The sequence below is a fragment of the Miniopterus schreibersii genome (genome assembly GCF_964146895.1).
Source record: "Miniopterus schreibersii genome assembly, chromosome: 8".
In the NCBI taxonomy this organism is placed as follows: domain Eukaryota; kingdom Metazoa; phylum Chordata; class Mammalia; order Chiroptera; family Miniopteridae; genus Miniopterus; species Miniopterus schreibersii.
Window position 1 is genome coordinate 12,762,794 of NC_138109.1, and position 53,095 is coordinate 12,815,888.

The following is a 53,095-nucleotide window of genomic DNA, read 5'->3' on the forward strand; positions in this document are numbered from 1 at the left end:
ACAGCGCATCCTCTGTTGTTATTTATTCCTTCATTCAACCAACCAACATCAATGCATAGCTACTATGTGCTAAGTCCCAAGCCACCTTTGGAAATGAACATGAATTTGTTCATTCATTGAGCATTTATTGGTCACCTGCTGTGTGCCAGGCTCTGGGAGCACAACAGTAAACAAGACAGACATAGTTCTGTCTCGGGTGTGGGGAAAAAATATATTCATAAGGAACTAAAAGTAAACTTGCAGATAGCAATAAGTTATATGAAGAAAATAAAGTGAATGGGCCATGCCCTCAAAATGCCACAGTCTGGGAAGACTGACATATAAATGGGTAATTGTTAAACCAGGGGTGTGCACATTGATGGCAGATGCAGAGGATGTATGGGTGAGGGGGGCAAAGGGGTGATTTCTTAGTGAAGAGAAAGCTGGAGCTGAATTCCAAATGATGAGGAATTGGCCCTGTGGAAAGGGAGGAAAGGGCACGCCCGATCCTACACGTGGAAATGAGCCAAGACATGGAGGTGAGGGACAAGGGGGAAAACAGAACGGGTTTCATCACAAGAAAAGATGAGACTGGAAGGGCCAGTGGGTAGGCCAGTCCTGGAAACCTTGGAGGCTATGCTGGTAAGTGGTGGTTGATTGGATGTGGCAGGGGACAAGTCAAGGACCACAATGGGTTTCTGGTTGGGCACCAGATAGATGGTGGCGCCCACAAGAGGGGAGCTAAGAAGTCCCCAGGTGATAAGTACAGTAGGAGGCAGGTTGAGTTTCCGAGGCCATTGGGACACCCAGGTGGAGTTGCTCAGAAGACAGCTAGACCAAGGAAAAGGTCAGCCAGATGGAACAGAAAGCAATAGTGAGTTCATTGGTCAAAGAAAAATGAAATCCTGAATTTTGGATGAAAAGACCCCTGAATCCCACCAGCGGGGTTAATTGGAGTGAGGTGGATTTTTCTCAGAGGCAAATAAATCACCCAGGCAATAAAATCATCTGATATTTCCCCCCTAAATCCAGCCCTCCTTAGCCCTCTGGCTGCAAGGAATCCAGCTGTGTTGCCCTAAATCACAAGACACTAGAAATATAGTTGATTGTATAAACGGCAATGCTTTTTGGTTTTAATTTTTAATTCTGGACTTGATTCCCAGGCCTGTTAGGGAAGAAAAAGCTCCTAAAGCAAAATTCCTGCCCAAGATTGCTCAGCTTTCTCATTATCAAAGACTAAGAAAGTCTGTAAAATGAAAACAGTTATTCCAACCCAAAAAGGTTGTTACAAGGACTAAAGTAGACTGTTTATATAAACACATTTGCAAATGATGAGGTTCAACATAAACTTAAAGCATCTAGCAGACTGGTGAAAAGCAATACTTCATTTGCTAGACAAGTGGAAACAAACAAACAAAAAACTTTGGGTCTTATCACGAGGACACTTTGGGAAGATATGTCAGGAGCAGGCTGTGAAAACCTCTAAGTCCTTCTGCAGCTGTGCCTTCCTGGAATCCCAAAGTTCAGGGCGGAGGTACAGCCGCCCAGGAATTTATTCCTCCAGAACTTTGAGCTTCCCAAATCCCCATGAAGCCCAGGAATGATGTGACTGGAGGGTGTGTGGGCCCATTGGCACCAAGAGCCCATCATAAATCAAGGTCTCAATTCTGCTGGCCTCAGACTGTTTTTTTCCAAGGTGACCTAGGCAAAGATAAAGGGTAGTCACTTATCCAGGAGTGGCATCTGACTTTGGGATGAAAGAACACTGAAAATGCCAAGAGGACCAATTCTCCAGAAGCATGTCCCTTGGAGAAAGAAGACAGTCTTCGTTCATCTCAGAAGACAATTCAGCCAGGAGAAGGTAGAGGGAAAGTGACAGTGTTCCCATGATTTCCGCCAATTTGGGTGTCCAAGAGGCCCCTTGGCGAAGACTCAGAGGAGCCCCATTCCAATGCTGGGTCAGCCCCAGTGAAAAGTCAAGATGACCTCAGCCCTGTGACCAGTCCACACCCCCAAGGCAGCCATGTGAATCACAGAATCTTAAATCAGCTGATACAGACAAGGTAACTACAGGGGGAGGGACTTGTCCAAGAGGGACCAGCTTTGAGGGGAAGATTCAAGGTTAGACCCAGGGCACCAGGCTATTTCTCATGGCCTCCTACACACCTCCTTCATGAGGCCCCATGGCAATGTAGCCAGATTCCAGCCCAAGACCTCAGAAACTTAAACCCCATCCAACCAATTTGTCTGGCTATTTTAATTTCTCCAGTAGCATCTAAATGAGCAGTGAGTGTGGAAACCAAAGAATGTAACATAGGACATGTAACATATGTCAGTGGACAGAGAAGGAAAAACATCATTCTTGGGAAACACAGGTACCTGCAAAGTTAACTACCTACATAAATGCCTGAGGACACCGAAGAGACCAAGGGACTTGGGGGACTGAGGCCACACCCTGCCCAAGGGAATCAAGCGGAAGAGTGAGGCAAGCTCCACCAAAACCCATAGACGGGCCTGAAAAAAGCCGCCGAGATGGAGACTCTCACCAGACTGTTGTGGGATTGAGTAAGATGATGGATCGTAATGTTTTACATACAGTAAGCGTTCAAGAAATGGTTTCTGACGCTAAAGGGCTAACTAAGCCACCAAGGGCTGGGTTCCCTTCCTACCCCTGCCTCACAGAGCGGAGCTTAGCATAGTGTGATTGGTAACTTGCCTATCAGTAAACCCAGTGAGGGCGGTCACTGTAGCATCCCAGCACCCGGCACATAGCAATGCCCCATACCTATTGTTTAATGAATGAATGACACCTTTGTCTGTCATCTTTGAAATCCCCTGGGTTCGTTCCCCAGCCCTCCTAGCTCATCTGGGAATGAGGGGTATCTCGGGACTCTCAGTGCTGAAACCTGGACAGTCTCGGGCAAACCGTGCTGGGTCTGACAGTGTCTGACTAAAGCCACTAAGCGACAGAGATGAGCAACAAGGCTGACGAATTTTCAGAAAGAGAGGGCTTAAAATCGGGGCAGGGCTCGGATCGGACGGCCCCGCCCCTTAGGATCTTAGCCCCACCCCTTCTGCCGCCCTCTCCCCTGGCCCCGCCCCCTTCTGGGAAGGTCACCTTAGAAACGCGGGAGGCCAAGTGGGCATGCGCCGGGCCCTCCGCCACTGCGCACGCTCGCGTGGGCTTTCTCCGCCTTTCCTCCTCCCACCCGGGAAACCGGAAGCCTCTTCCGTCTCCGTTGCTCCTAGAGGCTAGCGGATCGCGGGTGGACTTTGGCTCGGCGCCGCGGTGCTCAGCGGGACGCCGGCGGAGGGCGACCTCGGGGCTGAGGGGTGGTGCTCGCCGTCAGAAGCTAAGATGGCGGCGGTGGCCAGAGTGTCCTTGAGGCGCCGGTTCCCGGCCACAGCCCTCGGCGGAGCCTGCCTGCAGGTGAGCTCCGGGGTCGCGGGGAGAGGGCGGGCGCGAAGGGCACGGAGGCGGCCTGCGGGCGAGGGGGCCGCGGAGGCGGGTGAGGGAGCACGGGGCTGGGCCTCAGGGAGCCGGCGGGACCGCTCCTGCACCTTGTCGCAGCCCGTGAGGCGTCGCGGGCGAAGACGACGTTTAGGAAAATAAGGAAAACAGAAAAATTCAGAGAGAGAGACTTGAATTGCCCAAGGTCACGTGGCAAGTGAGGGGCTGGTGGGAGCAGACCTCGATTCCAAACGTTTGGTCTCCAAGCCCTTTTTCTGTCACCGAACTGTCGCGTCTGCGGGCGTGTGAGGCGGGATCGGAAGCAGACGCGAGGGCACGTCTTCAGGATGCGAGGTTCAGGGCTCGGGAACGAGGGACTGGACCGGGGTCGGTCGGGAAAGGGCAAGTGACTCCTCGGGGACCGAGCAGGGCAAGGGAGAAACAAGAGGGAAGGCCAGCCCCGTGAAGGATCCGAACCCCTTGCTGCTGGGGCCTGCGGGAAAGAGTCGGGTCCTTCCAGCAGCGTCATCCTCTCAGTGTCCCCGTCTGTAAAGGGCGTGTGACACTACCAGCCTCACGAGGTTTGGGCATGGGTCACACAGGCACAGAGCTTGGCACTGCTCTCACGTATTTTGTTCAGTGTGCAGCCATAGGTTGCATCCTTCTTTCTGGTCTGCATTCTAAATGGGGGTATTTAGAAGGGGAGGGGGGACTGCCATTGCATGCATAAGGGACTAAGAGTTTGCTAGTCCTTTTCAAGTCTGCCCCCTCCTCTGGGCTCCTCAACCACCTCAGCAAGGTGGGCGAGCAGGAATTCTCACCCCCCTTAGAGTGATGTGAAAACGGAGGGCTTCACAGAGAAAATTTTTTTTACTTGCTCGAAATATCATGGCCCAGAACTGTGGTAGAGCCCAGATCTAAACCCAGTTGTTGTTGTTTTTTAACGTAATATGTGAGAAACTCCTAGCACAAATCTGGGCACATGGTAGGTGTAGGGAAAGTATTAGTTCCTCTGCCTTTCTTGCACTTATGTGAGAAGAGCTCTCATTTTTAAGTACCTGCTCTGGCCGCATAATACAGTGTATATGGCCTTGTCTTCATAATGCCGGCTCTTTTCAATAAGCTGTATGTGAACTTGGATGAGTTCATTTTATAGTCTTTCCAACAAGGGGAAATAGGGGAAGAGGACTGCCTACCAGAGCCTCAAGCTGGTGTCTTCAGAGCATTAAAGTGATTATAGTGATTATTGGTAATGACCTTGTTTACCAGTTCCTTTTATGGTTGTTGTGCAAGCAGTTAAGTTGTGAGAGCCCCACCAATGAGAGTGAGTTCTAAAGCTCAGGTCCCTCTTCCAAGAACGAATTGTAGAGAAGGCTAGTTTCACAGGTCAGTGTTGTAATTCCGGGTGAGGCCATTGTAGGGCCTCCTGAGGGCAGAAAAATAGAAGAGTCCCTACCCCCACCCCCATGTAGGAATGTGCATTCATATCCACAAAAGCCACTGCAAAAGAATTCAGTAATGAGCTTGGTGTGTTACCTGTGGGTAGTATTCAGGTTCCTAGGACTCCAGGACATATTAGGATTTCTCATCTGAATTCCTTTTATGAATTAGTCTTCACCACTGAACCCCACAGTTCTCCCAGTTGTCCCTCTCCTCCTTGCACCTACCTCAGCACAATGACCACCCACTCTGGAAACAGTTTGGCAGTTTCTTAAAAAACTAAACATGCAACTACCATATAGCCCTACAATTACATTCCTGGGCATTTGTTCCAGAGAAATAGAGACTTATGTTCACACAGAAACCTATTCAAAAGTGTTCATTACAGTTTTATTCATGACAGACAAAAACTAGAGACAGTCAAGATGTCCTTCAGTGGATGGGTGACTAAACAAACTGTGGTTCGTCATACTGTGGAACACTACTCAGTAATAAAATGAAACAACTATTGAGGCACACAACAGATTGGCTGAATTTCCAGAGGATTAAGCTGAATGAAAAACTAATCCCAAAAAGTTGCATACTAGATGATTGCTAGGGTTCAAGAGTAAGGGTAGGAGGCATGAGGGGCGTGGGTGTAGCTGTAAAAGCAACACTAGGGATCTTTGTGGTGATGGAAATGTTCTGTGTCTTGACTGTATCAGTGTCAATATTCTGGTTGTGATATTGTACTATAGCTTTGTACAATGTTACCATCGGGGGAAACTGAGTAAAGGGTATGTGGGATCTCAGCATTATTTCTTATAAATTCATGTGATTCTACAATTATTTCAAAATGAAAATTTTACTTTCATTAAAGCAACAGACTGGATATACCCAACAACGTGAATGAACCTCAGAAGCATTATGTTAAGTGAAAGAAGCTAGACGCAGATGTACTCTCTGATCACATTTATATGAAAATTTTGTATAAATCTATAGCGATAAACAGCAGATGACTTGCAAGGGGAAAGGAGAGGCACTGATTGTAAAGGAACCTAGAGGACTTTCTGGGTGGAAATGTTCTGTCACAACTGTGGTAGTAGTTATTCCACTTTACCAAAACTCATCAAATTAGTCATGTGCTCACATAACATTTCAGTCAGTGACAGAGAGCATATATGACAGTGGTCCCATGAGATTATAATGGAGCTGAATTTCTTGTAAGAAATGAAGGATGTGTGGTTCATGGAGGATTTTTTTCTCTGACAGGAGCAGTATGTTTGGGGCTTGGCAAAAATTCCCTCCCACTCACAGCACCACAATCCTGAGTGCACAGATTACTCCCCAGTCCATCAGCCACTGACCTGTTTCAGCACAGAGGAGCAGCGCCCCCCGCCCCGCCCCCCCCCCCCCCCCAGCGCTACATAGTCAGAGGGCTCTACAGCCTCCCAGGCCTGGCTGATGGGCTTCAGAGAACACTGCTGTAAATTCTTGGCTGAGGACCTAAGGTCCTGTACAAGGAGACAGGTCCCCAGGAGCTACCCTAACAAGTATTCAGTGCCACTGCCACTTTAGTAAAAGTTTTCTGTGGTCATGTGGTACCAGCCTGTCCCTGGACTTTGGAAACATTGTCAGGTTTTAATGGTGTAAAGCATAGATAAGTTTTATTTCTTCTATCAGCCCAATACCAGAGAGAGCCTTTTATGCCAGATAGGGCCAATGGAACTAGAAACAAATTTCCCAAGTCAAAATAGTGAGCCCCCAGTTCTACACTCTCCATGTTAAACACCCTCTTTTTTTCTGAACATACCTTAATCTGACCACGGCTCCCACAGGCAATAACCAAACCCTCAGCCATGGCAGTCCCTATGTTCCTTATCCTTCTGTCTTGATTTCTCATTCCTGCTGATCCTCAGGCCACCTTTCACTCCCTCCCGACAGTCACTGTTATGGTGATCTATGTCTCACCCAGCCAGTTTCTCCTCAATATTTCCAGTCAGTCCAGCCCACATCCCTGTTCATGGAGCAGCGTTGACAGCTCTGTGTTCTATCTCTGACCCTGTCAAAAGGAAGCTGGGAGAAGGCTTGTGGGACAGTGTTTTTAAAGTCTATAGTAGTGTTCTAGGCCTTCAAACTCACTCACTTCCCAGAGCAACTTCCAGTCCTGTAGGCTCCATTCATAGTCAGTGCCCTATACAGGTATACCATTTTTTATCTTTTATACCATTTTTTACTGTACCTTTTCCTGTTTACAGATGTTTAGGTACACAAATACCATTGTTATATTGCCTGCAGTATTCAGCACAGTAACATGCTGTACAGGTTTGTAGCCTAGGAGCAATAAGCTGTAACATACACCCCAGGTGTGTAGTGGACTGTACCATTTAGGTTTGCATAAGTGCCTCTGATGTTCACACAAAGATGCATTTTTTCCTAACAATGCATTCCTCAGAATGTACTCCATCATAAAGTGGCACAGGACTGTATGTAATGAATTATGCTTCATTAAATCTCACCAAAACAAAAAGGGGGCGCTAAGCAAGCAAAAGGCTGCTGGAGCTAGCTTCAGGAATCTTTTCTTTTCACTTCCTCTTAAATACCACAAGGTGGCACTAGCCAAATGCTCCTGTCAGGCTACAAAATGGAGTCCCTCATGGAAATGTTCATTTGTAAGAACGACTTTCCTTTTATTAATGATCTTAGCCAGCTTGGTAATAAGGTAAAATAGAGGTTTCATCTTCACTTTCATTTCCTTCATTCATTTTCTTTCATACTGAGAGCTGATGTTTATATTTTCAGCTTCACTTAAAAAAGTGGGGCACTTTTCACCAGCAAGTAACAAACACATTACTTTCTTGTAATTACTCAGTTAACATCAGAGTTTTTACTTTTCTTAACAGTTTATAAGAGAATTAGCCTGGAATATAGTCTGAATTTTTCTATATAAAAATTGAGGGTTCGACTTATAATTGCTATTTGGACTGATAGGATCCCCCTCCTCCATCACCATAGGAGAAGCTTAGAGGACTTGATGTGGTCTCTGCCTAAATGGAAAAGTGCCACAAGAACTATGGGATGGGGGCGGCTTAGCAGTTGACTTAGGGGTGTTCTTGTTTTATTTTTAATGGCTTGATATAGGTTGCACTATTCAGCCTTTTAAGGTCCATTTAAAATAAACCACATTTTTACATTAGTATAACGGTCAATTTTTGCTCTTCAATTTTTCCTAACCATGGATTGAGCTGCTATATGGAAAGGCCTGGACCACGCACGCTGGGAGATATAAAACATAACCTGTCCCATGCTGTGACAGTTCATTTTATGTGTCAACTTGACTGAGCCAATGATGTGTACATATATATATATATATATATACACACACACGCACATATACATATACATGTGTGCATATATATAGTTATAAAAAATAGGGGTGCCCAGTTAGTTGGTCGAAATTATTCTGGGTGTTCCTGTGAGAGTGTTTCTAGATGAGTTTAACATTTACATCGAAAAACAGTAATTCAGATTGCCTGCCCTAATGTGGGTGACCCTTATCCAATCAGTTGAAGGGCTAACTAGAACAAATTCCCTCTTATTTCTTCAAATAAGAGGGAATTCCTCCTGTCTGACTGCTGTCAAACTGTGACATCGGGGTTTTTCCTGTTTTTGGACTCAAACTGAAACTTCAACTCTTCCTGGGCCCTAAGCCTGCTGGCCTTTGGACTAGAACTGTATCATCCACTCTCCTGGTTCACAGGCCTATAGGCTTGGACTGGATTTACATCATTGGCTCTCCTAGGTCTCCAACTTGCCAACTACAGATCTTAGGACTTGTTGCCTCCATAATTATGTGAACCAATTCCTTGTTATAAACCTATTTTTTATATCTGTATGTGTGCATACATGTATATGTATATGTGTGTGTGTATATATATGTACACACCGTTGGTTCTGTTTCTCTGGAGAACACTAATACACATGCCCTTGAGGAGTTTAGGACATAAAGAGAAGACAGCACCAGAAGAGACGGAAATACAGTGTTTGGGAACATGGGTTCTGGAGTCAAACAGACCTGGATTCCAGTTCTGGCTCTACTCCTCAGCTCTGTAATCTTGGGCCCATAACTTGATCTCTGAGCCTTGTTTTTCTCATCTTTAAAATGCAGATTCAGTGGAACACTTCATATAAAACATTTAATACAGTACCTGGCAATAATAAATAGTGGTTTTAAAAATGAGTATGAATTGGCATGTCTGGCATATGAGATAGATGCTTAGTATTCGTTGAATATTGAATGGCTGCCTTTCCCAAGAAGACTGTGTCAATAATGCGTGGGTTTGTATCCAGTATTGCAGTTTATAGTGCAGCTAAGTAGAAGGATTTATCTTGCATTTTAAATAATTTTTTTTCCTTCTTGTGAACTTTTTAAATTTTAGGTCTGCCGAGGGGCCCAAACAGCTGCAGCTACAGCTCCCCGAATCAAGAAATTTGCAATCTACCGATGGGATCCAGACAAAACTGGAGATAAACCTCATATGCAGACTTATGAAGTTGATTTGAATAAGTGAGTATCTCTGTGAAAGCTGGGTATTTGATAAATGAAGGTGAGCCCTTCATCTGATTCAGGGACATGCTTTTCACACTAAGGTTTAAACTAAGATCATCCAGTGGCTTTGGAATTTATCATCTCTTTTTAAAACAAGAATGAGAAGGGAAAAAAAGAATCAAAAAGACAAAACATAGAAAAACAAAAACAAAAAAAAGAACTAAATAAATAAATAAAACAAAAATGAGGTAGGCGCCTGATTCAAAAAGACAATACCAAGAAGAAAACCTTTTGTAAAATTCTTTTTCTTCCCCCAAATCAAAGTATGACTAGTTTCTAGGGATCATGGTAGAGTTGGCTTTATGCATAGTATTTGAAGCCATTTAACACATTATCAATTTTAGGATACTGAATATTCTCATGTTAATTTTATGTACCTGGACCTATATATTATATAATAATGATAAACACCATAAACCTGGCTGGAATGGTGATATTGAGTGACATGGTGGGACACCCAGCTGGTACTGCAGAATTGCTTAATATGGGAAAAACACCCATTTGTTTGGTGACCAGAAGTGAAGAGTGAGTAATAATAGAGAAAAGTGGAAGAGTTTTTCCTTTATAAGATGATAAGCTCAGATCTTTAAAAAAAAAAATTTCCAGAACCTCAGTAGACAGAGTCAAAGAACATGCACAGTCTGAGTCCACTAGAGTTAGTCCACTAGAATGAACCCTCCATGGGGCAGGAATTTTCATCTGTTTTGTTCTCTGGTGTATCTCTAGCACCTAGAACGGAACCTGGCACAGAGAAGACTTGCAATGAATAATTGGTGAGTGAAGAAAAATTAATGTATTTATGACAAATACTCCAACCATTGTAGTTAGTATTCAGAGCTCTCCAAACACCGATCATAATAATACCTTCATGCAGAGAATAGCAGAGGTTTTTAAAGGTTCCATTTCCAAGTGTTGGCAAAGGTACAGTGGAAAGAGTGTGTGCATGTTGCTGATGAAAATGTGTTAACTAACCTTATTGCACTGATCATTTCACAGTACATGCATATATCAAACTATCACGCTGGACACCTTAAATTGACATAGCATTATTTGTCAATTTTATCTCTATAAAACTGTGGAAAAAGAAATACAGACAATGCTAAAGGATATTTAGGGAGGGGGCATATTTTTTAAATCCCATGCATAGAAAAATACTGAGAGGAATCGGGTGGCAACCAGGAAATAAGATTTGTTGAGCACTTCTTGTGTACTCAACACAAAAATTACATGTTTTTATTTCATCTTCATTATAATCTTGTGATACAGTATTAACTCCGTTTTGCAGATTTAAAAAACTGAGGCTCAGAGATAGGAAGCCATTTTCATAGAATCACAGTCTCTACATGAGGATTCATTGTTAAACTAAATGCATGTGGCAGTCAATGCTCTCATTGTTTTGTTTCCTCGTGTGTTCATTCACCGGCAACAGTCCTGTGAGATATAGGTGTTGCTCGCTGTGCTTTATAGTTGGGAAGCTGATTAAGTGATTTGCCGGTAACCTAGTAAGTGTCCAAGGCAGGATTCAGACCAGGCTGTTGGATGCCAGGCCTGCCCTCTGGGTTCCAAGGCCATGGCTGCTGCCCTCACACCTTATCACTTCCCCCTATGCAGGCAGCACTCGCGGCTTTGGATTAGGGGACTGTGGGTGATTTCTCTTCTTTTATTCTCTGTACCATGTTTCTGTTATGGTTGTGCATTATTATTAACAAACCACTTAAAGCTACTTATTGTTTGGATTCTAAAGTTTTAATGTGAAGTAAACTGGGGAAGCTTTGCAGGGAGCTTTAGAAGAAAAAACAAAAACTGCCAGTATGTGGAAGTTGTTTTCTAATCTAAATACTTTTCTACTTCTTTAGCTTTCCATTTCCTAGAAATGTATATTCAGTGTGATCACCAAAATAGAACTCTGCGGTACTCAAAATGTGTAAGAATGCACAAAAATAAACCTCGGGGGTGGGGGAGATTCAGAATGTGCCCTGAGAGGGCCAAATGGTTAATAAAAGCAGCTAATATAGGCAGATGTCTCGTCATATTATGATAAAAGTGTAGAGACTGAACTTCACATAAATACAACTGGGTTCTTTTGTTCTTGTTTTGATTTTGGTCAGATGTGGTCCTATGGTGCTGGATGCTTTAATCAAGATTAAGAATGAAATGGATTCTACCTTGACCTTCCGAAGATCTTGCAGAGAAGGTAAGCACTTTCTTCCCTGTGAGGTTCCAGACACTTATGTTGGTTCCCAAAAAAGGCCTGGGCTCGCCAGAACTGACAGAAATACCTAGAGAACAGCTGCAGGGCTCTGCCAGCTGACCTTGCTGTATATTGCACTTCCTTTTCTTGGGTAAATGTGTCAAAAATTTTAACTGTGGTACAAGTTCTGGTTTCTGAGTTTGCTTCCCTTCAGGAGCTTTCTGTCATGTGTAGCTGCATCTGGTGGTCCTGAGAGCTGCTGGCCACCTCTGCTCTGCTGAGCTCACGTATTAGTGGGATAGTGGAGAGTGTGTAGCTGGTGCTTATGCACACTTAACATTTGTCCAACAGGGAGGCATGAGTGCCCCTCCAGCTCCCAGCATTACATGTGCAGAATAGGTGCTTGGTAGAAATGTTCTGGGTGGGAACAGCCTGTCCCGCCTCATGCAGGCTAATAGCTTTGTATTTATTTACATATTAGAAAAATGTAATTACTGTTGACGGTGTAGCAGTGATATAAGTGGTTGCTTAATATGAATTTAAGTAAAAATGATTTGATTTAAAGGAAACACCTAAGTAATCATTCAAGTGGTACTCAGATGTGGCAAAAATCACACGGACGTGCCGTGAAGGCTGGCTGGTCCTGATGGCCTTGGAGCACAGTGTGTGCCAGGCTCCATTCTATGCATTTCACGTGAGATAGACAGGTGCTGTTATTATTTACACTCAGTGTACATATGAAGAAGCTGAGGCCCAGGGAGGTTAGGGACTCCCAAAAAGACTCATAGCTAGTGAGTTGGGAAGCCAGGAGTCTGCCAGAGTTGTCAGATTCCAGAACTGCAGTTTCAGGCAGTACAGAAGTCTGGGCTTGGAGAACCCAGGATAGAACCAAAACAGTGTAGCTTGGGCCAAGACCAAGGGCTGGGATTGAACTTTCTTCCTAAAATAACCTTCCAAAAAGGAAAAGTCACTATAAATATTGGCCCATCACTTTTTGTTTGTTCGGTTGTGCATTTCAAGCATTTAAAGTCCTATTTCTAAGACATCTGTTTTGATTCAGCTAATCTTGCAGGATTGGATTTAATGTAGCAAATGCTGACAGATATTATGATAGTTTGGCTGAGTCCTGCTGTTCAGGGAACATTCTGCTGTAATTAAACACCAACCTTCCCCATAAATCCTTAAAACACAGGAAATAGAGATGCTTTTCAGTAACCTTTCCCTGTAAGACTTTCAGAGCCAAGAATATAAGGTGTAGCCCATTTGGACTAAAATATATGGGGCAGAATAATATCAATTGCCACTTCTTTTTACTCCCTTATTGTTTGTTAAGAGAATTTCCAGGATAGCCTTTTTGAGAGAAGATTCATTGGATTTATTTTTTAAATTATATACCATTTTTATAAAAACATACTGCTCCAGTTGAATGGCAGGCATACAAAAATATATTGATAATATTCAATCTCTTGAGGAGTATTTGCTTAAGATTTTAGGAGTCAAAAAGATCTGTGTGTTCTCTTATGCTCTTACTAAGGTTTACAGAGAGGGAGAGAGTAGTCATATGAAAGTGATAACCCAGTGCAAGTTTCATGAGTAATCTCGTTTCTCTGGCCTGATGATCAAAATACAGCTCCAGAGAAGTGGTGCCAGGGGTTTAAATTTCATGGTCTTTTTAAAACTCTGAAATACCTAGGAAATTTCCATATATGGGAAGTGAGGCTAGACTGAGAAAATTCTCATTTCAGGGCCCCTTGGTTAGCACTTTATTTTTGCTTGGTTTGCTTTGCTTTGGTTTCACATTAGTTCTTCTTGGAAAGTCAGTGCTCAGGCAGCTTTTGTGAGTTTCATATCCCCGGGGCAACCACTGATGCTTGTCTTGTGGAGACAATTGAATTAGAGCTTCCTCTGGAAAATCTGTATCCAGGCCTCAGCCTTAAGATGACCAAGACAACATTGATTTGTTTTGGGGTACTGCATCTGTTAGAGTTTGAGTTCAACTAACAGTGGCTTTGGAGATCAGAGGAGATCAGGCATATGGCCAGAGATGGTGCCTTTAAAAAAACACAATGCTTTTTCTTTCAAAATACGTGAAGCTTGGAGCTAGGACTGGTGTCGGGAACTTGTGGTGCCAGCTGGATCCCAGACTCGTTCTCTCCTTCTCCAGTGCCAACCAACCTCAAGGTTGCCTCATGGTCACAAAATGTTTTTGGAAACACAGCCATTAGATCTACATACTAGATAAGGGGAGGAAAAGGGGAAAAGGCAACAGGCACCTCTGCCGGAGGTCTGTTGCCTGTCAGTACTGCTCCCAGTGGTGGAATAACTGGTGACAGTGCAGAGGAGAGAATTGGAAGCTGGGTGACTGAATCTGGGTAAGGAAGCATTAAACGTATTTTGTCTCACAGGTATCTGTGGCTCTTGTGCAATGAACATCAATGGAGGCAACACTCTAGCTTGCACCCGAAGGATTGACACCAACCTCAACAAAGTCTCAAAAATCTACCCTCTTCCACATATGTATGTGATAAAGGATCTTGTTCCTGTGAGTTTCTGCATTCCCCCCCCCTTTTTTTTGCAGGGAGAGGGGGAGAGGTGTGTTCGGGTTATGCTGTTAGTTCCTTCGGGCAGCTTTTTTCCTGTCTGAGTTTAATTAAGCAGTTCGAATGCTGGAAGATAAACCTGCTTGGAAGATCTTCCAGCAGCTCATTTGGTGAAGATTTTTTGGGAATAAAGGGCATAAAATTGGAACAGTCCCAGAAATGAAGAATTTGGCCATAACTACAAAGAATTCATGTAGAAAATACCAACTGAGAAGCAACAGTTGATACACATTTTACTTTCATTCCTACCTCCCTGTACTTGACCACCTTCACTGACGGTGTTTTCAAGGGCACGTGGGATTAGAAGGTTTCCCAGGGCATGAAGCAGAGATTTGCTAACCACACTTAACACTGTGACCACTTCTCCCTTCTGAATCTTTGCCCGTGGCCCTGCGAGAGGAAGAGAGTCTGACTTACAAGTAGGCGGGGAAATGGGGTCAAGAGAAAGCTAAGCGGTGATGGCGGAGCCTTACCTTTTTCTTCCCCTTCGCCTCAGGACCTAAGCAACTTCTATGCTCAGTACAAGTCCATTGAGCCTTATCTGAAGAAGAAGGATGAGTCCCAGGAAGGCAAACAGCAGTATCTGCAGTCCATAGAAGATCGAGAGAAACTGGTATTGTCTTGATTTGAGGAATTTCGTTGCAAAGATGTTTTCCGGGAAGTGTATCTTGAAGGAGTGGGGGTGGGGCAGCAGCATGAGGTGATGCAGAGCATTTACTATATTCCGGAAGGAACTTCAAAGCACCTGTCCAAGGGTTGGATACCTATCCTCTCAGGGCCAGGTGGGTAATGTGAACCTACAAAGGGCCAAGAGCAGGCCAAGGAGCTGGAGTGCCTGTGCCCTGCCACCCACGAGGAGCAGATTGTTACCATGTGGCAGATGTTTGTATTTTTCTAAAGAAACTAGTAAAAGTTGACAGCTAAGTCAGAGTAGCACTTTAACTTGTGGGCAAACAAAACACATGACGCTGTTTGCAATCTGCCACCACCCTGTATAGGTGGGAATGGAATAGTTAATGAGTAAGCTGGAACTAGAACCTCGGTGTTCTTTCCTAACACCACAGGTCTGGTGAATATCTTCTCCCTCTCTTGGAGTTGCTGTTCTTGTGTACAGGCTAGGAAGTCTTTAAAATGAAGGAGTTATTATCAAGTTTTTAGTCTCCTTTTCTTGTACTACTTTTACCTTCTCTAAGAAGCGTCTGATTTGCACACTCACCCCTTGCCCACTTAGTGTCCTTGTGGAGAGGAAGAGGTGGGAAGGGGACCGAATGAAGATGGTTCCCAACAGTGTGCCTGCATGGGGCCAAGGACCTGTGCTGTCTGACGGTCACTACTTTGTATGCCCCTCCCATGCAGCACTTAGCCTAAGGAAGTTATTCCTAAGGAAGTTATTTACATTTCGGTCTGTTAGGAGACTGAGCACATCGTAGGGACTGTCCTACTTCTGGACCCCAAGGCCTTGGCACATGTTATTTTATCAATAAATATTGCTTGTGTGAATGAATAAGTGAATTCTACCTTTTAGGTCTAGGGGACTATTTAGCCCTTCTCTTCCCCATAAAAATATTTAAAAAGGAGAGTCCTACTAAGACTGCCCAGCTCTGACATGAAGACGATGAGGGTCAGCACGGTGATGTTAGTCAAAGCAGTCCCCCATTTTTAACTCCCGAGGAGTCTGACACATCCCAGGGCCCAGGTTGGAACTGGCCACTGTGGCTCAACTAGTCATCTCTCATACTCGGGTGGCGTGTAGCTGGTAAACATCTCCTTGATGTGGTGTTACTAGGGAATGAAGGGTTCCCCTGAGCACCTTTTCTGGATAATCAAAATTTACTCATTTAAATGCCAAACATTTGTTTACTTAGCATTTTTCGCTCCCTTAAATTAATACACTGAACATAACTTTTTTCATGATTTTTAAAAGCCATCATGCTCATTGTAGATAATGAAAGTGGAGACATACAGAGAAATAATTTTTAAATAGTCTATGACTCCACCACCCAAAAATAACTTCTGCTGACAGCTACCTTTGTTCTTTTTATATTATGTTTCATTTCGCTGTAGCTGGGGTCAAAACATAAATATTCTTCTGTGTCTGCTTTATGTTATTTCTCCCTTATGTTATTGTGAGCATCTTCCCGTGTTCTTAAAAGATTTCATAAGCATCAGTTTACACTTGACTTTCTATTACTTCAGGTGTGCGCATCATGTGTTCTTTAGCTGTTCCTACTGCTGTTGAACAATGAGAGTATTTCTAATTTTTTTATTACAAATAAGGCTAGATAAACATCTTTATCCTTCAAGTTCTATCTAAGAAATTCTAATTTCTTGTTAGGTTTTTCTACAAGTAGATTAAAGAATATGACTATAATTAAGGCTCTTAATCCTGTTAATTTATGCTCTCTAGACCAGTGGGGCCAGTTTACACTCTTACCAGCTGCCTGAACAGAAAGTAGATTTTGTTGAAGACTCATAAGTTTACAGTTAGGACCTACGACTCTGTGTCATCAGTCATCTGCTGTCACTTCACATGGCAGCGTGTCCTTCTGTTTTGCTGCTTTTAATCAGTTTCTGTTCCCCAAATCTGCAAGTCGAATGTGGTGGAACTGGTTGAGCAGATGGAGTCAGTGTGGCAGGTGTTAAGGAGCAGGGCTTCCAGAGTCAGGCCACCTGAGGTCCTGTCCCAGCTCTGCTGCTTACAACTGTGTGAGCCTGGGCAAACGACCTAACCTCTCTGAGCCTCAGTTCCTTACCTATAAAATGGGACTGTAATAGGATTATTGTGATCATCAAAGGAGGTAAAATCAATCAAGCACAGGATGTGCGGTGCAGGTTGGCTATTATTTAGAATGATGTTGGTTCCCATTGAAACTTGACACCTGTGCTGAGCCTGGCAGAGGCTGGTGTAGACCACCAGAGGCCTCCACACCCAGGGCCTCTTAGTTTCTCCTAGACTGCATTCTAGGTGATACGTTTTGGTTTTAGGTTTTTTGTTTTTTGTTTTTCATGGGTTTGGTTTTTTTCATGTTTTTTCTTTAGATAAGAGAAGGGTTATTAGTGTACTTGAACTTAACTCTGGGCTGAAATCCAGCAAATGTTTACATTTCAGTTACAAGCTCTTTTTTATGACTCTGGTAAATCTCTGCAAACCACTCCTAGGGTTTTTCCAAGAAAACTCACATGCAAGTGGGTGCTTTGTTCATGCTCTGACCCCAGACGCCACATTTAGTCAACTAAGGACGTGACAGGCTCTTCAGTCACTGCTCCTGACTGTGCTGCCTTCCCTCCCTGCACAGGACGGGCTGTACGAGTGCATCCTCTGTGCCTGCTGCAGCACCAGCTGCCCCAGCTACTGGTGGAATGGAGACAAATATTTGGGGCCTGCAGTTCTTATGCAGGTAAGGTTCTCCAATATTGCTTTAAGAAAAACTGAAACTCAAGCATTCAGAAATCCAAGCCCATAATATGTTGTTGGAAACCAGACATTCTGAGGAGCGAGAGCTTCCTTCATTTGCATCCATTCCAAATAGGTCATAGATTGCATTGTCTTCACTTGGCTTTCAGTAAATACAGGGCTTTGACTGCAAAATGCCTTTGTTTCAGTGTGGCCAGGGTCTGACCCTGGGTGGTAGCATGCTGGTTGGCAAACCATGCCTTGCAGATATTTAAAATGTGCTTCCTGTGCCACTGGCTCTTACCTGCCCACTTGCTCGCTTTCCCCAGACCACATCTGTCATGGCTCCCTCTCACAGGGATTTTTCACATGCGAGCAGTGGAGAGCAAAGTGTTGTTGAGAAGCCACTGCCCAGCTCTTGGGTTGGAAATTGTTTCCATGCTAATGGAAGCCTGAGTACTGGGTTTAGGGGTTACTCAGAAGAGAAAGTAGTATTGCTTTTCATTGCCTTTCACTGTATGAATAGTTCACTGCAAAGAAAGTCAGTGTCTTTGTTTCTAGACAGTTTAGACTTTAGATTTGTGGTCAGTGCTTTCCACAGACTCTTAAACAACTCACAAAAACTTCTCGTTTCTCATTTTCCCATAAAAAGAGAAGCTATGTGGTTGTGTGACCATGTGGCAGTATTGATTCTCAGCCATGGAAGAGATTGATAATGAGGTACATTCATAGTTGGCCCTTGAGCCAGTGACCCAAGTTGTCAGAAATGTAGAAGTCCTCCCAGTAACACTGCCAGAGCAGGCCCGGTGATGGGGAGGTTAGTCAGCTGGCTGGTCTCAGGCTTCCTGGATGGATACACTAATTAAAAGAAGCAAAAATTATCTCTAGACAGGGCAGTTACTCAAAGACAGTGAGTAGGTGCTGTGAAGACAGATGAAAAGTCATATGACACAGTCCCTGCCTTCACTGATTCATAATCTGGGTAGAAAGCTAATGAGCAACTTAATAATTAGAAGACGATGCCTGATTGCATATACTTAAGCACCAGGGTACCGGGTGCACTGTGGTTCAAAGGTTTGTGGGGGGTCATTATCAAGAGGAGTTCCAAAAGAGTTGGGAGCCTTGAAAGATGGCAAGAATCAAAGAATGTAGAGGTAGGGTGTCAAAGCTGAGAGAATTCCCTTTCTTTTGCGATCTTGAAACTTTGAGGTGAACCAGAGGGCTGCCAGGCCCGTTAAGTTGATGGCTCAGCTAATCAGTCCCTGGTTCCCAGGCCTATCGCTGGATGATCGACTCCAGAGATGATTTCACAGAGGAGCGCCTGGCCAAGCTGCAGGACCCCTTCTCTCTCTATCGCTGCCACACCATCATGAACTGCACAAGGACCTGTCCTAAGGTATGCAGGGCTGGTGACCCTGAGCTCTGCCTCAAAACTGTGATGACAGGAGTGGCGTCTGCTCATGAAGAGGCAGTTGGCAGAGGGCAAACTTGGTCATTCAAGCAGGAGAGGGACCAGGGCTGCTTCCACGCACCTTTGAGAGCTTGAATGTGCTGGTTTCTGATGATGAGTTAAAGATTGTGGTAATGTGTAAAACCTTTAGAGATGTCTGGCTAATTTTGACACCAGCTACAGTCATAGAAAAGACCTTCTTTCTTAGGTATCTTTGAGCATTCAGAGAAAATGGCTCTGCCCTGGGCTCGTTTGCCTTCTACAGTGAGCCACACCTGTCTTCCTACAGTGAATGGGAATAAAATAAGACAGGGCCCTTGCCAGAGAGCAAGAACTGTCTGAAAGCAGAGCCCAAGAGAGCTCTTAGCCCAAGCCCCTGGGTTGTAAAAGGCCTGATTTGCGTTCACTTTGCTTGGACACTTACCAGCCAGGGGAGGAGTTCCTCTCAGGGTCATGGACTTCCGTTCCATTTCACTGTCATTTGGTATTGATTCTCTTCTCTTTTTTCAAGGGGCTGAATCCAGGGAAAGCTATTGCTGAAATCAAGAAACTGATGGCCACCTACAAAGAAAAGAAAGCATCAGCCTGACTGTTCTCAGCTGATCATAATTATATCTAATCGGAGTTCCTTCGAGGTCTTGATTTTCCATGAGCACAGCATGTATAATATAAAATGTTAAGAAAGAAATAAATGTTATTCTACTTTATTAACAAAAAAAGCAAGCCTGTTCCTTTTCCTCGCTGCAGAGGAATGTGAAGGTACCAGGAGGAGGAGCCCTTGTCCTGGAAGAGGGGGCCATGGCTCCAGAATGGAGCCACTGGGGATGGGCTGTGGCGGGGTGCAGTGGCTCCAAGCATGAAGCTGATGTCATGCAGGACCTGGGGCTTGTTCCCAGCTTTGCCGTTCACCAGCTGGACAACCTTGGGCAAGTTCCTTCTTTTTGCTACTCCGTGTACCCATCTGTAAAATGGGAGTCATAACTGCCTACCTCACCCTCCTGGGACTTACTCTGAGTGCTCAGTAAATGTCAGCTTATTATTATACAGCATCCCAGATTCTACTTTCAGTATTAGAATTATTTAAACCCAAATCTTGAGTCTCTTTTGAGGCAGAGTTTGAGATTTCCTTCAGGAGCAGTGACCAAGGTCAGTTATGAACTGAAGTTAGTCCCATAAATGGCCTCAAGAGACCTCTCACTGCAGCACGAATTCCCACCATTGCTGCCTGGGCTCTGACACTACAAAAGTAGTAGCGCTCACTGGAAAAACAGTGCAGAAGTATGTCAAGGAAAAAGTAGAAACCCCCCCCAAGCTCCCCGAGTCCCACATCTGCTGCTGACAGTTTATAATTTCCTTCCAGACCTCTGTGTCATTACACTTGCGGCATACATAAAACTCTTCAAAAACAGTGCGATACAATCTGTTAGCAGCTTTCTATTTTTCCATTTTTTATTGTAAAACATAAAATTTACCATCTTAACCATTTTAAGTGCACAGTTCAGTGGCATTAAATACATTGAAACTGTTGTGCAACCATCACCACCACACATTCCCGGAACTCTTCATCTTGCAAAACTGAAACTGTCCCCAATAAACACTAACCCCCCATTCCCCTCCCCCAGCCCCTGGCAACCACCATTCTACTTTCTGTTTCTGTGACTGACTACCTCACATAACTAGAATCATATAGTATTTGACTCTTTGTGACAAGTTATTTTCAGTTAGCATAAAATTCTCAAGGTTCATTCATGTAGCATGTGTCAGAATTCCCTTTGTGGATGAAAAGGCGCTCTATGGAAAGTAACCACACAGGGTGATCTGATCACTAGTTCCTAACTGGGCAGATCGTGGTGGGTAGTCACGCCCCGGGCATGTAACTTTCTTTGCCTTAAACAAGCCCTGACCATAGTTTCTGTGCATCTAGGCTAACACACCTTTGAAATGCCCCCTTTCAGACCCCTCTTTCTAGAGCATGACCACCCTCTGGAGGGCACATAACCTGAACTACCCTGTCATTTGATACCCATCTTGTTCTCTCCCACCTTCAACTTATCTTCCTTATCTTCCTCCTGTTAGTCTCTGAAGCATTTATCTGTTGAGAGCTTGCTTCCAGGCATATCTTCGCTTTGACTCAAAATTTTTAAAAAATTCTCTACAGGTTTGGACACGCTTACATGGACACCTTCCTTTTTAAGGCTAAATAATATCCCATTGTATGTATCTATCACATTTTGTTGTTTTTATCACATTGATGGGGGGGTGTGTGTATAAAATGCATTTTCTGCCTTAGCCTTTTTAACCACCTGTTAAGTGCTCTGTGGCGTAGATGCACCATAACTTATTTAACCATTTCCCCTGCAATTTAACATCGGACAGCCCCTATTTTCATTCTTAGGAACATCCCAAATCCACTTTTAAATTGTAGCAGTGAGGTCATCCAAGCAGGAGGCTAAGAATAATGTCTGACTTACTGAGAATGACCCTTAGTGAGCATTTCTGGATTTTAGCTTTGCGCATCAGGCGCCTTCAGGGTGGTATGGCCTAACGGGCTGGTGTTGGCTGCATTGCTGGCTTTTTAAAGGGACGGTTCAAAAGCGCTACTCTCCAGCCTCCCCAGAGGTGAAATGCTCGTGTAAAGATGAACAAGATTTGTTCCATGCCACCTAGGAGCCAAGGTCACTGAGAAAAGGAACAAGCATTGAATTAGAATTTTAGAGGACAGGGTCTCTGCCCTTATGTATAGCATCTCAGAATTCCTGGCCACCTCAGTAAGGCCACACAGTACACAGTCCTCCCGTGTTTAAGCTCAAGTTTCAGAGGAGAACTGAAAAAACCTCAGGCAGACCGCGTGCCACGTGCATGGAGGGCAGTAGGGCTAAAGGTGCACCTTACTGATTTCTGTCCACCTTGGAAGGTCCCATTCCTTGGATTCAGGGAAAATGTGGCTTTGCTTCTAACCTGCAGATCTGTAGGGAAGGATGGGTTTTTCTCATGAATAACTCAATGGCCTGTAAAGAGTTCTGCAACCCCAGCTCCTGGCAAGAGGCAGGGTGTAGTGGGGAGTTGCCACTCAAATCAGCTACATCAGACATCAAGTTTGCAACTGTAATTCACTCTCACCCTACTTAAGCTCCAGCTAAACTGAACTATGTTATCAACTGAGAGTTTCATTTACTGCTTATTTAATCTTTCACTGGATGGCAGGCAGATGTTCTATTTCAGCAGTCAGACTCCTAATAAAACTTCGGACCTGACCAGGGAAGGAGAGTATCTTATCCTTGATGCTACTTCTGTATCCTGACAATCTACCTTTTCTCAAAAATAATAATGTGGGATGCTTTGAGCTTCCCTCAGACTAAAGTCAGACATCTCTTCTTAACTGGCCTTTGGGCAAGTTATTGAACCTCGGTGCCTCTTTTCCCATAAAATAGGGATTAACAGCATTCACTGCTCAGAATTGTGGCTGTAGTCTAAGAATAAATGTGGCCCTGGCCGGGTAGCTCAGTTGGTTAGAGAGTCCTCCTCATACACCAAGGTTGTAGGTTCAATCCCCAAGTCAGGGCTCATACAAGAATCAACCAATGTATGCATAAATAAGTGGAACAGCAAATCAATGTTTCTCTCCCTCTCTTCCTTTCTCTCTCGCAAATTAATTTTTTTTTTTAATCGTTAAAGAATAAATGCAAATTCCCATAAACCAAACCAAAAGTAAATATGTGAGGTGTTGGACATGTTAACTTGATGGGGGGAGTTCTTTCAAGTGTGTAGGTATATCAAATAATCATGCCATACACTTTAAATAGCTTACAATTTTGTCAGTTGTACCTCAGTAAAGCTGAACATTTGTTTAAATAAATATATACTTAACATATATTAATTTTCAAAAAAATGTGAGCAGCGTCTAACTTGCAGTAGAGCAAATGCCCCATAAACTCAATTGAACCAATTTGTCTCTAATACCTACTTGTGTGAAAGACCTTCTGCTGGAGGCTGCAGGGACTAGAAAGGTGATTCATTCTCATCCCTCTGGACTTGACAGTTTGTTATGTTTCTGCCATGACTGGCCAGAGTTTGAGAATGTCCTGTTCAGAGGATGGTTCTGCTGTGCAAGGATAACGATGCTCGCTTTTCAGCTCTCACGTTGCATGGACTTCCCAGTGCAGGGAGGAAGTGCCACCAACTGACCCCCAGATTCTCTTCTGGCCCCTTCTCCTTGCCCAGGAAACTCTTAGACAAACTGCTGAAACTCCACTTTGTGTGTCTAGACAGCCAGAATCTTGTGATGGGGTTTGTCACTAGGTAAGAAAATCCCTTTTGTTGCAAAAACCCAGTGAAATCTCAAAAAATAGAGAAGTGAGGCCATGCTCTAGAATAAACCAGTCCGAACTAGTGACTTCTCAAGTCTTTTGCCAGGCATATTATGCTTCCTGTGGACCCCCAAGAGAGGAGCAGCCCCAGAAGGAAAGCTGCTCCATCGGTCCTGGCCCACAGGTGACAGGAGCCCAGCCCGCAGACCGCCCAATGACAGCACAGTGAGAGCCACTTCCCCAAAGGTAAACTTGGATAGACAGCAGGGCCTCCCACATCCTCTGTGGTTTGGAAGGAAGCTTCCTCTGGCTTCTTGCCCCATCAAGGTATTGGGCCAAGGGGCAGATCCTTCCCAGATGGCTCAGAGGATGGAACCTCTTCAGTGCCAAGCTGGGTTAACAATACAAAGAATGGGGGGGCCTGTCTTTCAATAGGTCCCATGCCCCCTCTTTATGACGCTTCTGGCCCGCTGCCAGGATCTAGGGAAAGGATCTAGGGGAGGAAATGGGGACTCTGAGAAGGTAAGTAGTCTGCCCCAACTGGACATGCCATCTGCAGATGTAACTGGTCTTCTCACCTGAACTGAGGACAGTTTAGACCATTCCCCTGGTGGTCAACCTGCTCCACGAGCAGCCTGACCCAGCTCAGTAAATGGCTCCACTGTTCCCAGGCTACTCAGGCCCAACCCCTGGGGGCACCTTTGACTCCACACATTCCTGTACCTCCAGACCCCATCCATCAGCAAGTCCTGCCAACATTTACTCCTTTACCAAATGTATTTACTGAGTCCTTGATATGTATCAGGTACGGTCAAGGACTTCCCTTTCTGCAGTCTGTCCCCCACCATAACTCTCTGTCACAGCTCTGTCTCCTTCCAGCTCTTTCCACAATAGGTTATTGGGAAGTTTTCTTCTGCTTGCCTTTGGCTGCTCCCACGTGTTTTGTTCACCCTCATGTTCCCAGCTCCTAGAACAGTGCCCAGCACTCCAGAAGTTCATACTGGATGAATGATGATGGATCTGTCCCAGTCCTATTCTTGGCCCTAACCTGATCCTTCCCTGGTTTGCCCCAGAGCCTGGGGACTCTGATCCACCCTCCACCTTTGGAGGTCCTTAGTCCAGAGGCCACTGACCCCAGGGTTAGGACACCGTTTGTATATGTGCCTGTCACCGTGGGACAAGAAGATGAATGCTGTGAGGCTTCTAGGGTCTGGCTTATGCCTTTACTATTTCTCTGGCATTTTAGAGGCCTCCTGTGCATCATTGCAGTCTCCCTGTATCCACATGTATCTCTGTGAGGCATATCTGACCATGTTGCTCTGGGCAGGTGTATCTTTCTTTGACATATACTGAACAGTGCCACCCACTGTCCCAAGTGTTCTACATGCTTTCTCTCATGTGATCCTCGTGACTCTATATAAAATAGGCATTGCTAATGTCATCCACACCCCATAGGTTAAGAAATGAGCCCCCCCACCTTAAAAAAAAAAAAGAGGCCCAGAGAGGTTAAATGACTTGCCCAAGGTCACACAGCCTAGAAGAGATTGACGCCACCTTGAACCACATGCATAGTCCATAACCACTACGATGCAGTGGGGCTGATTCCAAGTGTGCAGTGCATGGTGGGTGGGTGGGGGTTGCTGTATCTGTTTCTTCGTGTCACACACGTGTATGTCAGTGTCACCTGTGTGAATCTGTGCGTCGTGTCTGTGTCTTGGGAGTCTGTGTGTGTGTCTGAGGGTTATGTCAATATCTCCTAAGTGCCACACCTCTTGTTTGTGAATTTGTATGGGCTGGGAGGGGTGTTATGTACTCGTGTTTGTTTGCCTGAGGTTTTCTCTGAGTGTGTCCGTGTGTTCACCTACCTGAGGGTTGACCTCTCTGATTCCCTGAGAGCCCCTGCTCCGGAGTGTGTGTCCGAGGGCTGTCGCGTCTCTGCCTCTGCGCGTGAGTCGGAGACGGCTCGGACTACAAGTCCCGGCAGCCCCTGCGGCGCGGCGGGCGGATGTGCGGCCGCGGTGGGTGGGGCGGGGCTTGGCGGCCCTCAGAACCCGACTGCAGCACGGTCCCGAGCGCCGACAGCTGCGAGCGCCCAGGCGTCGCGCCGCGCTCCCGGGTCACCTCGCGCCCCCCGCGGGCATCGCGACGCCCAGGCCCAGGCCGCGGGCCGCAGCGCCGGGGCCGGCGATGAGCGCTAGGAACCAGCATGAGCGCAGGTGAGTGCGCTGCAGGGGCCAACCGGGCGCGGTGCCCGGGCCGCCCGGCGTCAGTTGTCAGGAGGCGACTACTCCCCCGCGGCGTCCCCAGCCAGCGGAGCGAGCCCGGGGGCGTCCCCGCGCCGGTCCCCTCCCCGTCACGGGCACTCAGCCCGGAGAGGCCAGGAGCCCGGGGATGGCGCCGCGCAGGTCGTCCCCTCCCCGCCGCCCTGCAGCCCTGGGGCGGGAAGCTCCAGGTGCCTGTGCTGAGGTAATGGGGGCCCGCGGTGGCCCGCGCAGGGAAACGCCCCGCTCCCACTGGACTCGCCCCCGCGAGGGTGACGGCCGTCCAGGTGGGGCAGCAGGCGTGGAAGCCGCAGCGTCCGGGGCATCTGAGCAGTTTTTCCTCTTGGCTGAAGTAGTGAATGGGTTTGGCGAAGTCAGGGCACCCGAATCCCCGGGTCCGAGTGCCCTGCGGCACCAAACAGCCTCCCTCCCCCCCCTCAGGCCCCCAGCCGAAGCCTATGGACATCCTGTCCAAGGACCACACCTTCCATGTTACCCATCAGGAGCATCCCAGGCCCATTTTTTTTGGAATCTAATTTAAATCCCACCTGCTGAGAATGAGGCCAATAGACCTTTTATATCTAGGAGAGTCTCACCTCCATGTGAGTCTCTCAGATCCCAGACCTTCAAAGCTTTGTTCCTCAGCAAAGGGCCCACCAGGGCTGGAGCATCCTCTCTGCAGCTGCAGAACCCTCCATTCAGGTCTCCTTCCCCATCTGCCCCCTCAGTCCCCACCCCCGAAGTCTAGAGTGCAGCCAGGGTGAGGAAGGGGAAAGGCTAGGGAAAGATGGGCCCTGGACTCCAGATCCAGGGATTTGGGTGCTACTGGCAGATTGTCCCTCACCCCATAGCCTGGCAGAGGAGAGGAGTCCCTGGCCACAGCGCAGCCACAGCGAGGTAGGAGGCAGCACTGCCTCCCTGGGCAGCTGCCAGGTCACCAGCAGGAAGCAGGGGCTTCCGCAGGAAACCAGAGTTTCCCAGATGGCTTTGACTCCAGCCCCTCTGTTCTGCAGTGCCCCTAGCATTGCCTCGGGGCTGCGCAGTCAGGCTGGCTTTAATCTTAGCCACACTGAGCTGTGTGGCTTTGGAAGTGTTAATCAGCCTGTTTGTGCCACATTTTAAATGGGGATCGTAATCCACGCTTTTCATGATGGGTGTGACTGTGAGGAATGTGTTCATTCAGCCCATTCATTTCTGCTTCTCCCCTTTCAAGTGGGACCCTGGACAAGGGACTTCAAAGCTTTGTTCCTCAGTTTCCTCAGCTGTAAAATGAGGATAATAGTCCCTCCCTCAGAGGGTTATGCATGAAGATCAGTTATTTTTATTCAGAAGAGCAATACAACCATCGTGAAAGTACTGTTGTTGCACACAGCCTGCATGTGCCTGCTCTAGGCTGGCCTGAGCTGGTGGTACAGAGATCAGACACTTCCCTGCCCTTCCTATGACATCCCTGGGGAGACTGAGATGTGATAGAGATAAATAAGCACATCAGAGTGTTTGTGTCCTCTAGGAGAGAGTGCCCTGGGCTTGACCTTGCCAGGAGTTTTTCACAGATGTGACTTCCTCCTACAAGCTCCTCTCTCTCTCTTTCTTCCGAAGGTTGACATAAAAAGACAATGACTGCTGTGTGCTAGATCCTGGGGGAAGTGAGCAGGGCCCTTCAAGAGGGGGCTCGCACCTCTGTACCTCACAGCTAACTGACCCAGAGACAGGAGATGGACATAGTGACGCCTAGCACCATCACCTCCATGCTGTTATGTCAGCTGAGATGTGCAGGCATTTATTCATTCATCCAATAAGTGGTTCCTGAGTCCCAGCCATATGTCAGGCACTGTGAGCAGGATGGTTGATGACACCGGTGCAAGCCTGATGTCATGATGGGTGTTGGTGGGTAGGGTGAAATGGGCAGAGAGGACTTTGGAGTAAGATAGGCCCTTTCCAGCTGTGAGACAAGTCCATGGGCAAACTGTGCTCCGAGGCTTAGTTTTCTCAGTTGTAAAAGGAGAGTAGGTGCAGGATTGATGCAGGATTAATTAGATCAGATCAGCACCAGCAAAGTGACGGCTGGGGTTGGCCGAGCATTCAGCAGGCTTCTTTCCCATTCCCAGCAAGCTGTGTGCCTGAGGGTTTTAAGGCACCAGGAGAAGCTGTTGGGTGCACATGGGAACAGTGGCACAGCTGTGAGTTTTCAGGCCGTGTGACAGGAAAAGTGGAGGGGAGCCTGAGAAATGGGTCAGAGCAGAGCCACGCCTCCTTGGCAGGGGAGCCAGAGGCCACTGGCGTGTGCAAGCCTAGGCTTCCGAACCTCAGACACCCTGGGTGGTGGGTGGCTCATGCTTCCTCCTGTGCCAGCTGCTTCGGGGTTATGATCCTACACTTAGGAAGTGGAAACCCAGAGAGGCTAAGGCACGTGCCTTGTAAAAAAAAAAATGTCTTGCTTGTAAGAGGGCCAGGAACACAATTTTATTTATTTTTTTTAAAAAAATTTTAATTGATTTCAGAGAGAGGAAGGGAGGAGAGAGAGACAGAAACATCAGTGAGAGAGAAACATCAATCGGCTGCCTCCTGCACACCCCCTACTGGGGATCGAGCCTGCAACCCAGGCATGTGCCCTGACTGGGAATCAAACTATGACCGTCTGGTTCATGGGTTGATGAGCCACGCCGACTGGGCAGGAATACAATTGTTATGGAGATGACGACAGTGTTGGAGGGGTCCTATTTTGTGTGTGTATGTGTGTTTTGTTTGTTTGTTTTTAATCCTTGCACCAAGAATGTTTTTCCCATTGCTTTTTCAGAGAGAGTGGAAGGGAGAGAAGTGGGGGGCCAGGAGGTTATGGAACATCGATGTGAGAGAGAAACGATTGGTTGCCTCCTGCACCCACCCTGACCAGGGCTGGGGATCCAGCCTGCAACCCTTGTACGTACCCTTGGCCGGAATTAAACCCAGGACCCTTCAGCCTGCGGGCCGACACTCTAACCACTGAGCCAAACTGGCTAGGGCAAGAGGCCCTGGTTTTAAGAGCATGAACCTAGAGTCACACTGCCTAGGTCCAAATCCCACCACTCTCTGGCTGTGTGGCCTTTGGGCCACTTACTGCACCTCTCTGGGCCTTAGTTCCCTAATTTGTAAAATAGGGATAAAATTAGTACCTGTTTCATGGGAATAAAAGAATTAACAGATATAAAACCCTTTGAGCAGGGCCTGGGCTGTGTCAGCCCCTTATATCCGGAGGTACTCTTTCCCTTTATACTACAGGAACATCCAGAGAGCAGCTGTAAGGCACGAGAAACTACCCATCCTACCCCATTCAGAGAGCTGGTCTCCAGGGCTGGTGGGGGGCCCTGGCACAAAACGCAGAAAGGGCTCCAGGCGCAACTGGGACTGTGGCCTTTTGATGTGGAGTGAGAAAAGGGCTATGGCTTGTTGGTGGCCAGTTACCTGAGAACGTAGCATTGCCGGACAGAATGTGTCAGTTGTCCTGAAGGTCCACTCCTTCTGCCCCCCAGGCCAGGAGCCTGCCCCAGTTTCCCCAGGGTTACACAAGAGCCGAGGGGCCTCAGCTGTTTGTTCCTCAGGAAAGGAAGGAAATGAAGCCTCTACAAACCTCACTCACAAGCTGGATGTGGCCAGGCCTACAGATTGAAGGGACCCGGGCTGGGGTCCCTGTGAGCTCCAGGAAAGAAGAGCTCCTGGCCTTCTGCCCCCCTGGCCTTGAGTAGACTCCTGGCCAGAGCCCCCAGTGGTTGAGGGCTACAGGCCTCGTGTGTGTGTGTGTGTGTGTGTGTGTGTGTGTGTGTGTGTTCATGTGTGTGTCTGGCTTCCTGGAGCTGGTGGCTCCATTTGATTTCAGAGTCTCCTAAGTGTATAGAGGAGCGATTGGCTGTAGGTGGGGGGCTTGTGCTAATTTGGTTTTTGAGTCATCAGGGTGAGAGGCCTCAGGAGGTGAAGGGCATGTGCCCTGTTCTCTGAAAGTGCCCACATGGGTCTCAAAAGCACAGGACCTGGGCTCTGAGTTCCTGGCTCCACCGTTTACTGGGGCTATGTTGCTGGAGAGTTAAATGAGTTAATTTGTTTAGAGGCTTAGAGCAGCTCTCGTCACCTGGAAAGTGCTTAATGGACGTCGGCTGCTCTTATGGTTATTACCACAGTAATTATTATCCTCCTCACCAGGCAAGGAGATGGGGGGCTGGGATAGGAGACAGACTGCCTGGTCTGGGGGGACACATGGCCTCAATCCTCAGGGTATCCCAGGTGGTAAAGCAGGGGTATTAAAACCCACCCTGGACTCTGCCTACCTGGGCTTGCATCCCTGCACCACCGTGTACTTACTTGTGTGACCTTGGGCAAGTGACTCAACCTCTCTGAGCCTCATTTTCTTCTGTAAAAGAGGCATAATCATTGTGCTTACAGGGCAGGGTTATTGTGTTAACTCTGGAAAAAGAGCCAGGAACAGAGCTTGCACACAGTGAGCCCTCAGGAAAGGTTGACTATTATAGGTTGCCGTGGGCTCAGGGAAGCTGCAGAAACCCAAGTGTTTGGGGACAGAGCAGCTGAGGGGCTGGGATGTTGTGACAGTGGCAGGTGCCTGGGACACCCTGGGCTGGGTGAGTGGAAACTTTTAAGTCAGGCCTCTGCAGGGCTCTGTTTGGGGAGGGGGAGGAAGGGAACCCAGAAAATCAGCAGGCTGCCCCCTGCCCAGTCCCCCCCCCTTAGTGGACTTTTCCAGAGGCTCTCATGAGACATGCAGCACCTCAGCCATTGCTCCAGCTCATCTGGGGAGGGGCCCGGGAACCCTTATGTGTAGCAGGTGCTCAAATGGTCCAGGGATCACAATTAGAGGAACCCCAACAAAAGCTGCCCAAGGGTTGGAGCAGTCAGCCCCATTCTCTTCAGGACCCCAGTACACCCACTGCTAGGACCACAGCTCCACAAGAGGGGAGGCAGGAGAAAAAAGAATTTCTGCAACAGCCTGGTGCTGTTCCCCGACCCTCAGTTTACCTGTCTGTAAAGTGGGGGTGATAGTAGGGCCCTCCTCACAGAAGGAACCCTGGTAACTGTTCAGCTGGACCCTGGCACGCAGCAGCTTCTCTCCACAGTCCTGGGGCTCACCCTGCTCTCCTGCCTACCCCCAGTGGCTGGGTTCCTCTCGCCCCCTCCCCTTCCACCTTTGGAGTGAGGCTGCCCTGAAAGGCAGGCCTGACATTTTATCAGTCCAGATGGGACTTCTCAGCATCTCCTCACTGCCAGGCCTGTGCTGGGCTCAAACAAGGATAAGCCACCGATCCTGCCCTCAGGGTGGGGACCAGAGGGAAAGGTGGGACACAGCTCACAGGAGGTTAACAGCAGGATGTGTGAGTGCTGTGGAAGCTCAGGGCGCTCTCCAGGCTCCCCCCAATGCTGGGCCCACAGCCAGTGAGAAGTCACCAAACACACTGGAAATGACAGGGCAGCCAGATAACAGGCCCAGGAAGACTTGAGCTATTGGCTCTGTCACACCCGCTGATAAAATGGCGATGCTTATTATGTTTAAAGAAGTAGAAAAAGCCTTCTGCCCTCAAATGACTTTTTTTTTCTGTCCACAGACAGCAGCCCTCTGGTGGGCAGCACGGCCACCAATTATGGGACCCTGACGATAGAGCCGTCTCTAGATCCCCTCAGCTCCTCAGTTTCATCCGTGGTATGTGGGCAAGAGAGGGGCAGGTGGGACTGACCCCGGGCTTCCTCCCCCAGCCCCCACCCCGCCCCCACCGGACCTTCTCTCCTGTGACCACAGAGGCTCAGCGGCTACTGTGGGAGTCCATGGAGGGTTATAGGCTATCACGTCGTGGTCTGGATGATGGCAGGGATCCCTTTGCTGCTCTTCCGGTGGAAGCCGGCATGGGGGGTGCGGCTGCGATTCCAGCCATGCCACCTGGCCCGCGCCGAAACACTCGTTATCGAAATAAGAGACAAAGAGGTGAGAGGCCGAGCAGGGACAGCCTAGAGCTGGAGAAAGGTGGCATTGGGTCAGGGTGGAGCATGCTCAGGTTCTCAGCCCAACCTGGCCACTAATTTTCTGTGTACCTTGGGCAGCTTGTTCTCTCTGGACTGCAGCTTTCCCATCTGAGCAGTGGGCAGAAGGGGCAGGTTGGGTGCTTCCTGAGGAGGTCATCTATATTCTTGATCCCTGCTTCCTCCAGCAGGAGCCACTTGGCTGGGGGGAAGGGTGATCAGGGAGGGGAGGGCGTCTCTTCCTCCAGTACTGAGTCCACACCTCCATGTTCCAGGATAGTTCGTGGCAGCTCTACACTGTCCGGGTGCAGACTGAGGCCATTGGTGAGGGCAGGTAAGGCAGCCCCTGTTCCCTGGCCCCCCACCCGCAAAGGCTCTGACCCTGGTGCCTCTTATCCCAGGGAAGGAGGGTGGCTCTGGGGGGATGGCAAGGTGCTGGGGCAGCTCCCAGAGTAAGCCCCACACCCCTCCCCAGCCTGGAGCTGCCCCCACGGGCCCAGGCAGAGGACGGCCGGAGCCAGGCTGCTGTGGGGGCAGAACCAGAGGGTACATGGAAGGACACAGCCCAGCTCCACGGGAGTGAAGAGGCAGTGAGTGGACTGGTGGGTTCTGGACAAGTCCTTGCCCCTCTCTGGGCCTTACTTTCACATTCTGTGCAGGGGGCGGAGGGGTGGACTCCATGTTCTCCAGGCACCTTTGGTTCTGTTGTCCCAAACATCCGGGATGCTGACTGACCACCTTTACACTCCTCTCCTGCCGCTCTCCTGTGACACTGGTCCCTGCCCCACCCCACACACAAGCCTCCTGGAGCCCAGCCTCTCCTCTCTCCCACCCAGCAGCAGGTGCTGCGGTACTACCTCTTCCGGGGCCAGCGCTACGTCTGGATAGAGACCCAGCAGGCCTTCTGCCAAGCCAGGTAGGCGCCGTGACTCACACCGGTGGTGCTGCTTTGTGCTGAGGAGGTGGCAGGAAGTGGCCCGGCCTGGGCTCCCTTCCAGCTCTGTGCCTTGGCCTCAGCAATCATGGGCATGTCACTGAGCCTCCCTGGGCCTCAAGGGTCTCTGTAAACAGGGCATGAAGCGAATCCCTGCCTCTTGGGCTTATTTCGAGGGTGAAGTCTGGCCAAGGTGGGGACACTGCTATGAGACAGACCCAGAGACAGGGATTCAAGTGCAGAGTTTGCCTGGAAGGTGTTCCCAGGAAGCACCTGGAAGTGAGGTGGGACGAGCAGGGTGCCAGGGGAGTGGTTATCATGGGCACCTGGAGCTCAGTCCACTCGGGGATCTCTTTGGGCCCATGTAGAGCAACACCTGGGGGTGCCCTCACCCACAGAGTAAGGGGGCTGGGGTACCTGTCCATCACCTCCCTACCATTGTGGGTTGTGGGCTGCTCCCGGGGATGTGAGCTCTTCTGCGCTCTGCCTGGAGAAACCATCAGGTAGAGACAGGTGTCTGCACTAAGGTTCTGCATCGTGCAGGGTGAGTGCCAAGGGCATGTTGGGTTGGCATCAACAGCCTCTGCTACATAAGAAGAGCAGCAAAAATCGCTGACAGGTTTGTCACTCAGTAAGTGCCAGGCGCTGTCCAAGCACTTGGCATGGTTTACCTCATTTAATCCACCCGTAGCCCTATGAGGCAGGTGCTATCACTGTTCCCATGTTGCAGATGAGAAAACTGAGGCACAGAGAGGTTGAGTGACTTACCTAAGGCGTCATTGCTCTTGTTGCTATTGAATATGATCATCTCTCATTGCTTTCTTTCCTTACTGAGATGGTTTGGGCCCAACCAGAGGAACCGGAGAAAGTTAAGCCCAGAGTTAGTGAGGGTCTTGCTTCTTCCGGGAGCTCAGTGTGGCAGGAGCGGGCCAAAAGGGGTGGGGGGTGCAGAGCTCAGGCCCCATCACCTGCACCCGTGCCCCCTCCCCACCCTGTCCACCCTTCCCAGCCTGCTGGACCACGGCCGCACGTGTGACGACATCCACCACTCCCGCTCGGGCCTCAGCCTCCAAGACCAAACTGTGAGGTGTGTGCTGCCCTGGAGCAGAGAGCTGGGGACACCTATCCTGCCCCCCACCCTGGGTGTTGCCTTCTTCCAGTCACCTGCCTTCTCTGGGCCTTGGTTTCCCCAGCTGTAAAATGGGGAGCTCTGTCACCTTCAGAGGGTCCAGCTGCCACAGCCCTCTTCATCTGATGGCTTTGCCCCTCCTTTTACAGGAAGGCCATCTACGGCCCCAACGTGATCAGTGTACCGGTCAAGTCTTATCCGCAGCTGCTGGTGGACGAGGTAGGGCTGTCCCTGGGTTGTATCCCAGCTCTGGCCTGGACTGGCTCTGTCACCTTGGCCAGGGGCTTTCCTCTCTGGGCCACTTTACAGTGGCAGACCAGACTTGCTGTCCCCTTTGCCACAGTAGAATCATTTCAGATCCAGTCCCAGTCAGCTCAGGGCGAGGGATTGGAGGTTCTGGTCCAGACTGGGGACGAGAGGCCGAGGAGAACCCATTCGAGTTGGGCTCCTGCTCTGTGCCCTGCTGGGCTCCTGAGTCCGGGTCCTGTCTGCGCTGTCTTCTCTGCTCTCCTACAGCCCCATGAGTAGGGACTAGGATTGGGTGGGGCACTGTTCACATGTAAGGAACCGGAGCTTAAGAGGGGGTATGTGGCAGGCCAAGGTCACACAAGAACAAAGGGAAGCCAGTGACCCTGACACAGCGGAGTACACTTACCATCCCACCCTCAGAGCCAGGGACAGACGCCCATGACAGGCAGAGGGGTCTTGGAGTCTGGTCTGATGTGCACCCTGGTCAGCCACTTGGGAACTCTGTGGTTTTAGGGAAAATGATTTAACCCTCCTGTGCCTCAGTTTCCTCATCTGTAAAATGGAGCTGATGGTAGCATCCACCTGGTGGAATTATCATCACCATTGTGTCACACTTAGATGAAGTGCTTCGCAGGGGCCTGGCATGTAGCACCCGTGTCCTCTTTGGAATGAAGAAGCTGGGGCTCGAGGGGCGCCTGGATGGGACTGACCAGGAGAAGGGTTTGGCTGTAGTCTGGTGGCCACAGCAGGGCACTCTGCTCCCTGTGGCTGGGCTGCCCTGGGGACCAAGGGCCTGACTCTGCCCCCCGCCACTCCCCAGGCACTGAACCCCTACTACGGGTTCCAGGCCTTCAGCATCGGGCTGTGGCTGGCCGACCACTACTACTGGTACGCCCTGTGCATCTTTCTCATCTCCTCCATCTCCATCTGCCTGGCGCTGTACAAGACCCGAAAGGTGAGTGGGGTGAGGGGGGTGCGTGGGGCTGGTGGGTCCCCAAGGGGCCTCCACCCATCCACTTCCTGCTTGTCCCCCTGTTCACAGCAAAGCCAGACCCTGAGGGACATGGTCAAACTGTCTGTGCGGGTGTGCGTGTACCGGCCTGGGGGAGGTGAGAGCTAGGGAAGGGAGGGAGGCTAGGGGAGGTGGCTGCCCCCCACCCCGGGCCGGGCTGAGGCTTCCACTTGCCCACAGAGGAGGAATGGGTGGACTCCAGCGAGCTGGTGCCCGGAGACTGCCTGGTGCTGCCCGAGGAGGGCGGGCTGATGCCCTGCGATGCTGCCCTGGTGGCCGGCGAGTGCATGGTCAACGAGAGCTCTCTGACAGGTCCGCCAAGCCCCTGGCCCGCAGCCTCCTGCATTTCCTTCCCTGCGCCAGCCCCTCAGCCTTGCATCAGGACTCCTGGTTTGCGCTTCTTTCCTCTTGCTCTCAGCTGACAGTCCTGGCTTTGGCACTCACTGATTCTGCACCCCTCGGGCCCTCAGTAAGGCATCGCTACTCTGCCAGGCAGTGGGCTTGGGATTTTACAGTGCTTAAGTCCCCTCGTGTCAATATCTGTATTGGTTTGAATTATAAAAATGACACAGCCTGTTATAAGAGTTCCAGCAGAAGGAGGAAGTCTCCCCCTAGCCTCTGTCCCCTACTATGCGCATGTGCACACGCACACTCCTGACCCCCCAAGAGACGGTTCCTGGTAACTGGCTGGCACACACCCTTCCAGGACTGTCTCGCTGCGTCTTTATGCCTTTGCCCTCCCTGAGCCTCAGTGTCCCTCTCTGTAAATTGTGGGCAATGGTTTTCACACATGGTTATAAGAGTTACATGAGACCTAGGGCTAATGAAACAATTCTGTGTCTTGGTCTTGTTGGCGGGACGGAGGGTCACTGAGGCCATCATGGGCCTCACACCACATCCCTGCCAGGGGAGAGTGTTCCAGTGCTGAAGACGGCCCTACCCAAGGGGCCGGTGCCCTACAGCCCAGAGACCCACCGGCGGCACACACTCTTCTGTGGGACCCTCGTCTTGCAGGCCCGGGCCTTCGGAGGACCCCATGTCCTGGCCGTGGTGACCCGAACAGGTAGGAGTCAGGGAAGCAGGGAGGGATGCTGGGCCCAGCACCTAGAAGAAAGGTGACATGGGACAGGGCAGGACACTGCCCTGCTTAAGGGTAACTGGAGAGGGCAGGGATGTAGCAAGCAAGTAAGAGCCCACCTTCTGGGAACGGAGCAGTGCTATGCAGGAGTACCCCCTCACCCATGGTTTCAGTTACCTGCAGTCAGCCACCATCTGAAAATATTAAAAGGAAAATTCCAGAAATAACTCATTAGTTTTAAATTGCATGCTGTTCTGAGTGGCATGATAAAATCTCGTGCCATCCCACTCTGTCCCACTGGAGACAGGATCATCTCTTTGCCCAGCATGTTCATGCCCTGCATTCTACCTGCCCAGCAGTCACTTAGTAGCAGACTCCGTTATCAGATGGACTGTCGAGGTAGCAGTGCTTTATTTTACTTAATATTGACCCCAAAGTGCGAGAGTACTGATGGCAATTCAGATATGCCAAAGTGAAGCCACAAAGTGCTTCCTTTAGTGAAAAGGTATTTACCTATATGAAAAAGACAGTGTCTGTAAAGTTCATTAAGATCCACAGTTTCAGGCACCCACTGGGGGTCTTTGAACATGTCTCCCTCAAATGAGGGGGGACTACTGTACAATTTCAGCAGCTCCCTGCCACGTGGGAATGGGACCTGTGTCACTGGATCAGACTTATTAATTGAGTGTTTACTAAACTCTTTGAGGGCTAGATAAGGCCTGTGGGATGTCATGTGGGACCCCACACTGGGCGATTTCTAACCCTGGAGCCTTATGTCTTACAACCCCAGAGGTTCAGGTGGGGTGGGTAGGGGTTGGGGAAACCCATCTTGACCTTCAGCATCGCGTCCCCTGCCTCAGTTTCCCCATCTCCTCACAGGGTTCTGCACAGCTAAAGGGGGCCTGGTGAGCTCCATCTTGCATCCCCGGCCCGTCAACTTCAAGTTCTACAAGCACAGCATGAAGTTTGTGGCTGCTCTGTCTGTCCTGGGTGAGTACACCCTGCACCCCACTCTGCCGTGGTTCCCAAGGTGCTACCCTCAGTCCCTCTGAGCCCCTCACTGTCTCCCCAGCTCTCCTCGGCACCATCTACAGCATCTTCATTCTCCACCAACACCAGGTAAGCCCCAGGGCCAGGCGGGGGCTCCCGGTGGGAGTTCAGGGCCCGTCCAGCCTGGCCTCTGGCACTCACAGTGCACCTGCCAGGTGCCCACGAACGAGATTGTGATCCGGGCCCTGGACCTGGTGACAGTGGTGGTGCCGCCCGCCCTGCCAGCCGCCATGACTGTGTGCACGCTCTACGCCCAGAGCCGCCTGCGGAGCCAGGGTATCTTCTGCATCCACCCGCTGCGCATCAACCTGGGGGGCAAGCTCCGGCTGGTGTGCTTCGACAAGGTGGGGGCCGCAGGCAGGGCTGGCATGGGGCAGGGGCCAGGCCTCCACCCCTGCATTCTTCACTCAGCAGTGTTGACTGAGGGCCTGCTGGACACCAGACCCTGTTCTGAGGTGGAAACACTCAGAGGAACTGCCCCTCCCCCAGCTACCACCCACATCAGGCTCATGGTCTGGCAGATAAAATGTTTGAAACTATTAATTCATTTGTTTGAGAGCCACTGAAGGCCTGCCATGTGCCCAGTACTACTGGGGACCCATCAGTGACCCACAGAGATGGACATGGATGTGTGTGTGCCCGCCCCAACCACAGCAAGTGAACCAGGGAGCAGAGAGCCACAGGTGGTGATGGGTTTTAGGAAGGAAGCAAATGGGATACATGATGGGTGGTACATGGGGGTCACTCGTCACTCCCTTACGGGTCAGTCAAGGAGGGCTCCTGAGCAGTTCCCTGGGTGATCTCAGTGAGGGGTCAGAGATTGTGTGGCAGGATTAGGGCGCAGGGTCAGACAGGGAAAGAACTAGTGTGGCTCCTTGGAGGAATAGACCATGTGCTTAGAGCCGGAGGAGTAGTGGGGAGGAGCTAGATGCTATTCTGAGAGCAGAGGGGGCCATGGAGAGTTTTGAATGGAAAGGGTGGTGTATGATCAGATTCACAGTGTCCCCAGGCTAGCAAAGGACCCAGACAGGTAACAGATGGCAGTGTGGGAAATGCAGGCCTTCTTTCATTCATTTGTTCACTCATTCATTCATTCATTCATTCAGCAATTACTTTGAGCACAGTGTGTGACCAGACCTTCTCCCTAGTACTGCAGTGAACAAATGATAGGTTAGCAAAGAGGCCGTGGGTGGGAGCCCAAAGCCAGGACCACCTGACCCAACCATTGGGTTAAGGAAGACTTCCTGGAGGAAATGATGCCAAAGAAACAGCAAGGGTTGGGGAGGGCCGATTGGCAGAGAGACCTGAATGTGCAAAGGCCTAGAGACAGAGGAGGACCTCTTCTGGCTCCTGAGGCTCCGATGGAACCCACCTGGCCTGGGGTGTGGGCACCCGACCCAGCAGGGCCCAACTCATCCCAGGCCTCATCACCGGCCTGCCCCCTTCCCCCCTGCAGACAGGCACCCTCACTGAGGATGGCTTGGATGTGATGGGTGTGGTGCCGCTGCAGGGGCAGGCCTTCCTGCCACTGGTCCCAGAGCCCTGCCGCCTGCCCATGGGGCCCCTGCTCCGAGCACTGGCCACCTGCCACACCCTCAGCCGGCTCCAGGACACCCCAGTGGGCGACCCCATGGACCTCAAGATGGTGGAATCTACTGGCTGGGTGAGAAGGCCACACAGGTCAGCCCCTGCCTCTGGGCGGCTGGGCCCCAAGAGCCCACCTGGTCTTCCTTCTAGAGCTTCCAGGGTGGTCTCTGTGTGCCCACCGTCAGTAGTAGCAATGGCCAAGGCCGCATTCTCAGCACCCTGTGCCAGCGCCCTGTGGTACATCTCTCAAGTGCTCCTCCCCGTGGCCCTAGGACGAAAGCTTACAGCCTGCTTCACGAGGAGGAATCAGGCTGAGGGGGATGTGAATAACTTGTCTAAGGTCACCCCAGCTTTTTAAGTGGCAAAGCCAGGGTTTAAACTTGGGTCCATGTGACCCCAAAGCCCATATTCTTCTGTTCTATCCAGTCTCGCATTAAGGAAGTCTTTCATGAGTCTAACTTGAATCTCTCCTGCTGCTTCTCCATGGGCCAAGGATTGGTTACCCCAGGCCAAGCCAGCACCCAAACCATCTGATGCCAACCTTCTCTGCCTGCCTCCCAGGTCCTGGAGGAGGGGCCGGCTGTAGACTCGGCATTTGGGACCCAGGTCTTAGCAGTAATGAGACCTCCAGTTCAGGAACCCCAACTTCAGGGCATGGTAAGTCGAGGGTATGCCTGTGGGGTGGAAGGGGAGGGCCCCACAGCCCAGCTCCTCAGCTGCCTCTCCACCCCTGCAGGAGGAGCCCCTAGAGCCAGTCAGCATCCTTGGCCGCTTCCCCTTCTCGTCAGCCCTGCAGCGCATGAACGTGGTGGTGGCATGGCCAGGGGCCGCTCAGCCCGAGGCTTATGTCAAGGGCTCCCCTGAGCTGGTGGCAGGCCTCTGCAACCCCAAGACAGGTGAAGGGGGCAGGCCCCAGAGTCCTCTGGTCAGTCTTGGCACAGAATGGGGTGGGTGCTCGCCTCTGTCCCTGTGTGCCTACCTTCTTGTCCCAGTGACATCTGCCTCTGCCTGGCAGTGCCCACCAACTTTGCCCAGATGCTGCAGAGCTACACAGCCACTGGCTACCGTGTTGTGGCCCTCGCCGGCAAGCCACTGCCCATCCCACCCAGCCCGGAGGCAGCTCAGCAACTGACCAGGTGGGCCCTGGAAACCAAGCCTCAGGCATGGGCAAAGGGAGGCCTGTGTGCAGGCGGAGCCCAGAACTGGGGGAGGGGCCTTGTTCACTGGGTGACCCACCCTGCAGGGACACCGTGGAGCAGGAGCTGAGCCTCCTGGGGCTGTTGGTCATGAGGAATCTGCTGAAGCCAGAGACGACACCAGTCATCCAGGCTCTGCGGAGGACCTGCATCCGCACGGTCATGGTGACAGGTACTGTCAGGGCCTGGTTAGGTCAGGGGGCCCCCTCCTGGGCAGACAGAAGGGACCTAGCTGCACATGCCAGGGCATCTCTTCTGGCCCTACTTCAGGCCAGGTCCTTGTCAGACATGTCATGGATCTTTCCAGTATCCCTCCCAAGTGGTCATTATCACCCCATCTGACAGATGAGAGGAGAGGCGCAGAGGAATAGAGTGGCCTCCAAAGAGCCCAAGGGTGGTGGTGTGGGACAGCCTGGGCTCCAACCCGACTGCTCACATGCTGGGTGACCTCTCCAAGGTCTAGTTTCCACCCCTGAGAAATGGGGGAAATTGCATCAGCCTCGAAGGTTGTGACAGTTTCATGGAGCAAGAAAAGAAAGTCTGGCCAGGGTGACGTGAGGAGCTCAGTAGGCCTGTGTCCTCCTTGTCCTCCCCCCCACACACACACACACATATACTTTCCAGCAGCGGCCCACAGCACGAAGTAGCATATGTGGAACTCACACCCAGGTCCCCGGTTTCTAAGACCTTTGATGCCTAATTTTATAGATAAGAAAATTGGGGCTCGGGAACATTGATAACCTACCTGAGCTCTTTCAGCCGGTCATAGCAGACGGATTCTGTCCAGCCTCAGTTTTCCCATCTATAAGTGTCGGGGTGAGTGAGGATGGCCCCCTGGGTGGCAGCTGGACCCTGACCTTGCCCCATGCCCTCCAGGGGACAACTTGCAGACTGCAGTCACTGTGGCCCAGAGCTGCGGCATGGTGGGCCCCCAGGAGCGTCTGGTAATCATCCACGCCACTCCCCCTGAGCAGGACCAGCCTGCCTCCCTTGAGCTTCTACCAGTGGAGTCCTCTGTGGCTGTGAACGAGGCTAAGGTGAGGTTGACCCAGAGTTCCTGCCACAGGCCCCACCCGTGTCACCTGACCCAGGCCCCAGCAATGGGGTGGGCAGGGGCAGCTGAGCTGAGCTTCCTGGGCCCCTAGGATCCTGACCAGTTCACAAGCTACACCATGGAGCCAGACCCCCGGTCCAGCCATCTGGCCCTCAGCGGGTCCACCTTTGGTGTCCTTAAGAAGCACTTCCCCCGGCTACTGCCCAAGGTAGGGCTGCCCCCCACCCCCAAGCCTCCCCAGCCACCCCACACCTCCCCTTCTCTGCTCCCTCCTCTTGGCTCCACCCCATCCTGTGGCTGCCTCAGCCCCTCCCCCCTCTCCCTGTGCTCCCAGGTCCTGGTCCAGGGCACCATCTTTGCCCGCATGGCTCCTGAGCAGAAAACGGAGCTGGTGTGTGAGCTGCAGAAGCTTCAGTAAGTGCATGGGGGCGAGGGGCCTAGAGGGACATGTTGGCCCATGAGTCCCTGCCTCTGACCTCAAGAATTAGAGAGCCATGGCCCTCAGAGAACCCATACAGGCTGACCTGGAGCTATCATGCCAAAGTAGTAATTGCATCCATTTACTGAGCACCTACTATGCACCAGGCTCCATGCCGGCCTTAGGGATCCAGCCATCCCCATGTTCTGCCAGCAAGCCCGTGAGGTGGGTGGGGTTCCTTCACAGATGAGGCACCTCACAGGCTCAGAGCCAGCTCGTGAATTCAGGCACACCTGCCCACCCTCTGTGTCAGGTACTGTGTGGGCATGTGCGGGGATGGCGCCAATGACTGCGGGGCCCTGAAGGCGGCAGATGTGGGCATCTCACTCTCCCAGGCCGAGGCCTCGGTGGTCTCACCCTTCACCTCGAGCATGGCCAGCATTGAGTGTGTGCCCATGGTCATCAGGTGAGGCGGGCAGGGGACCTGTGGGTGAGGGCTGGCCCATCAGCCAGCCTGGGACCCTAATGTCCATACCCTGCTCCCCAGGGAAGGCCGCTGTTCCCTCGACACGTCCTTCAGCGTGTTCAAGTTCATGGCCCTGTACAGCCTGACCCAGTTCATCTCCGTCCTGATCCTATACACGGTGAGTATCTGCAGAGCTCCCCGTACAGAGCCACACCTGAGGGCAGGCCCTGCGCAGGGCCCAGGGGGAGGACACTCAGCCGTGTGGTTAGGAGCCCGGCAGGTTCTGGAGTAGATGGTGTGGCCTCAAATCCCGCTCTACCACTTTCTAGCTGTGTGGCTTGGATGACTCCTGAGCCTCAGTGGCCATGCTGGTGTGAGAGGGTGAAAGCACAGAGCCTGTAGGTCCTCAGAAACTGGAGAAGTTCTGTGCTAACATTCTGTCCCTGTCCTCCGGGAGCTCCCCATCTGCAAGGGACACAGGCAGAGCCCAGGCCGAAGGGGTCGGGGGGTGAGGTGAGAGTGGGACAGAGCCAAGGCCCCTGCCCTTTCTCATGGATGCACCTGTTTCCCCTTCTGGGGGCATCTCGTCCCCTCTCTCTGAGATCGGCCACGCCTCTGTGGAAAGCAGGGGACACCGTGCAGCAGTGCAGGGCTTTAGTGTACTGAAGGCTGTCCCTGTGTCCACCTGAAGCCCAGGGCTTCCTGTGGGCAGGAGCTGTGCCCTCTGTTAACCCAGGTGCTCCACAAGGCAGAGCCTACGTCTCCCCTCAGGCTGGGACTTCCCTGCGGTTAGGGGAAACCCGCCCCTGCCCCATCAGATTCAGGCCTCCCAGGGTCAACAGGGAAGCCTCCCTCAGACTGGAAGAGGGGCTCCCTAAGGGCGGGGCTTGTGCCTCCCCTGTCAGCCTCAGGGCTACCTTTCCTTCTGCCCTTCCTCCCCTGCTGGCAGATCAACACCAACCTGGGCGACGTGCAGTTCTTGGCCATTGACCTGGGCATCACCACCACTGTGGCTGTGCTCATGAGCCGCACGGGGCCAGCGCTGGTGCTGGGGCAGGCGCGGCCTCCAGGGGCGCTGCTCAGCGTGCCCGTGCTGAGCAGCCTGCTGCTGCAGGTGGCCCTGGTGGCCGGAGTGCAGCTAGGGGGCTACTTCCTGACTGTGGCCCAGCCCTGGTAAGTAGGGAGCCGATCCCCAAATCCCACCCCTGCCCTGTCCTCTGCATGTTCATTCCCTGACCCATGGTCCCCATACCTCCAGGTTTGTGCCTCTGAACAAGACAGTGCCTGCACCAGACAACCTGCCCAACTACGAGAACACAGTGGTCTTCTCTCTGTCCAGCTTCCAGTACCTCATCCTGGCTGCTGCCGTGTCCAAGGGGGCGCCCTTTCGCCAGCCGCTGTACACCAATGGTGCTGCTGTGGGGTGGGGTGGGGTGGGTGCAGGGAGGTGGGGGCTGGTGCCTACGGGGGTTCCCACCGGGCTTATGTGTGAGTGTGCGGGGGTTCCCTGGCCTGACAGACTCCCTCACCCCCAGTGCCCTTCCTGGTGGCCCTGGCACTCTTGGGCTCCATCCTGGTGGGCCTCCTCCTGGTCCCCGGCCTTCTACAGGGGCCACTGGCACTGAGGAACATCACTGACACCTGTTTCAAGCTGCTGCTGCTGGGCCTGGTCGCCTTCAACTTCGTGGGGGCCTTCATGCTGGAGGTGGGGCCCACCCCAGGCCGGAGTTTGAGGGGCTCTCAGGGGGTGGGCTCTGCCACAGCCGCCCCCTCTGCACTGTTGCTGTTCTCTGCAGAGTGTGCTGGACCAGTGCCTCCCACACTGCCTGCGGTGGCTGCGGCCCAAACGGGCCTCCAAGAAGCGATTCAAGCAGCTGGAGCAGGAGCTGGCTGAGCAGCCCTGGCCGCCGCCCACTGGGCCCAGGAGGTAGTGCGTCCTGTCCAGCGACTGGGCACTGGATCTCCCTGCCTCTGAGCCACCGACTGGGCCCCATCTACAGACACTCCACCACTACTGCAGCCCTGAGGTGGCAGTTGTCATACTCCTGCCCCAAGTCTGCCCAGCCCAGCCTTCCTGCCCCCACCTGGGTAAATGCTAACTATTGTTCTCTTCAGACATCCCACGTAGAGACAGCAGCCACCAACCCCACTCAGCCCCTGTCTGTGTAGCAAATAAAGTCACTATTTTACTGGCTTGACTATGCCTGTTTCCTACCTGAGCCAGGTGCCCAGGTGGTAGCCCCTGCCATGTGTCTGCCCCTGGTGCCCCTGATTTTTTAGATCAGTGCCTAGGAGGCATTTAACTGGGGAAGTTCCCTTTTCTCCCCCCACCCCCACATCCTGGGACATGTTTGTGGTCCAGTTCCTCCCTCAGATGAAAATCCAGACTCTGAGCCCACATCTCCCAACCAAAACCACATGCACCGCCCTTCAGAGAAGGGTATGTGCTCCTGACCTCATCCCACCAGCTGGACAGTGGCCAAGCCCTACTTTGGGGATGCAACTCAGTCGTCTGCCCTGAACTGGGGAGAACAGGAAACAAAGGCTGATTCCTGCCCTGCAAAAGCTCTGCCAACCTCATTACTGGAAGCCCTGGCATCATCCCCAGTCCTGCCCTGTGGGAGGTCAGTAAATGTTGAATCAAAGTGAGGAGAAGGGATGGCGGGTGTGCAAAGGGAACCAGTAATGTCGGGCACATCCATAGACTTGCACTGGGTACCGCATCAGCAGCCAGCAACAGCTCAGGGTGGTGGGTGCTTTTCAATGGGAGGTCAGAGGACACGCTGGGAGGCCTGCGTTTGAATCCCTCCTCTACCATTAGCCGATTGTTCGTGCATTTATTGGGCAGTCACGTGCCAGGCACAAGGGCTACAGTGGTGAACAAAAAACAGCCTTTGCTGGGGTGCAGCTTGTAACCTGGTGTGAAAGACGATTTGGAAAGGAGCAAATCTCCAGTGAGCTCCCACACCCCCTCCCCCTCCCCCCTCCCCCCTCCCCGAATAGCCGCCACCTCCGCTTAGGTCCTTAGGGCCAGAGGAGTGGGTAGAAGCAGCAGAGAGGATCTGGAAGCCAGGATACTAGAGTAGGCAGCTTTGGGGCCTGTTTCCCCCTTTGTCAAGAGTAGGGGGCAGGGTTTCTGCCAGGTCATTTCCTCTTCTACCCTAGTAGGATTGCACCGGATAGCAGTGAAGAGCTAAGGGAGGGCATGGAGGGCTGGGCTGGCCCCCAGGGCCCCTAGCACTCCAGGTGACAAAAGTCCCTGCTCTTCTGTGATAGACACTGGAGAGGGAGGTGGCAGATATCCATTCATTCAACAAACCAGCACCGGGGAACAAGTGATATATGGGACATACAGCAGTCCTCCTTAGCCACAGGGGATACGTTCCAAGACCCCCAGCGGATGCCTGAAACCACGGATAGTACCGAACCCTATATACACTGTTTTTTCCAATACATACCTATTATAAAGTTTCGTTCATAAATTAGGCACAGTGAGAGATTAACAACTAATAAACTAGGACAATTATAAAATGTACTATAATAAAGTTACGTGAATGTGGCATTAGTAATGAAAATAAGGGTCACTTGAACACAAGTACTGTGATACTGCGACAGTGGATCTGATAACGGAGACAGCTACTAAGTGACTAACGGGCAGAGAGCACATGCAGCGTGGATGCCGTGCACAAAGTGATGATTCACGTCCGGCTGGATGGAGTGAGATGATTTGAGATTTCAGAGCAGTGTGCAATTTAAAACTTAAGAATTGTTTATTTCTGGAATTTTCTATTTAATATTTTTAGACTGTAGTGTTCCATGGATAACTGAAACTGCAGAAAGCAAAACCACAGATAAGAGGGGACTGCTGTGTTTATCCCTATCTAGTAAGATTCAGAGTCTAAGGGACAGGCAGTTATGGGGAGCATGGCGGGGCCAGGAGAGCTGATGGTGAGGGCCTGAATCAAGGGGCATCCCCATCTCCTCTCAGCTGGAGCCCCTGCCTCAGGCCTAGGCAAGACTGAGGACTGCCCCAGAGGCAGGGGACCTGCACCTCCCACCCAGCCAGTCTCTCCCAGGAGAACCAAGTGTACATTCATTCCACAAATGTTCACTGAAGAGCTGCTGAGCCCGGCACCGTGCCTAATGAACAAAAACCGGGGATGAGCAAAAACAGACCTTGTCCCTGTCATCATGTGGTTGACAGACTCATCAAACGGTCCCACAGACACAGGGCAACATGACAGCTGGGAGCAGTAAAGCAGAGGTGCTTTGGAGCATGACAGGCAGACAAGGAAGGCCCCTCTGAGGAAGGGAGGGTTTGACCTATAACTGGGAGGTAGACCCCACCAGTGTTCCAAGAGGAAGTAAAGCTTGAGCAAAGGCCCTGTGGCGGCAGAGAAAGGAGTTCAGTGAGAGACTACCAAAGGGTTATGTGGCTGGAGGGAGACCAAGCAGGGAATGAAGAGGCAGAACCCAACCAGGTATAAAGGGTTTGCCCCTCCTGGGGCCACAGGGAAGCTTAGCCTGATCCTAGGTACCATGGAAAAGGCGGAAAGGCTTTAAGTAGAAGGGAGCAGGATCTGAGGTGGGCAGGGGTGGGCAGGGTGCGCTTGGGAAGGCCCGGATTAGAGTCCAGGCTAGAGATGGTGGTGGCTTATACCATCGTAGGGGCAGGGGACAGACTCAGAAGGTATTCTGGAGGCAGAATTAGTGTCTGGGAGCTGCACTGGATGCAGGGGCAGGTGTCAGGAGAAGCCAGAGTAATGGAAGGATGGTGGGACCAACACCCCAAATGGGAACACCTTCCAGGGCCAGGTCTGGGGGAGGGAGGGGTCCTAAATTTGGACTCAGATCCTTGTGGAATCTGATATGCCTTGGGGGACATTCGTGGGGCCAGGCCTAGTAGGCTGGGGCAGGTGGGCGGAAAGAAATGCTGATATCACAGCCCAGGGGCGATGAAGAAGATCCAGAAGGCACAGCCCGAGAGGCAGGAGGAAAATCAGGCCTGGGAGGGTGTCCTGGAAGCTGGGAGAAGCCAGAGGGGAGCAGAAGGCTTGCTTCCAGCCGAGTGGCTCGGGGTGACTCACTTTTAGGAGCCTTGGTTTCCTCCTCTGTAAAATGGGCTACCACGCTCAGCTTGCCCCCTGACTGCGGCCCCGGCGTTGGGGGAGATTCGGAGGAAGCGTCCTGCACCGCGCAGTGTGGAACGGACGTGAGGATGGCGCCGCGGGCGCCTCCCCCTCCCCAGGTCCCCCCCAAGAAGTGGGCTGAGGACCCGAGGGCGCGGCGGCCCGGGCGGCGGCTCTCGCGTTAGGACCCAGCGGATCCGGGGCTGGAAGGCGGACGCCGGCCCGTCGGGGGCCCGGAGGGGGGCTCGCAGCGGGCAGAGGGGCGGTTCCGGCGGGCGGACTCGGAGCGGGCGGCGCAGCGACCCGGCCAGGTAGGCGCGGGCCGGCCGCGGGACTCTGCGGGGAGCGCTCGCGGCACCCGGGCGGGGGCGGGGGCTGCGCGGGGCTCTGCGCGTCCCCGACCCGGGGGGGCCGCCGGCGTCCCGGGGTCCGGGCCGTCTGAGCTGATGCTGAGAGGCCAGCTGGAAAGTTTGGGATCGCTTGGAGCGGGGGGCGCGAGCTGGGAAGGGAGGGGAGCCCGAGTTTGGGGGGAGCCCGCGGTGGGGGCGTCAGGGATGGGGGCGGCTTTTGCGGTCCCCGGGAGGTTGGAATGCGGCGGACGGGGTGGGGGCGCGGCGGGAGCCCCGGGACGCGGGAGACAAAGGGAGATCAGAGGCCGGAGCGCGCCGCCGCTGATTGTTCCCAGCTGCGCGGCCGCCGCATCTGGTTTCCTCCAGCCGCCCGGCCCGGCCTCCGCGCCGACGGCGCCTCCCGGGGGAGCCCGCTGTCCCCCTCCTGCAGGGACCGCGGGGGGGGGCCTGGGCAGGCTCTGGGCTCCCGCACACCCGCAAAACCCATAGTCTGGAGGTGCTTGGAGATGTCGCCTGGGACCATTCATTACCCCCGCAGGACTCTTTACAACCACACCCCTTGCCCTGGGGGCCCCTTTCCCCAAGAGCCCCAGGCCTGGGTGCCAGACCCTCTGGGGAGGAGAGGACTCCATGCGGGGCCCTGAAGGCCGAGGAGGGCTTTGGGGACAGACAGAGGCTGCCCCACACATACACCTCTTAAGGCGCCTTAAGGCCCTAACCCAGGGCCTCCTCCTGAGTGGTGACAGCTCCAGTGAGCCCGGCTGCCACCAGCCTGGAGGGACAAGGAGGGGATAGTGCAGCCCTGTAGGGAGTTGCATGAAGGAGGTCCAGGTCCTCACCAAGAGGAGGCTAAGGGCTTTGCAGAATGGGGATGTGGGGAGCCAGATGTCCCCAGCCTCTGGGGCAACTTGAGTTATAAGTCACATCTCCTCCCCCCCACCCCCACCTCAGTGTCCTCACCTGCCTCCTCCGACTGCAGTGAGGGTTAAGGAAGGGAGAGAGATGAATGCATGGGATGGGCAGCGGGCACAGAAGTCTCAGGATTGGGAAGGAGGGCGAGACGCCCGTTTCTGCCTTTTCTTCCCTCTCCCTAGATTCCCCCAGGGGAGACATAGCAAAGTTAGGTTTCTGGTTAGCTGTCTGGGAGAACTTCCTTTGTTGTGGCAGAGAGGGGCCCTCCCGGATAAATATGCTGCGGGGACCTGTAGACTCTGCCAAGTCCACGGTGGGGCCAAAGACTGGAGGCTGTACTCCACCAGGAATTCTTAAACCTTAAGAGCCTGGTGAAAGTTATGGATTACTGCTCTGTCCCCCCCAAATTACATACACAACACTTGTCATACAGTGTCAGGGGGTTTCAGCACCGCTAGACTGGGTGACATCATGGTCCTCTCCAGGGCTGCCCTTCGAGGAGCCAGAGAAGCCCTCCTCAGACTCCACCCTAAGTGTTTCCTGCCGCTGCAGACAAACAGACCACAGTCTCATGAGTCTGATGCACAGCCAGGTCTTGGGAGGCCTGGCAGGAGAGGAATCTTCTAGGGGTGGGAGCCCTGCCCAGGCCTGACTGCCTTAGGGGCCCCTGGGGTCAGTGCATGCATGTGGTTTCCTGCTGAGCAAGATGCTCAGGGCCCAGGGGCTAATTGGGAGCAGGTGATGGGCTGTGGTGTTGGCGGGACAGGGCTGGGGTCCCAAGGATGGGCCTCAGGGTCAGGAAGGTGCTGGGGAGGTGCTGACCCAGAGGGTGGGCATGGAAGTGGGCCAGGAGAGCAGGGTCAGGGCTGGTGGGGGGTTACAAATGTCCTCTTGCCGAGCAGGGCAGGGTAGGTTGCGTGCATTTGTCAAGATCAGCCCTGGAGCCAAATTGGAGGTCTTGTCCCTTGGGACTTGAGCCCTCAGTGTCCCTCCAAAGTAGGTCTCCCTCCAGACTCTGGGCCCTCCACATGCCTGGCGTCCACTCTGATCCCTCCTTCTCCAGGCTGGCCTGGGGGGAGTGGAGGTGGGTCCAGCAGTCCTGGGTTAGCGGGCCTGGGGTGCAGTTTGCCGCCTCCTCTTCCAGCTGACACCAGCCCAGCCCGCCTCACTGAGGAGCCATGAGAGCTGCCTACCTCTTCCTGCTATTCCTGCCTGGTAAGTGGCTCCTGGAGATGGGGGGCTCCCCTTATGTGGGTGAGAGTGAGGTTTGTGGGGGGAGGGAGATGGCAGGGTGTCTTTGTTCTGCCCTGTGACCAGAACTCAACTCCCCGGGTCCCAGGGCCTCCTGCCTCCTGGACCACAGACCGGACTGGCCAACCCCTCCCAAAGTTGGAGGCATTTCCTGGGCCCTTACCCCAACCGTCCACTGTAGCCGGCGGGCAAGATTCGGGAGTGTGGGCACACGCTTGGGCACCAGGAGTCTTACCTACTGACCCTCCCAGAGGAGTCGGAGGTACCCAAGGAAGGGAGCCTAGACCCGTTTGGGACTCAGCCACCCTGTACAATCTTGACCTTAGAGGGGTCCCTATTGGTCAAGTGAGAAGTTATCAGTGGGGATCAAAAGGCCCTGACAGGTTTATCATGCATTCATTTAACAGATACTTGTTGAGCTCCTACTGTGTGCCAGGCACTGGGCTAGGCCCTGGGGATATTGATGAACAAGGCAGACATCCCTGCCCTCATGGTGCTGCCAGTCTAGGGGAGGGAGGGCTGTATTATTACACAGATAAATGGCAGATTGCACTGAGCGCTGTGATAGAAATAAGCCAGAGGATGAGCTAGGGGGCGGGAGGGGAGGGGGGATGGGCCAGCGAGAGTGCCTCCTAGCCCAGCTGGATTTTATTGGTGACCTGAAGGAGTGACAGGATCGCAGGCCTAGGGAGAGTCAAGTGCAAAGGCCTTGGGGCGGGCTGGAGGGTGCTGAGTGCCAGGCGACCAGCATGGGGGAGATGGGCAGGATGAGGTCAGTGAGGTGACACAGGACCAGGGAGTGTCAGGGCCATAATGACTGAGGAAGGAGTTTGGATCATGTAGGTCTAGGAGTCTGGTTGTAGGATCTTAAGGTCTTACGTCTGCCTGACCTCCACCTACCCTCCCCAGAAGTGCCTCGGGGCCCCTGCTGTCCCCGTGGGGCACCCCCTCATGCTTTGCTCCCCACAGCAGGCCTGCTGGCTCAGGGGCAATATGACCTGGACCCACTGCCACCATTCCCAGACCACGTCCAGTACACCCATTACGGTGACCAGATCGGTAAGGCCCTGCCCCCCTCTAGGTCCCCCCAGCCCTGCCATGTCATCAAGGCTCAGCCAGCGACCTGGTGAGGTTAAGTGATGGCAATCTGGGTGGGGGGTTGGTCCCTGGCTCAGTTGTAACCTTCTTTGCCCCTGGGCTGGGAGCTAGCCCGACCCCCCCCAATTCCACATTCATCTCTCTTTTCAGACAACCCGGACTACTACGATTATCAAGGTAAAGGGTAGGGGGCTGGGTAGGACGGGGGCATCTGGGGGGAGAGCAGACCCCCTCATGTCCTGTTGCAGAGGCCACTCCTCGGCCCTCAGAGGAGCAGTTCCAGTTCCAGTCTCAGCAGCAAGTCCAACAGGAAGTCATCCCGGCGCCCACCTTCGGTAGGCCGCAAGCTCCTGTCAACCCTGGGAGTGGGGGTCCGTGCCAGGGGTGGGAGAGGCGACCTCACACTGCCCTGAATAGACCTCTCTCAATGATCTCTGCCTGTCCTTCCCCCAACAACAGAGCCAGGAAACGGAGAGACGGAGCCCACAGAACCTGGGCCTCTTGGTAAGAGCTGTCTTGACAGCTGGAGCAACAAGCATGGCCCCGGGGCCGGGGTGAGGTGGGGTGGGAGCTAGGAGAACAGAGACCGCCATGCCTTGTGCCCTTGTGGTGGGGTGGGGGGCCCTGCAAGCCACCAACTCCAGGCCTCCCCTAGGCAGCTCTGGGAAACCCCCCTGCCCCCTGGGCCTGGCTGGAGGCTGAGTTGGCAGCAGCCTTGGGAGGGGACCTCTGCTCACAGACGCTGGGGTGGGGCAGGGAGCGTGCTGGGCCTCCCCGCCAGCGGTAGTGCTCTGGCAGGCAGGGGAGGCGCGGGCAGGAAGCCCAGGCTGGCTCAGCAGGCCCCATGCTGCCCCAGCCAAGAGCCCGAGCGCCAGACTCTGAGGGATCCCCTCTGGCCCTCGTGAGCTCAGTGTGGTAGTGTGTTCCTTTGAGGTGGGTGTGGATTAGTGTATGTCTGAATATATGCTTCTAAGTGTGGTTGTGAATTTTTATATGTATAAATACATTGTATAAAAGTGGGCAGCCTCAGGTCCAACAACGCTGCCTGTGTATGTGTTGGGTGTGTGTGTGTCTGCGCCAGAGGGTGCAGGGCATACCTAGACCCGGGATGAGAGCCCGTCTCTGGTGGGCAAGGTTGGGGCTACCCCCCCCCAGTTCTGGGCCCTAAGCGGGAGCCCCCTAGTCTGATGCCGCCTGTCACCCAGATTGCCGGGAGGAGCAGTACCCTTGCACCCGCCTCTACTCCATACACAAGCCTTGCAAACAGTGTCTCAACGAGGTCTGCTTCTACAGGTGAGCACAGGCAGGGCGCGGGGCAGGGGGCAACGGGGACAGCTCCAGCCAGCCCAGGAGGAAGGTGGGGAAAGATAATGAATCCTGAAGTGGAGCCTTGGCCTGGGGGCCGGGACGCCTGGGCTCCCATACTAGGTGCTGCCCAGGCTCTCCCAGTGGGGCTGACACCTCCCCCGGCCTCATCCCTGCAGCCTCCGCCGCATGTATGTCATCAATAAGGAGATCTGTGTCCGCACAGTCTGTGCCCATGAAGAGCTCCTCCGAGGTAGGAAGCCTCCACCCCCAGACCTCTACCTGCCCTGCCCACCCGCCTGGTGTTTATTAAACATTATATGCGGGTGCCACTTCGGGGGGATCCTGAAATCAGAATGGGGAGCTGTGCTCATCACCCAGCCCCACCCTGACCCCAACTCCCTTCTGCCACTCCCACCCAACAGCTGACCTGTGTCGGGACAAGTTCTCCAAATGTGGTGTGATGGCCAGCAGTGGCCTCTGCCAATCGGTGGCGGCCTCCTGCGCTAGGAGCTGTGGGGGCTGCTAAGGTGCAGCTGGCACCCTGAGCCCTGGCCCCTCCTCAGATTCCGGGCCCTCGGGCCCTGCCTGACCTGGTGCTTTCCTTACCGGCCTGACATTCCCTTTATTACATAAAAAGTTAGTGGACTGTGGCCCACGGGGGTGTCTCAGGCCCCTCCCCAGCCTGTGGCCACCTGAGGCACATGAGGGCTCCCCACTGCTCAGTCTTTGCCCCCAGGTGGGGGCATCCCAGGCCTCTCAGTGGACCTGGGTCTCCGAAGTGCCTTCTTAGCCCCTCTGAGGACAGTCCCCCAGCCCCCTGAGGTAGGCTGTGCCCCTCACCCCAGCTGGTCTGCTTGGATTTCCTACAGCCCCTGGGCGTAGGCCACCTCTGTTTTATACAAAATTAAAAAGAAGTTTTTACAAAAGATTCAGTCATTTTTCAGAGAACACAATGGGGGTGGCCAGGTGCCTCCAACACGGCCTGTCCTCACTAAGAGGCTACCTAGCCTCTTGAGAAGGGACTGTCCAGGCGACCTGTGGCAGCCTGGCCTCCAGGCAATGTGTCCCAGCCCAGCCTCCCCATCTGCCGACTTCAGTTCTGACCTGCCAGAAAGATGGGCCATTGACAGCTGCTCCCCAGGGTTACATCATAAATAGAAGGTTCAGGAATACAGCTTTCTCGCTGTCAAGGCCCGAGTCCCCCATCATTAGAGGGGTA

At 52.0% G+C, this 53,095-nt stretch overlaps 3 protein-coding genes across 14 annotated transcripts; all 3 read left to right on the forward strand.

The window, feature by feature from the left end:
* Positions 1-3,090: 3,090 nt before the first annotated feature.
* On the forward strand, positions 3,091-20,146 carry SDHB (succinate dehydrogenase complex iron sulfur subunit B). The gene is made up of 8 exons (XM_081145930.1): positions 3,091-3,409; positions 9,289-9,416; positions 11,567-11,652; positions 14,055-14,191; positions 14,746-14,862; positions 17,546-17,647; positions 18,917-19,039; positions 19,605-20,146. Exons 1-8 carry the CDS (start codon positions 3,338-3,340, stop codon positions 19,680-19,682), a joined length of 843 nt encoding a protein of 280 aa, XP_081002056.1. The 5' UTR covers positions 3,091-3,337; the 3' UTR covers positions 19,683-20,146.
* A 5,265-nt stretch (positions 20,147-25,411) lies between these two features.
* ATP13A2 (ATPase cation transporting 13A2) lies at positions 25,412-44,025 on the forward strand. Of its 11 annotated transcripts, none has more exons than XM_081145940.1 (29): positions 25,412-25,616; positions 31,247-31,341; positions 31,438-31,620; positions 31,931-31,989; positions 32,131-32,257; positions 32,495-32,571; positions 33,599-33,676; positions 33,868-33,937; positions 34,788-34,922; positions 35,010-35,076; positions 35,160-35,291; positions 35,887-36,042; positions 36,937-37,047; positions 37,130-37,176; positions 37,263-37,451; positions 38,564-38,770; positions 39,256-39,351; positions 39,431-39,590; positions 39,710-39,830; positions 39,938-40,062; positions 40,767-40,927; positions 41,036-41,152; positions 41,279-41,358; positions 41,676-41,828; positions 41,910-42,006; positions 42,778-43,001; positions 43,087-43,238; positions 43,364-43,533; positions 43,625-44,025. In XM_081145940.1, exons 1-29 carry the CDS (start codon positions 25,607-25,609, stop codon positions 43,757-43,759), a joined length of 3,534 nt encoding a protein of 1,177 aa, XP_081002066.1. In that variant the 5' UTR covers positions 25,412-25,606; the 3' UTR covers positions 43,760-44,025. The 11 variants fall into 11 exon arrangements, with proteins under 11 accessions (XP_081002066.1, XP_081002073.1, XP_081002063.1 ...); XM_081145937.1 differs by having other exon boundaries at positions 25,421-25,616; positions 32,492-32,571; XM_081145941.1 differs by having other exon boundaries at positions 25,421-25,616; positions 32,131-32,245; positions 32,492-32,571.
* A 3,170-nt stretch (positions 44,026-47,195) lies between these two features.
* Positions 47,196-52,802, forward strand: MFAP2 (microfibril associated protein 2). Of its 2 annotated transcripts, none has more exons than XM_081145813.1 (9): positions 47,196-47,268; positions 49,364-49,434; positions 50,440-50,529; positions 50,719-50,745; positions 50,817-50,903; positions 51,028-51,072; positions 51,774-51,861; positions 52,053-52,126; positions 52,299-52,802. In XM_081145813.1, the coding sequence occupies exons 2-9, from the start codon at positions 49,398-49,400 to the stop codon at positions 52,400-52,402; spliced, it is 552 nt and encodes a 183-aa protein (XP_081001939.1). In that variant the 5' UTR covers positions 47,196-47,268; positions 49,364-49,397; the 3' UTR covers positions 52,403-52,802. The 2 variants fall into 2 exon arrangements, with proteins under 2 accessions (XP_081001939.1, XP_081001940.1); XM_081145814.1 differs by having other exon boundaries at positions 47,197-47,268; positions 50,443-50,529.
* Positions 52,803-53,095: the final 293 nt, after the last annotated feature.

What these genes read in the sequence shown, in the direction of transcription:
- SDHB (XM_081145930.1), top strand. Translation starts at nt 3,338, where the DNA reads ATGGCGGCGGTGGCCAGAGTGTCCTTGAGGCGCCGGTTCCCGGCCACA. An exon ending in TATGAAGTTGATTTGAATAA is followed by an intron (nt 9,417 to 11,566) that starts GTGAGTATCTCT and finishes GATTTTGGTCAG; the next exon opens with ATGTGGTCCTATGGTGCTGG. An exon ending in GGCCTGCAGTTCTTATGCAG is followed by an intron (nt 17,648 to 18,916) that starts GTAAGGTTCTCC and finishes CCTGGTTCCCAG; the next exon opens with GCCTATCGCTGGATGATCGA.
- ATP13A2 (XM_081145937.1), top strand. An exon ending in TCCCCCGGCTACTGCCCAAG is followed by an intron (nt 41,153 to 41,278) that starts GTAGGGCTGCCC and finishes CTGTGCTCCCAG; the next exon opens with GTCCTGGTCCAGGGCACCAT. An exon ending in TGTGAGCTGCAGAAGCTTCA is followed by an intron (nt 41,359 to 41,675) that starts GTAAGTGCATGG and finishes CCTCTGTGTCAG; the next exon opens with GTACTGTGTGGGCATGTGCG.
- MFAP2 (XM_081145813.1), top strand. Translation starts at nt 49,398, where the DNA reads ATGAGAGCTGCCTACCTCTTCCTGCTATTCCTGCCTG. An exon ending in CTTCCTGCTATTCCTGCCTG is followed by an intron (nt 49,435 to 50,439) that starts GTAAGTGGCTCC and finishes TGCTCCCCACAG; the next exon opens with CAGGCCTGCTGGCTCAGGGG. An exon ending in GGACTACTACGATTATCAAG is followed by an intron (nt 50,746 to 50,816) that starts GTAAAGGGTAGG and finishes GTCCTGTTGCAG; the next exon opens with AGGCCACTCCTCGGCCCTCA.